The sequence below is a fragment of the Gadus morhua genome, chromosome 7 (assembly GCF_902167405.1).
Source record: "Gadus morhua chromosome 7, gadMor3.0, whole genome shotgun sequence".
Lineage (NCBI taxonomy): Eukaryota > Metazoa > Chordata > Actinopteri > Gadiformes > Gadidae > Gadus > Gadus morhua.
Window position 1 is genome coordinate 2,149,557 of NC_044054.1, and position 72,089 is coordinate 2,221,645.

At 45.2% G+C, this 72,089-nt stretch overlaps 3 protein-coding genes and 1 long non-coding RNA gene across 4 annotated transcripts in view; 3 read left to right on the forward strand and 1 right to left on the reverse strand.

Moving 5' to 3' along the window:
* Window positions 1-5,642, forward strand: part of cars2 (cysteinyl-tRNA synthetase 2, mitochondrial) — a 13,511-nt gene extending 7,869 nt beyond the window's left edge. Inside the window, exons 12-15 of the mRNA XM_030360843.1 lie at window positions 964-1,087; window positions 1,438-1,536; window positions 4,746-4,976; window positions 5,467-5,642. Of these exons, the coding sequence (XP_030216703.1) occupies window positions 964-1,087; window positions 1,438-1,536; window positions 4,746-4,976; window positions 5,467-5,538 (526 nt within the window). The 3' untranslated portion in view covers window positions 5,539-5,642. The remainder of the gene's footprint in view (window positions 1-963; window positions 1,088-1,437; window positions 1,537-4,745; window positions 4,977-5,466) is intronic.
* A 351-nt stretch (window positions 5,643-5,993) lies between these two features.
* On the reverse strand, window positions 5,994-7,827 carry LOC115546969 (DDRGK domain-containing protein 1-like). Its single transcript, XM_030360844.1, has 2 exons — window positions 7,624-7,827; window positions 5,994-6,879 (listed from the first exon to the last, which is right to left on the reverse strand). Exons 1-2 carry the CDS (start codon window positions 7,721-7,723, stop codon window positions 6,719-6,721), a joined length of 261 nt encoding a protein of 86 aa, XP_030216704.1. The 5' UTR covers window positions 7,724-7,827; the 3' UTR covers window positions 5,994-6,718.
* A 3,850-nt stretch (window positions 7,828-11,677) lies between these two features.
* LOC115546649 (uncharacterized) lies at window positions 11,678-16,297 on the forward strand. The gene is made up of 4 exons (XM_030360284.1): window positions 11,678-11,771; window positions 11,964-12,155; window positions 12,405-12,745; window positions 16,247-16,297. Exons 1-4 carry the CDS (start codon window positions 11,678-11,680, stop codon window positions 16,295-16,297), a joined length of 678 nt encoding a protein of 225 aa, XP_030216144.1.
* A 14,341-nt stretch (window positions 16,298-30,638) lies between these two features.
* Window positions 30,639-48,746, forward strand: LOC115546970 (uncharacterized). Its single transcript, XR_003977313.1, has 2 exons — window positions 30,639-30,793; window positions 48,395-48,746. It is a non-coding gene; the product is annotated as an uncharacterized LOC115546970 (long non-coding RNA).
* The last annotated feature ends 23,343 nt before the right edge of the window (window positions 48,747-72,089 follow it).

The following is a 72,089-nucleotide window of genomic DNA, read 5'->3' on the forward strand; positions in this document are numbered from 1 at the left end:
ATGCTATCCCCCCCCGACCAGAGATAAACTGAGTCCTCTAACTACGCTGCTCTAACCTGAACTAACAACCTGAAAACATCCATCGCCAACCACCAGCGCATAAATGATAGGAAAGCAAGAATGTTCCCACATGGGTAATTGGCGCTTAACAGCAACTTGCAGTAGATACATCAAACTCTACCTATATAACCAAAATAGTGATCTAAATAATGATTTGAGTCTCATTAACTTAAATGACTTAACTCTCATTGACTTAAACATTGACTTAAACATTGACTTCAGTATCATTGACTTAAAAATGGACTTAAGTCTCATTGACCTGATTGACCTTAAATGGACTTGCGTCTGATTGACCTTAAATGGACTTGCGTCTGATGGACCTTAAATGGACTTGCGTCTGATGGACCTTAAATGGGCTTGCGTCTGACGGACCTTAAATGGACTTGCGTCTGACGGACCTTAAATGGACTTGCGTCTGATTGACCTTAAATGGACTTGCGTCTGATTGACCTTAAATGAACTTACGTCTGATTGACCTTAAATGAACTTACGTCTGATTGACCTTAAATGGACTTGCGTCTGATTGACCTTAAATGGACTTGCGTCTGATTGACCTTAAATGGACTTGCGTCTGATTGACCTTAAATGGACTTGCGTCTGATTGACCTTTAAATGGACTTGCGTCTGATTGACCTTAAATGGACTTGCGTCTGATTGACCTTAAAATGGACTTGCGTCTGATTGACCTTAAATGGACTTGCGTCTGATTGACCTTAAATGGACTTAAGTCTGATTGACCTTAAATGGACTTGCGTCTGATTGACCTTAAATGGACTTGCGTCTGATTGACCTTAAATGGACTTAAGTCTGATTGACCTTAAATGGACTTGCGTCTGATTGACCTTAAATGGACTTGCGTCTGGTGGACTTGCGTCTAATTATCAAATCACTTTGTGCGCTCAGGCTGGCGGAGGTCAAAGGTCAGGTGCTGGACGCCCTGGCGGACGACTTCGACACGCCCCGAGCAGTGCACGCCGTCATGGACCTCGTTTCCCATGGCAACCGCCAGCTGCAGCCCGTCGCCGAGGTGGGTGGGGGGGGCTTTCCATTGGTGGAGGGGCCGCCTGGCTCGGCCAATCGGAGCAGGCCGCGAGCAATGATGAATCTAAAATAAGAAGTGATCTTAACAATCGTCACTGGGCTTCAAATACTCTTCATATATACGTATGTACACTCCTTTATTTAAAACAAATCTGTTCACCTAATGCAGCAGGATCCCTTTAGTTCAAATGTTTTTAAAGTATGAAAAGCTTTCCTCACGAGTTGGGTCAGGGTTAGGGTTAACCCTGGGTCAGAGTTAACCCTGGGTTAGGGTTAACTCTGACCCTGGGGTAGGGTTCCAGTCCCTAACACCCCGGTCCCGGTGTGGCCCCCCAGGCTGACGGTGCGGCCCGCAGCCCGGCGGTGGTGGGGGCGGTGCTGGCCTACGTCAGGGAGCTGTTCGGTCTGCTAGGCGTCGACCTGCTGGACAGACAGGTAACCACTCACCTGGAGAGACAGACTCACACCAGACTCTTGATTCCCGTCAGAAGTTTAGAGGTTAATTAATTAAGTTTAAAGTAGGGCTGCTCTATTATGGATAAAAATCATAACCACCATTGTTTTTGTCAATGTTGAAATCAGGATTAGTTTTGATTTTGAAAACATGACGTATTTATTCAGCGTGTCTCTCCCAACAAACTCTTTGTAACTGAGAACTTTGAAATGTGGCCTTAAAGGTCCCATGACATGCTATTTTATTTATTCTTTAATATAGGTATTAGTGGGCAACTAACACAGTATTCAAAGACGTTCCCGAAATTCAGCCGTGGTGCAGAGTTACAGCCACTCCAAGCCAGTCGCACATTGAGCTTCCCCCAAATGCTCTGTTTTGGTGTCTCTAGCTATAATGCAAATGAGGAGGAGCAAGGCGGGTCAAGGAGAAGGGTGGGGGTGTGGCCCTGAGCAGCTTGCATCCACGGTACCATGCGCTCTGTTTACAGTGGATGTATCGCAATGGCGAGGCGCACACAGCCTTTAGCCTTGTTCTGTAAATATTCTAGAACACACGGGAGTCCTGGAGCTCTATATCTAAATATTATCATATAGCCTACACAGATATCTATATCATATAATATATATTATCACGGCCAAAAGCTGTGTGAGCCAATATTATGAATCTCAAACGACCGCGTTGGGTTCTCCGACGTTCCTGGTTCTTCAACGTCCACATCAATGTGAAGTAGACACTGTAACGCAAGTGTTTCTTGTCGGTTCTTTGACGTGTCTTGTATTTCCACAACGATACTGTTGTGGGGGTTATCTGAGCCATGGTTGAGAAGGAATTGGGGGAAAGGAAATTTGGTTTGACTCGCTGAAGTACATGAACTTCGACATGCCGCCGGTTGCCGCGAGGCACCATCGCCCGGCAGCGGGCAGCCGGCAGCAGGCAGCCGGCAGCAGGCAGCGCGCGGTTCAGTCGACTTCAGGTTGATGTGAAAGTGGAAGAACCAGAGACGGCGCAGAACCCGACAAAGTCGTTTGTGATTCATAATATCGTCTGGAGGCGCACACAGCTTTTGGCCGTGATAATATGTATTATATGATATAGATATCTATGTATTATATGATATTATTTAGATAGGCCTATAGAGCTCCAGGACTGTAACGCAAGTGTTGTACACTTCCTTGTTATTTGGATAACCGTTCTGCTTTTGGTGTTATGGCACATAACACGTCGGACTCTCGTCTCTGGTATTTCTACAACGAGACTCGTATTGGGGGTTATCTCAGCCAAGGTTGAGAATGAATTGGGGGGAAGGAACTTTGGCTTTGACTCCCTCAAGAACATGAACCACGACATGGAGGAGAAAGGGATTGTTGGTGGCGAATGTCTCCCGCTTGAGCCCCGCTGAGGGACCACCGCCGGAGGCGGAGGTGCCTTAGATTAAATAATCCTGGATATAAATAACAATAATCGGGTTAAATAACTTCACATGGTGTGTCTGATGTGTTTCCAGCATTCGTAGTGTTGATCAGCAGATATATAGTCCGCCAAGACGTTGAGGTTGCTTAGCAACCAGAGACTCTGTCCATGCAAGTGAACGGAGCGTTCACTCTTCGTCATAACTATCAAACCAAACATCCTTCACATTCACCGAGCGAACATTATGAAAGTAAAATGCACATTTCTCGCTAAACATGTTTCCATGAACGCATTTAATGGCGTAACTATGTTACTATTTCCACACAGAATAAAGAAAGATGTCGGCTGTATGCTTCTGTCCAAGCTCACTACTCTCTGCCAGTGACGTCGGGTCAAGCTCAACGCTGATTGGGCAACGCGGCTAATCGTCATGCGTAGGAGCGTAAAAAGTTACATTTTTTGAACTCCGCGCGTAGGTGCGTTAGGTGCGTATATATACGCAGCTCATACGCGGCTAACGCGGCTAAAATGTTGCTTTAGCGCATGTAATGCATCTACGCAGCTCATACGCGCATAAACCAATGGTTCCCTAAGGAAAAAATGCTGATTTTATACACGTCGTATGCGGGTAACGCGGTTGGTGTGGCCGTACCTTTACAGTGTGTGTATTCACACACACACATGTGGCGCTCGCACGGTCGAGTCTCATTGGCGGGCCAACGTCTCTGGGCGGGCCAGGCAGAGTAAGGGGAGGAGCTGAGATTCTTGGTGACGTCATAAATACAGACATTCCAAATCAGCGCACTTGAGCCTCAGTTTTTTCAAAGGCGAGCAGAACAGCTAGTGCTCGTTTTACACCAAACGCAAGTTTTAGCCACTGAGGGACCATAGGCAGGCTAGAGGAACTCATATTTTTGTTAAAAAACCTCATAAAGTGAGATTTTCATGTCATGGGACCTTTAAAGAAAATACACAAAATGGGCACAAAGAAAATCTTTGGATCCAGCTGTTCTGCACTTTCTATTAATCGTAAAAAAAAAGAAAATCAAAATTAGATTAATCGCCCAGCCCTAGTTTATAACGGATCATTCTGTTGCTTCATTACCTGTTTAATTGATATAAATGAAGGCTTAGACTCCAATTAATGAAGCCTCACCTGTTAATTAAGCCTTTCATTTATTAAGCCTCATCTGTTTATTAAGCCTCACCTGTTAATTAAACCTCACCTGCTAATTAAACCTTTAGTTTATTAAGCCTCACCTGCTAATTAAGCCTTTAGTTTATTAAGCCTCACCTGTTAATTAAGCCTCACCTGCTAATTAAGCCTTTAGTTAATTAAGCCTCACCTGTTAATTAAGCCTTTAGTTTATTAAGCCTCATCTGTTAATTAAGCCTTTAGTTAATTAAGCCTCACCTGTTAATTAAGCCTTTAGTTTATTAAGCCTCATCTGTTAATTAAGCCTTTAGTTAATTAAGCCTCACCTGTTAATTAAACCTCACCTGCTAATTAAGCCTTTAGTTAATTAAGCCTCACCTGTTAATTAAGCCTTTAGTTTATTAAGCCTCATCTGTTAATCAAGCCTTTAGTTAATTAAGCCTCACCTGTTAATTAAACCTCACCTGCTAATTAAGCCTTTAGTTTATTAAGCCTCACCTGTTAATTAAGCCTCACCTGTTAATTAAGCCTTTAGTTAATTAAGCCTCACCTGTTAATTAAGCCTTTGGTTAATTAAGCCTCACCTGTTAATTAAGCCCGACCCATCTTGTCGTCGCCCATCAGGAGGAGGGGCTCTCCGGCTCCTCCCCCGTCGTTGTGGATACTGTGGTGGAGCAGCTGTGTCAGTTCCGGAGCCGCGTGCGGAGCTTCGCCCTGGCCCCGTGGGAGGCCCCGCCCCCCCAGGGCCCTGGCTCCGCCTCCGCTAGACCCCGGACCCGCCCGGACCGGCTCCCCCTCCTGGAGGCCTGCGACGCCCTCAGGAAGGACCTGGCGCCCGCGGGCGTGCTGATCAAGGTGAGGGGAGGAACCGGTTCTCTCATCTCTGAATGGACCGGTTCTACAAGGGAACCGGTTCTGTCCTCTCTGAATGAACCGGTTCCCTTGTGAACCGGTTCTCTCATCTCTGAATGAACCGGTTCACAAGGGAACCGGTTCTGTCAGCTCTGAATTAACCGGTTCACAAGGGAACCGGTTCTCTCATCTCCAAGTGAACCGGTTCTACAAATGAACTGGTGCGTCATACGTGTAGGAGGACACGCCCACTTGTGATGTCAGAAGAGGGAGATTTTCAAAACGGCGTGTAACGGCTAACCTCACTCGCGCCTGGTGGTGTAATATGTCACCTTTGAAAGCCCGGTTCCGGGTGGGACCTGGTCCTCAGCTGAACCTGGTTCTTGTTCCCTTTGCCTTGGCGCCCATCCCTCCTCTCTCTGTACCTCATCATGTAGATGATGAGACACAGATCTTCTGTTGTCGACCTCTGATGTTGATGTTCTCCTCTCAGGACCGAGGGGCGACCTCCACCTGGGAGCTGACCAGGAGGGCTGCCCCGGAGAAGGACCAGGACCAGGACTAGACCAGGACCAGGACTAGACCAGGACCAGGACTAGATCAGGACCAGGACCTAGACCAGGACCTAGACCAGGACCAGGACTAGAACCAGGACCAGGACTAGAACCAGGACCAGGACTAGACCAGGACTAGACCAGGACTAGACCAGGACCAGGACTAGACCAGGACCCGGACTAGACCAGGACTAGACCAGGACTAGGACTAGAACCAGGACCAGGACTAGACCAGGACCAGGACCTAGACCAGGACCAGGACTAGAACTAGAACCAGGACCAGGCCTAGACCAGGACTAGATCAGGACCAGGACTAGGACCAGGACTAGAACCAGGACCCCCCCCCCCCCAGCGTCTGTTTTATCGGGGTACGTTTGCTGACCATCGATTGGACGAGGTTCATTGAAGTCAAAGTCTTATAAACTCGTTAATATCTGACAGACATTTCTGCTCTTGAGTCGACTTGAGGCACTTTAAAATGTGGAAGGATCGATGAAAATGATCAAAAGAATTGATTAGAGGGGACTGAAAGCAACGTAACTCAGGAGTTTTTTAGGTAAAATGGTAAAATGTTAGGGTCAAATCCATGTTGGGGTCTTCATGGAAGTCAGACCACTGTATCTGTTGATTGTCAGTCACTAAACTTCCAACCCTGCTGAGAAATGAAACCTTGTTACACAGAACTCTTTATTTAATGTGCAATCGTGTTTATTGATTTCATCATCTTCACACATCGGACGCCGTTTCATTTGTTACCTCAATCATTTGTTTTAAAATGACAAATCCAATTAACGGCAGAACTCCAGTTGGCAATCTGAAAATGTTGTCAACAAATCAAATAAAACGTACAAACAGCTTGGCAGGTCCGGTGGTCTGATGATTGACAGCTGGGATATGGGATGAGTTCCAACAGTGACCGGCGGCCCTCGGCCTAGCTATCGCTTGGGGCGGAGGCCACCGCGGCCATTTTGTGAGGAAGCTAGGAGGTGGCCATTTTGTGAGGAGACGGCCATCTTGTCAGCGAGCGATGCGGCGGCCATACAAGATGGCCACTTCCTCAAAAAAATGGCCGCTATCTCCTAGCCCTTAATCACAAGAGTGACGAAGCAGTCGTCTCCATTAGCAACCCACATATTGGCGACCCACGGCGGCAGCCGTATTGTGACCACGGCGGCCATCTTGTGGCGGCGGTCAGGCCTGGTTGCGGAGCACGGGCGTGAGGTTGATGAGGGAGTTGCTGGCCTGGGCGGGCTCGGCGATGGAGACGCGCCCCCTCTGCTGGATGAAGCGCGCCACTGCACTCAGCTCCTCCGGGCTGATGGAGATGAACTTCCCCTGGTCGTCAATCACACCTGGGGGGTGGGGACATTTAAAAACATGGTATGGGTCCCTGATAGGACCTCCAGGTGAGTCTAAGGGCCCTGATTGGACCACCAGGTGAGTCTAATGGCCCTGATTGGACCACCAGGTGAGTTTAAAGTGTAATTCCGGCAAGAAAATAAAAGTACTTCGTTTTATGTGCAGGGACCCTAGTCATGCTACTGCAGAGGTTTGGTGCTATTTTTAGCAATATCAGCGGTTCAAAAAAGCAGATTTGGAAGAGAAACTCACTGCCCCAAGCCAACAACATGGACGCCAAACATTGCGCCGGGCAAACTCTAATACTAGATTTTCAATGAAAAAGGTATTTGGAGGGCTTATTTGATGGGTTTCCATGCCAAAACAAGGCCCTGGGTTGAATATTTGCTGGAATTAAACTTTAAGTTGAGTGTGATTAGCCGTTGCAAGCCATGTCCACCTAGATGTAAGCTGGATAAATCAGTCGACCCAGTTTACTGTAGCAAACGTTGCTAATCCATCCAGCGTACTTCTAGTTTGGCACACCCACTTGTGATGTCATTAAAACACAGGAAGAGGCGGAGCTTCAAATAAGTGATCTGAGTTTAAGGGCCCCGATTCTACCAGAGTTCAGGCAGAGGTTCACTCACTCACCTGGTGCCACGACATCAGCCCTTTAAATAAATTAAAATCAAAAGAGACAGACAGACACTTGTGATGTCACTAAAACACAGGAAGTAGGCAGAGCTTTAACACACCTGTGAGGGAGCCTTCAGCGAGGAGGTCTTGCAGTCTGGCAATGGCGTCCTGGGTTCGCATCCCGAAGAGTGACGCCAGGTCTTCAAGGAGAACCACCATGGAGTCCTGCCGGGAAAAAAGCGAGCTGAGGCCAAACCACGTTCGACCAAACCACGTTCAGTGGTTAGAAACTAAATCCAAAAAACGGTTTCTAAATCATCTCAAACGGAGCGATGTCATCCCCACAGAAGTGTTATCGTAGGGAAAAAAGGTTAAAACATGTCAAGAGTTTGACCATTTATGGTGCAATCGTTCAGTTAAAGGCTGTAGAGAAAACACAATGAGAAAGACTATATCTCGTATGTGACGTCACACTCCCTGCGACTGGCGTGGACAAGACCGACAATCTCCCCATCGGCATAACTGGAACCCTCCACGTGCCCCGACTTATAATGGTTTCACCTCTTTAGATGCTGTTATCCTCCCCTTGGGAAAGAGCGGTGAAGTGGAGCAGAGCGATCGCCATGTCTGTACCAGCGTGGTGGTGACGTATGCAGGGGTGGTTCTTGGGGGGGGGGGAGGCGGGGCCAGTGCCCCCGTAAAACTGAACTCGTACCCCCCAGTGGCCCCTCCTTCAAACGTTTCTTTTTTTATTTTTACCTCCGTCCGGCCGGGGGGTCGATTGCTTGCGATGGTGTGGCACTGACGCACAAGGTGGAACCTGAGATTTATAATATATCATACTGACTTTATTGCTGTTGGTGATGTATGATACTGAGTGGCAGGGACGTGCACAGGAATTTTGAGGGGCAGTTGCTCTGACCTGAAAAAAGGGCAACCCCCCCCCCCAAAAAAATAAAAAACAACTCACAGGCTATATGAAGGACTGAGAATAACAAATAACAGGGTCTTTATAATATATTAATACAAATAAGTAAAACACTGAAATAACTACTACTAACGATAATGCAGAAAAACATGACTTGAAGAAGAAGAACATAACATGAACACAAACATAATTAAACAACATCCTATCAAGTCACTGATAAGTTTCTCCAAATTGACATTTTAAAAATGCAAAGCTTCAAAAGAGAAGCCTTCAGAACCTCTTCTTTGTCGATTGGTATGTCCTTCTCTATGGACAGCAGGAGGAGGTCAGACAGCCGCTCTTGACCACACTGATTTCGGAGCACATCACTACCCTGTAGTGATGTGCTCCTCTTTGCTGCCTCCTTTAGTTGTCTCTCTCTCTCCTGAATCCTCCTCTTTTCCCTGGGCATTTCGGCTTCACTTAACAATAACAAACAATACCCAAAATAGTGATAAGATTTAGGCATGAACCATTTTGAATGAAAGAATTCATGTGATACATTGCTAACCCTATCATTTATTCTTCTTGTTAAAACAAAATGTTAGAAACTAACTATCAGCAGACATGTAGCTTAGTTTGCCTACCAAAAAATGTGTAGACTATGTGATAACGGGCTGCTTGTCTGCAAGCTAGCTAGCTGTCTGATTATTTAGGCTAAACGTTACGTGGCAAACTGAGCCTGGATTTATGAAGATTGTAATTCATTTCGTAAAACGTGATGATTATTTGTTTGTTATACATCTCAAATTCACCTTTGCCGAGAACATTAAGGCAGTCGTCTCACAGGTGCCGGTTTTCCGGTCGCGTGCAGCGCTGCAGCTACGTAAAGCATTTCAGCTTTCACACGCCGCGCGGCAACTCGCCACCTCCATTCATTTCAATGGGGGAAGGGCGGCAGAGGGGAGGCGGCAAAAGCCCCCTACTGACTTTCACTCTCAGTGCCCGAACGGAATTGAATGAGGCTACGCTTACTTTATGAAATGTTTCGAGTGGCGATTTTTATTATCTAGGCCTACATGAAATTCTGCATCCATTAAATGATTAAAAAATAAATAAATATATATATTAATTTTTTTCCTCGGAAGGGCAACCTGAGTCGAGGAGGGCATATGGGCAGTTGCCCAAGCAACCTGAGCAACCCCCCTGTGCACGTCCCTGCTGAGTGGTTTGATGTCTGTGAAGGAAACCCAAAAGGTTGTAATATTGACGATTGCTTTAACCAATGAAACATTTCAAATGTATAATATTGACAATTTGCTGTAACTGAAGGAAACATTTAATACTACGCTACTGAAATAAATGCTGTGACGGGACAAAGCCAATTATTGTATATTGTGTTTTTGAATGCCGTTACAGTATTAAACTAAATATTTTGCGTCCCGGGTTCAATTTGACCCTCCAACAAAACAACTGGCCCGGGTCTTGAACCGCCCTGCGGTTCAAGACCAATTTTCATGGGGGGAGGAAATTCATGAAAATGCATCATTCGCGTCGAGAGCAGCGAAGAGCTGTAATTCCCAAAGAGGCCTCACACAAAACCTAACAGTATCAAACCGCCTTCAAATAAAATGTAGTTTTCTTTGCATGAAAAATTATAATTTTAATGCACATAAAACATGTGTAATCCAAGGCATTTAATGACTGGGATCAGAAAATAATTCCGTTCTCTCCATTGCCTCCCATTCAAATTTTCCAAGCCGGAAGGGGCGCACTTACTGGTCCGAATGCCATTTTTCAGGCTTCGAATACTCGTTGGTTTTTCCGAGCGAATATTCAAATACTCGTTCCAGAAAAAAACACCATCAAAAACCATTAATAATCTCTATATATTCCCTGGAACCAATTTTGACAGTATCTGCATATTTTGTTGAAGATTTAATAGCTTTTGAACGTTAATTAGTAGGCCTAAGTAGGTTGAAGTTCCTTAGTTTTTCCCCGTGAAAGCGAACAGCTGTTGTTCTGTTCCAAATCAGCTGTCCTCTGCCATCTCAGCCCTTAGGGGAGCTTTTCAATTCATCCTGGAACGTGCATCTTTTCAGGGAATTTGTACAATAAATCCATAACAAATACCGAATATTGATTGTCTTATGTGTCCATATTATATCCATTATATTGACCAGGTATTCCCAAGACGCTCACGCTCTGCAGCAAGCCAGTCACAGTTGATTGGCGCGGCGCTGTACAGCGAACGTAAACAAACAACTAAGCTAAGGTTAGCATTTCGCTCAGCATTACTTTTCCTCCCGAGATCCCGCTAATGTTGTGTTATAAAGTAAAGGGAAACAAGATATCTATTCTTCCTCCACCTCTCTCGCTTCTCTGCTTGGTGTCGCTGACGCTTATAGTTTGCCCCCTCGCTCTGGTAACGTCACGTACGTGAAAAAAAAAAACAAAGCTCCGAATACTGATTTAAGCTTCGAATACTAATTTTCTGAACGAGTATTCGAATATTTGAATTATTCGGGCCAGCCCTAACGACCTCTGTTGAATAGTTTCCTGTGGAGAAATGTGTTTGAAGGGAAGTCAATTTTTGTGGGTGTGTGATGGCTTATTTAAGTAAGGGATAATGTGGGCGAACAGGACGCCGACGCCAAGTGGAGGGCCTTGCTTCGCCATGAAGGGGCTTAATGCTACGGCCACACCAAACGCGTCACTCACGTTTGGGGCGTCGAATATCGGCATTTTTGCATAGGGAACCATTGGTATAGGCGCGTAGACGCGTTACACGCGTTGAAGCGTCGCGTTAGGGGAGTTAGGGCCCTTACATAGTCGACGCGAGCAAGGCGCGTAAAAGACGCGAGTCACGCGAGCGACGCGCTTCCTTTCATAGTCTACACACAGCATACGCGAACGACGCGGACAAAGCATTACATGCAATACACCACTCACGCCACGGGCGGCAGCAGAATCACCGGTGTTTTCGCGGCTTATATTGCGGGTGACATTCCGAGTGCCATTCCGATCAAAATGTCTACGGAAGAAGAGTGCATTTTATTGCTCCTTTTACACCGGCAACGACAACGCAGGAAGCGCAGAGATAGGTGGTGGTATGTGCGCCCTTTGAATACCACACGAGATCGGGATGGGGAATTTGTTTCTCTGGTGCTTCCAATGCGAAGCCTGGACGAGGAGAGGCATTTCCAATATTTTCGAGGTACCTGACAACCGGCATCGGCCTGCAAGCTCTTTCGGCCAGCTACAAGATGGGCACCAGCACTGTGTCGGGCATCGTGGAGGAGATGTGTTCTGCCATCTGGGACGCCCTTCAGGGGGAGTTCATGGCCTTTCCTTCCCGCGGTCAGTGGCAGGACATAGCGGAGGAATTTTGGAGGCAGTGGCAGTTTCCCCTGTGTGTCGGGGCGATTGACGGGAAGCATGTCAGACTCAGAGCTCCAGCACGATCGGGAAGTGACTTCGATAATTACAAAGGTTTTTTTTCAATAGCCCTTATGGCTGCTGCTGATGCCAACTATAGATTTATTTATGTAGATGTTGGCGCATACGGGCGTGAGAGCAATGGAGGTGTCTTGGGTCGCAGTGCCTTCGGATCCAGACTGGCAGAGGGCAACCTCAATCTACACGCCCCTGCTGTCCTACCAGGCACCACAACGCCCAGTCCTTATTTTTTTCTGGGGGATGAGGCCTTTCCCCTACAGGTGAACCTGATGCGTCCCTATCCAGGTGAGAATAAAAATATTGAATAGCTATTTATTGTTTTAATTACATTAATTAATTATACATGATTTAATTAATTATACATGAATTAGTCTAACGAAAAAAAAGGCATAGCCTACCCAGGCAGGCACACTGTGCGCAATGGCACACTTGACCATTACTATTCAAAAGCCGTGTAAAGTTGGAGTCAGCCAAGTCATCTGTTCTGTCATCTGTTCTGTGTTCCTGCATGACACTTATTTGTCTTCTCATTAGGTACTAACCTGCAGGATAGGAAGCGCATCTTCAACTACCGACAGGCCAGGGCGAGACGCGTAGTGGAGAATGCCTTTGGCATATTGGCTGCGCGCTTCCGAATCTTTGGCCGTCCAATTGACTGCCAACCTGAAAAGGCGGTGATGATTGTGAAGGCGTGCGAGGCTCTCCACAACTTCCTGGCATCCATCGAACGAGCCAGATACATGCCCGCCTCCTTTGTGGATACGACCGCTGACACCGGAGACGTCCAGCCTGGAGAGTGGAGGCAGCATGTTGAGGGGGTCGACGGACCACGGTGTTCGGTCGGCAGAGCCAGACCATCTCAGAGAGCGGCCCTTGTCAGGGAGCAGCTGGCAGATTATTTTCTGTCAGATGCTGGCGTGTTTCCCCACCAGTACAATGTGCTACGATTGGGTATGCGCACTGACCAATAAACGTATTGTTCACTTGGAAGCATGACTTTTAATTTATTAGTTATCACATTACACAAGTTAACTAATTTGGTTTACGTCAAACTCATTAATTCATATCCATATAAAATGTTTACACAACGAGCTACTGCCTTGACAGATGAATGAATTATTTAAGTGTATTTAAGTGTACGCCTATAGCCAAAGCTATAGCGCATAATGTCCACAGAAATGATATGGTAGGAAACATTATTAGAGAAAAGGGGTTTATTTATCAAATACAGAAAATTGACCCACCATGCATGCACACATTTTTCATTCACTCACGCTTTCAAATTTCATTCACTCAAAGAGGCTATATACTGAACTTATGTTTCAAACAGAACATGAACACACAGAACATGAACACACAGAACGTGAACACAAAACATTACGTAATTAATTAAAATAGGCTAAAACAAATAAGGCCAGTAATAGAAAGAACATCGGGTGACAAGAAAATCATTAAATTGGCTCATAATCCCGCATCAGCTGTTTGATGTCGCGCATCAACAAAGCACTTTGCCCCTGTGGAAGGGTTCGCAAGAATTGGCACAGGTAATTGGTAAAGGAGAAGTGAATGTCATTCATATCTCGTTCCCTCATCCTCTCTCTCTCCCTCATTCTCTCTCTCTCCCTCATTCTCTCTCTCCCTCTCTTCCACCCTTTCTCTCTCCCTTTCTCTCGCCTTCTCCATCTCCTTCTCTCTATCCTGCCGAATTTCCTGCAACCTATCGAGGAGGGCAGTCTCGCATGGATCTGCATTCGGCCTGACGCTTTTCCTCTTTCTTTTACCCCCACGGGAGGCTGATGATGTCGGGGTATGAGATGATGGGGTAACTGACTGAGGAACGGTCGAAGCCACTGCAGTCAGGGTGGTGGGAGGGTGGGGTGGAAGAAGAAAAGAGGTAGAGGCAGAAGTCATCTGAGTGGTGGTAGGGTAAGATAGTGAGGAAGAGGTAGCAGAAGCCACTCGTGTCGCGGTGGGAGGGTGGGGTGGAAGGAGGGAAGAGGTAGAGGTAGAAGCCATCAGAGTGGTGGGAGGGTGAGATGTGGAAGAGGTAGTGGTTAGAGGGTCAGATAGAAGTGGAAATTGGGATAGGGATGAGGCGGGGTTGGGGGTTGATGGAGGTGCCTGATCTGCCTGCAAATTCGGCCTTTCCTCCTCCTCCTCATCGTCTTCCTCACCTGCCTACAGAAAGACACCTGTTTTCAAACATCCTGACCAAGTAAATAGCCTACCATTACAAAATACATTGAAAACAGTCTCTCTCTACACACACACGCAAACACACACACACACACACACACACACACACACACACACACACACACACACACACACACACACACACACACACACACACACACACACACACACACACACACACGTTGATTATGCCTACATACCAGAAAATTTTATTCGGTGGACCTGTGCCTGATGAACTCGCTCAACCAGCTAAGTTGGGTCAGGATTTTAGGATAGCCGAAAGTTATTTGGCCAGCAGCACTTCTGCACGCGATCTTCCACTTTTTATGCGCTCTGGCGTATTTGTCCCGGACAGCTTTCCAGTCTGTTTTAACTTTTGCAACCGATTTTTCCATTGCACTTGCAACCTCCCTCCACGCATTCTCCAAAGCATTCTTGTCGGAATGTAACACGGATGAAGTGTCATATAAATGCTCACATAATCTTATTTGCTCGCACAATTTTTCCTCCTCACCCGCCATTTCATTCGAATTTTCTTCCGTTAATATAACCTATAGTTGAAATTAACGTACAATATTTGCAGTATCGCCCCCACCGACAACGCATGGTATTGCATGGATCGGCGCGTCGCGTATCAAAAATTTGGAGGACGCGTTTTGCTACGCGTCGACGCATAATGGCGGCCGAAGAGTCGCGTCGCGTAGCCTTTTGGACGCGTATGCGTCGACTATGTAAGGGCCCTAAAGGCCGATCCATACCTGCGGATCCGGACGAAATTCGTCAGTCGCCCCAAACGTTGCCCCCGGATCTACCCTTCATACCTCCGTCTGGTTTCAGCGTTGTTATGGATGTTACGCAATAAATCCTCCAGAGGGCAGTGACTGTCGTTTCACAAATTAACGGCATCGACAATCGCAAACATGACATCTGTAAATCGGCAAAAGAAAGTGCAAAAAGGGTGCGGTGGCATGTGACACCCCTCACCAACCAGCAGATTATCTCCTCAAAATGTTGTTAAATGACCAGTTACAACTCATTGCCAAAGCAGGGGAAAAATTAAATAAAAAGGTCAGGTTTATAGTATAATCTATGTATAAAACGTTAAATACAATATATATACATATCAGATATTATACTACTCTATCTGTTTTCGCGAATGGTCTGACTTCTGACTCTATACTGCCGCCTCGATTTCCGGTGGTATTGCTCCGGTTCTCCCGGAGCACTCCGGATTCGTAAGCTCAGAGGCGACGGACCCATTGACGGACGAAACACCTCCGGGACCAGACGAAACGGTCCGTATCTGTATTTACCGTAGGGTGTGAATGGGCCTTTAGATGCGGCAGACGCACGTAATTACGCACTTAAACGCAGTAACGCGCCCAACGCAGTACGGACCAACGCCCGGAGTTCAAAAAATGTAACTTTCAACGCTCCAACGCGTGGTGCTTAGCCGCGATAGCCAATCAGCGTGGAGCTTGACCTGACGTCACTGGCAGAGAGTAGTGACGCTTGCACAGTAGCATATGGCGGACATCTTTCTTTATTCTGGGTGGAAATAGTAACATAGTTACGCCATTAAATGCGTTTATGTAAACATTTTTAGCGAGAAATGTGCATTTTACTTTCATAATGTTCGCTCTGTGAATGTGAAGGATGTTTGGTTTGATAGTTATGACTAGAGGGAATGCTCCATTCACTTGCACGAACAGCGTCTCTGGTTGCTAAGCAACCTCAACGTCTTGGCGGACTGGACTATATCTCTGCTGATCGGGGCCTGCCTGTAATTCCGACAACACATTGATCCGACGTCTCAATGCTCTGAAATATTTCCCATTAGATCGACATTTTTTATCTTTCTTTATTTTTTTATCTTTTATCTTTTATCTTTTTCTATGATATGCTGGTATGGAAATCTGAATGTAAAGGATAAAGCCTCACTTGCCAAAGTAGTGAAGGCCGGTGGGATAAATCATAGGTGCAGAGCAAAGCAGTCTAGCAGACCTCTACAATAGATTTGTCCACAAAAAGGCAGAATCAATTTTATCAGCAAATGGTCATCCTCTTCATCCTGAGTTTCAGTTGTTACCTTCTAAGTCACGTTTCAGATTCCCTGCAGTTAAAATCCAATAGATATAGACTCTCATTTGTTTCCAGTGCCATTTCTCTACTGAACTCAGATTTCGGAGCTCTGGGCCGACATGGTGTTTTTGGTGCAGTGTGAGGTATGATTACCTGCTGTATGAAAGGTACTCCATGGAGAGCAGAAAGTGTTTCCTATTTTTCATTTTTTATTTTATTTGACACATAGTAGTTATTATTATTATTATTATTATTCTGATTTACATGGGTATGTCATGCAGGGATGCTTATCAGCATGCCTGTATAATAATAATAATAATATCTTCATTTTATAATGCGCTTTTCAGGTACCCAAAGTCGCAGATTACAAAGTCATAGAGGGGGGGGGGGGGGGGGGGTATTACAGACAGGGGGACAGTACAAGCAGGACACATGTACATATACAGGCAAAGAAGTGGGGGGGGGGTATTACAGACAAGGGGGACAACGCAAGCATACACAGCACAGGCAGAGAAAGAAAAACAAAACAAAAAAAAAAAAAAAAAAAAAAAAAAAAAAGCTACTAAAGATAGAAATTGTATTTGTTTTTCACTCACCGTTTGACTTCTTTAAGGGAAAAGTATTAGTCCTTGTATAACGTGCGCTTCATAAATTCACCTCTTGTGACCGTTCAAGCCCACAGCAACAGTCTGGCTTGGTGAAGTGCACTGCTGGAACATCGTCTTTTATTTTTGGTTTCATAATCACACATGTTGAATTGCCTCCTTTTGAAAAGTCGGACCAACGGCCCTTCGGACCAATGGGTTCCGTTTTCGGAACATTGAACCGTCGGCATATAGCGGCATGTCGATCTAATGGGAAATATTCCGGACCATTGAGACGTCGGAATTACGGCATGGCACCTGCTGATCAACACTACGAATGCTGGAAACACACCAGACACACCATGTGAAGTTATTTAACCCGATTATTGTTATTTATATCCGAGATTATTTAATCTAACCCGATCTAAACTCTATCATGCACCCAAACACGGCGGCATTTGGGTTTCCTACCTCGGACTCCTAAATCCAGCGCAGGCGCGTTGGCGCGTTGAACCATTTTTGTGACACACAATGATCAAGCTTCAAGTTAAGCACGTTACACGCGTTTGGTGTGGCCGTAGCCCGTGTCCACCAAAAGCGTCTTTTTATGCGGTTTCACCCAAAAAATCGGCTTCGTGTGGACGGGGCCAAGAAGGCGAACACACGTCACCAAGACGGGGAGACAGCGCCAGGCGACTTACGCCACTATCTGCCAATGGATCGTGGATGCCTGGGCTGATATAACAGTCTCAACTGTGGTCTAAGCTTTCACGAAGGCAGGAATAATCACTGAACTGCCAGGCAACAGCAGCGACACTGACTCGGATAATGACGAGAGGGATCCGGGCATGTTGGATGCCGTACTCGCCCAACTGTTCAATTCGGACACACAAGAATTCGAGGGATTCGTAGACGGGGAATGAACTGAAAAAGTGAGCTTATTGTTAAGAGATATTGATATTGATGAGATATTGTTAATATGCACATTAACGTTTGAACATCGTTACCATGGGAGTGACCGGAGTTGTCAGAACGCTTAATAAAGTTTTACTTTATCTGACTGTTTTGTTGACATTCCCTTTAGCACAGCTCGGTCTGGTCGATGCATAACGCAACCCCAGTCAAACGTTTGACTGCAGTATCTTCTATTCTATGCGCCTTATAATCCGGTGCGCCCTATACATGAAAACAGTTCTAAAATAGGCCATTCATTGAAGGTGCGCTTGATAATCCGGTGTGCCGTATAGTGCGGAAAATACGGCAGCCCTCGTCTATTTCTTTCGAAATGGTGAACTTTTGCATGGAGCCATCTTCTATGTCAGATCGAGTACCCTCCGCCAATGTAGGCCTACTTCAGTTTTATCAACAGCCTCTGTTATCTTAGCTTCAGACGCTGTGGATGTTAGTTTCTGCTGGTGAAGTCCCACCCACTGGCACTGCTCTAATAGGTCTGTAGCGTCAGTGGGTCCCACCCCCTAGAGGGGGGTGGGACTAGTGGTTGTAGTCGTACGAGAATCATCCCCTCTTACACTTCCTATTTTCTTGTACGCAAAAATCGTCATATTGCGTCATAAAAAACAGGAAGTGTTGGAGATCGATACGGATCTCTCCAGTCTCTCCAGAAAATAAGGAAATGATGCTAGACCATTCAAAAATATGCGGGGGGTTCTAAAAATACAAAGCTTATGTGAAATGGGTGAAGTTGCCCTTTAAGGCAGACTTTCCAGTTGGCTCAGTGATCCTAGTGTGTGTGTGTGTGTGTGTGTGTGTGTGTGTGTGTGTGTGTGTGTGTGTGTGTGTGTGTGTGTGTGTGTGTGTGTGTGTTGCGATATCTTCGTTTACCCCTAAAACACGTGACACGCGCTGAGAGGGGCGGCTCCTGGAACTTCCCCCTCTGAAGGGTCGGTCGCATCGAGCAGCCCTTCTTCCTCCACTTTAAAACCTTTCCCCTGATTTACTCGTTTTATAAACACTTTAACCTTAGTTTCTTCTTGTATTTATACTTTTACAACTTTTTTTATCGTATGGACGCATTTTAATCCTGGAGTAGATAAGGTAAGAAAAGGTAAGAGACAGCTTACTACCGTTTATATTGTTTTTAGGTAACTGGTATATAATAATGATCAACCAGTTTACTACCGTTTATATCTGTTTTATAGAGAATACATCTTAATGTTTGTTGCAACTTATAATGTAATAAAGACTCATAATGTAATAACGGCTCATAACGGCTCATAATGTAATCATTTCAATGTATTAAAAGTTCATAATGTTATAATCGGCTCATAATGTAATAAAATCACGGACGCATAACGTAATAAGGGCTTTGCGCATAATGTAATACTGTAATAACTTATTACATTGAGAACCTTATTGATACCGCTCATAATGTCATAACAGTTCATAATGTAATAATTAAGCAATAGATCACGCCAGGCTGTGGTATGTGCTCATTATACCACCGTTAGGGGCGTTGTCCGGCCCTGACGCGCAGCGGAGGGCCGGCGACCCCCTTCACAGTGGTATAATGAGCACACGCCACTGACTGAAGTGATCTATTGCTTTTATACAACGGTTACTATTAGGGCGAAACGAAAGTCATAGACACACTACGTTTAAAAAGAAACCAAGAAAGTCAAAATAGTCGTTTAATTAAAGAATACAAAAAAGTAGTCCCTCCTGGCTGCCGCTATGCATCGACGGTCGCTATGCAACACACTTTAGCGTCCCTCCGAGAGAAGGCTCCGATAGAGCGGTTCGCCGGCAATTTATCCTATGGAGCAGTTCGCTCGCCGTGTGCCTAAGCTTTCGTTAGTCTCTCTATCGCTTTGCTCACTCCCGGAGTAACAACATTTACACGCTCTCCATCATCCAACATATGTTTTACTTTGTAACTGTTTCTACTTCCAGGCGCAGAGTGATATGCAAACTTTCACAAAATGATCGGGCGTCATAGCAGTTATGTATACGCTCATTATACGACAGTTGGGAACCAATCAGATCGCTGGATTTAGGTCCCCCGTTGTATAATAGTACATATAGTGAGAAAAGTGTTGCATTATCATAATGCTTACTTCTGCCATCCCTGCAGGAGTGGAAGGAAATGCTTAAACCTGTGTCTGTCTCTCAGCAAGATCACACATTTCTGCAAACATGCTGGAGCATTAGCCAACTTAGATGCCATATACTGAACCTCGCTCCCAATAAGTGGCAGGCCTCATAAAAAGGAAGAGAAGCCTTATTCTTTAACGCATCATCCTCCATAGGTAAAATCCATGGTATAAAGGCAACAACTGTAAACACTGACCACTAATGCACTTTTGGGCAGGGGTTTGTTATTGAGTTTGACTATGATTTGTGCATATGTTGCGCTACAGTAACCAACTCAAAAGCTGTCAGGAGAAGAGGTTGGATTAGGGAAGAAGGAGGGGGACTGTAGTTCATGTATTTTAATGTTCTTTGCTACAATAACTTATAACTACTGCAATGAAAACACATTTAAAATTTTACTTTTCAAAAAAGTAAGTGAACACTCTTTCCTTCCATACAACCTTACGAAGACCTTCCAATAAAAACTTAGCAGGTTTTTTTTGATGGTCTTTAATGCCAATTTAATAAAGGCTTTTAAACATTATTTTCCTACTACTTGAAATACATGATACAAGCTGCATAACATGTTAATTCAAACTTATTTTATTTTGGAACTTTTGAACAATAACAAAAAAGTCATCAAAAACGTTGGAGATCTGAACATCAAATTAGTCTCATAATATATACCAGCTATATATAGTATGTGAGTCTAGAACAGACATAGGGATGTCATAGAAAACATGAAACAGATCAAAGGCTCTTTAAATGTAAACACAGCCTGTCAGAACACAAAAGTAAAAATATAAGTCCAAATAAATGTAACTAAACAATATGCCTATAAACATGATCATAAATTATAGTAAATTATAGTCATAAAATAAAGTCAAGGGGGCTCCATTTGTCACTGGTCAGTGACTGTGGCAGTGATCACTCAAATCACTTTATTTCTTCCAATGAATGTCTTTAATTTGGAACCATCCAAAGGATATATGTCGAATCACGATCCATGCTGTAATCCACCTGGCATTTTGGCTGAAGAGCTGCCTGATGTTGGATGCAAGGCCACTATTACGTCCAGCTGCTTTATATAACCTACAAATACTAATGCTGCAGTCTTCATCCGTCACAATATTTAAACATTCCACCAAAGAATCACGTATAATTGTTTTTGGTAGGAATGGCAGGGTTAGCTCTCTGAACAAGTTGGAAACTCTGTTGAAGGTGCCCAGCATTGTCATATCCATCAACAGGCAACACTGGATAATGGTTGACAGTACAATCAAAGGCAAATTAGGGCTAGCAATGAAGTCAGGGTCAGCATGGAAGATATGTTTTGGCACTGTAGGACATGCAGAAGGAACAGTATCAGGGTCAGTGTAACGGACAGTGTGGAGGTCACCATGTAGGACATCATTGGGATCACCATAAGGAACATCACATGAGTCACCATGTAGGACATCATTGGGATCACCATAAGGATCATCACATGAGTCACCATGTAGGACATCACTGGGATCACCATAAGGATCATCACATGAGTCACCATGTAGGACATCATTGGGATCACCATAAGGAACATCACATGAGTCACCATGTAGTACATCATTGGAATTTCCAGGAGGGTAATTGTTGGGGTCAGAGTGATGGTCAGAGTCAGGGTTTGAATGGTGGTCAGTGTCAGGGACAGCATCAGAGCCAGTATTATAAAGAAGCCCCCTCTGCTTCTCTGCTCTCTGAATTCTTTGAATGAATGGTCTTACTGGTCCATCAAGACTAACATAATGGTCCCCACAACCTTCAGCAAAATGGCCTAGAATCAGCAATGGCAGACTTTCATCGTAGTGACCATGTGGGGATAGTATTGCTGTTGCATCAACTCCAAGCGTTGACACAATCATAAGCTGTACATTGAATATGGTTGATGTTCTTTGTAGAGGCAAATGATCACCATATGTACCACTGTGCTGCATGCTTTGCACAGTCATGCCATTGCCCTTCCACGAAATTAGAAAGATGTATTCCATTCATGGCATGTGGGTGAAGCATTTGGTCTGACACAATTTCTTGCCTTAAAGATGTCGCAGACCGAAGAATTCCAAATGAGGCAAGTTGGTCAACCATGGCAGCAAACTGGCAGCTGCCATCGGAATTAGGGTCCCAACGAGTCCTGAAACCTAGTGATCCAAAGGATGCTAACCTCATTCCATGGGTGATGGGCTGTAACAACTGTCTGCGTTGACGTTTTCTGGCCTTGTGCTCAGAACGCTGCTTCCCCCGCTCCCTTGTGATACATCACATACTGCAAACCATTTGATATGTTGATGTCCTGGGTTGCCTAGCATTCGGAACTTGACTTTGTATTTTGACAGATCTGCATTTCTTTTGACAACTATACCTGGTATCATAGCGTATCGTTTTGAAAATCTGGGACCTGTGCTGACCCTCACCAACTCTTTGTCCTGTAAGTTGTAAACTGACGGTGGTGGATTTCCCCTTGATTTAGTCATACGTTTCATGCAACGCATGAAATATTCCTCCAGAGACGAACAAGGGCAGCGCGTTGGACCCTTGTCCTTTCTTTAACAGGAATTCAAAATTCTCCTCTCAGTGTTTTAACAATGACATCATATGTCTCATCATCCATTTCTCGACTTCCATGGCCCTGAATGTCAGTAACCAAAAGGGCCAGTGTGAATAGGACCAAGATTGTCATGCCCAGTTTCATTGTTCCTATTCTGTGAATAAAACAAAATTCACTGAATAAGTAGACATTGAGGTGGGGTATGCAGAAATTCTTTATATTCAGCATCACTAGATTAATGTACGTCGTCTCAACTGCCAGTCCACATCATACTTTTATGGTCCAAGTGGGACTTGAATCGGCGACCTTTAAGTCCCCTAGACAAGTCCCTACGGACTGAGCTTTGCCGCCCCAGCTATAATATACAACGCTATTCTAACAAACATCTTAAAACACAAGAAATAGCTGAGTGCTAGCTAAAACTCAAGAAATAGCTGCCAGCTAAAACACAAGAAATAGCTGCTTGCTGAAACTCAAAAAAATAGCTGCTAGCTTAAACATACACATTATCCTACAAACATCTTAATACACATCATTTAAACAGATAAGGTGTATGGCATGGTTTTTAAAAAAGATATTAATTGAACTTTAAAGGTCACGAATAGGGCTGCTTACCTCCAAAAGTCACAGTAGAAGTGAGCACGGTGTTCTCAGAATCCCAACTAGTGGCTCAACTGTTAGTTCACATCAATAAAATGTGAGAGTGCAATTACTATTAAATAATACTTGGTTTCACAAATTTAGTTTACTAATGCACTGAAGCACATGCCTTTTGCTTTTACTTGCAGCTTTGTTTGAGAGGTTAAATTATCATAATGCAACACCTTTCTCACTATATAATAATAATAATAATAATACATTTAATTTAGAGGCGCCTTTCAAGACACCCAAGGTCACCTTACAGAGCATATAGTCATCATACATTTTTTAAAAAGCAAGACATTGTGGAAAAAATAAATAAATAAATAAATAAATAAACATAAGCAATAAGAAATAAATAAAAAAAACAACAATCAAAACAGTGATCAGTTAGACGTTGTGTGCGAGTTTGAACAAGTGAGTTTTGAGTTGTGACTTGAAGGTTGAAATGGTGTCTGACTGTTTTATGTGTGGGGGAAGGGAGTTCCAGAGCCTGGGTGCTGAACAGCTGAATGACCGGGCACCCATTGAAGTGAGTCGTGATGTGGGGATACATAGTAGTCCAGCAGAGGTTGAGCGGAGGGAGCGGGAGGGAGTGTATTCTTGGAGGAGGTCGCAGAGATAACTGGGGGCTAGGTTGTGGAGAGCTTTGTAGGTGAGGAGTAGGGTTTTGTATTGGATGCGGTACTGTACTGGGAGCCAGTGAAGTTGAATGAGGACAGGGGTGATGTGGTCAGATGATTTGGTGCGGGTGATGATCCGGGCGGCTGAGTTCTGAATGATCTGCAGTCTGTTGATAAGTTTGGTGGGGAGTCCGGTGAGGAGGGCGTTGCAGTAGTCTATGCGTGATGTGACAAATGAGTGAACTAGGATTTCAGCGCTGGATTGGGTCAGTGATGGGCGGAGTCTGGCGATGTTGCGGAGGTGGAAGAATGCAGTCCGGGTGATGTTGTGAATATGGGGTGCGAATGAGAGGGTGTTGTCCAGGATGACGCCGAGGCTCTTGACTTTGGAGGAGAAGGGTACTGGGAATCCATCGATAATTATGAGTGGAGCTGGGGTGTGTTGTGATTTAGTGAGGGTGGATTTGGATCCGATGAGCAGGGCCTCGGTCTTGTTTCCATTGAGTTTCAGGAAGTTCCTGCTCAACCAGCTCCGGATCTCTTCCAGGCACGTGATGAGGGAGGTGGGGGGGATGGCAGCGGTGGGTTTGGTGGAGATGTAGACCTGTGTGTCGTCAGCGTAGCAATGAAAATGGACCCCATGGTGACGGAGGAGTGTGCCCAGCGGGAGGAGGTAAGTGGTGAAGAGGAGTGGATCCAAGACTGACCCCTGGGGGACACCCAGTGAGACACCTGAACACCCAGACTTGTGGTTGCTTAGTTTAACAAATTGTTGACGGCCGGTGAGGTAGGATGTAAACCAGGAGAGTGCAGCACCAGTGATCCCAATACCAGCTAGGCGGTCCAGGAGCAGAGGGTGGGAGATGGTCGAATGCTGCGCTGAGATCGAGGAGGATGTGAATGGTGAGTAATACTGAGTCGGCTGCAAGGAGGAGGTCGTTGGAGATTTTGACTAGGGCTGTTTCAGTGCTGTGTTTTGGACGGAAGCCAGATTGGAACGGTTCGTGGAGATTGTTAGTGTCGAGGTGGGACTGTAGTTGTGCGGCAACCACCCTTTCAAGTGTTTTGGAGATGAAAGGGAGATTGGAGATGGGCCGGTAATGGTTAAGGTCAGTTGGGTCAGCACCAGGTTTTTTTAGGATGGGAGTGATGGCAGCCAGCTTGAGAGTGGGGGGTACAGTACCAGTAGTGAGGGAGGAGTTAATTATGTTGGTGATCATGGGGGAGATGGACGGAAGACATGCTTTGACAAGGGAGGTGGGAAGAGGATCGAGCTGACAGGTGGTGGTTTTGGCTTTGCGGATGAGTTCTGAAACGGTCTGTTCTGTTACTAGGGTGAAGTCAGAGAGGGAGCTGATGAGAGGTTGGCCAGAGGTGATCATCCAGGGTGGGTCATCAGAGGGGGTGCGAGATGAGGCCAGTTGTTGGTGAATGGTGTTGATTTTAGAGCTGAAGAAGTCAAGAAACGCAGTGCATTGGGTGGTGGAAATGTCTGGAGGGAGAGATTTAGGAGGCTGAAGTAAGTGGCTGACTGTTGAGAAGAGGACTCTGCTGTTGCCTGTACCAGTGTTGATGAGGTTGGAGTAGTATGAGGTTTTGGCAGTGGTGAGGGCATTCTTGTAGTGATGGAGGTGGTCCGAATACATTTGGCGGTGTACAGTGAGTTGAGTCTTACTGTAGAGTCGCTCCAGTCGACGACCAGTGGCTTTGAGCTGGCGCAGATGAGGAGTGAACCAGGGAGCAGTGTGGGTGAATGAGACTGAGCGGGTTTTTAGGGGGGGCAGGGTGGTGAGGGAGGAGGAGAGGCAGTTATTGTAGTGAGTCACCAGGTCAGTCAGGGAGGAAGCTGGGGGAGGGTTGGGGTAGGAGCTGATCAGGGTGGAGAGGTCTGTGAGGTCTACATCCTTCCCATAGTATATGTGCTATTATTACATTATGAACTGTTATAATATTATGAGCGGTATCAATAAGGTTCTTAATGTAATAAGTTATTACAGTATTACATTATGTGCAAAGCCCTTATTACGTTATGCGTCCGTGATTTTATTACATTATGAGCCGATTATTACATTATGAACTTTTAATACATTGAAATTATTACATTATCAGCCGTTATGAGCCGTTATTACATTAAGAGTCCTTATTACATTATAAGTTGCAACAATGTTTAACTGCTTTACTGTCCTGTTCTAAATTGAACATTGAAGGCGATATTTTTGATATTTTTGACGGGTGGATGAATTTGCTTTGACGTAGCAGTCATTATACCTGACAGGTTAAAAACATACTTTGACGTGAAAAAAACGTTTATTGGGATAAAAAAACGTACTTGCAGCTTGACCACGTGCTCCCTCATCAAAGCCAGATATAAAGGATTGCTGCTTCCTGAATTGATGGTCCAACAAATGTGTACAGTGGTCTAAACACAGGGGGTGGGTCAACTTACCCACTGGTTCATCTTATCCCACTCTCCCCGAAATGGGCCTATATATATTATGTATACAGTATATATATATATATATTAGAGCTGTCAAGCGATTAAAATATTTAATTGTGATTAATCGCATTAATGTCATAGTTAACTCTAATTAATCGCGATTAATCGCAAATTGTTTTTCTATGCTAAATATCCCTTGATTTTTTTGTCCCATAATTCTTCTAATTTTAATTCTCTTATCAACATGGTGAAGTGCATCGGCTTGCCTTGTGCAAATGATTTTTTATTGATAACAACATTGGCATATACACTGATCAAAACAGGACGATACAAAAAAAGAGCCTATAGTGCAATTAAACGACTGCTTTGAACTAATGTCATTTGAACATAGCAGTCGGGCTACTGCTTCTTTGTTTTGAGCCAAATAAAAAAAAAAAAACTTTTTTTTTTTTTTTATAAAATAATTGCGTTAATCGCGCGATAAATTTTTTAACGCCGTTAAATTTGGTTTGCGTTAACGCCGTTAATAACGCGTTTAACTGACAGCTCTAATATATATATGTAGTGGTATGAGGCAACACGGCTGCTTAGACACAGGCTTCTGTTTCACCACGCCCTCTCCGGCCCGTTCGCCAATCATTGCTTGTCGAGGGGATAAAAGTAGGCCGTGCCCTTCCTCCTGAACTCTCGCTTCCTGCCTCTTCGGCCTGTCCACTTCCGGGTCGTTGCCCTCGCCGCTCACCTCAGAGCACAGGTAGGCTCACCTCCGCATGCTGTTGCGTACATTTGTCAGCGTTTTACTAAAACTTAAACCATTACTATAATAGATCTGCCGAGGTCCTCATCGCAATCGGGGCAATGTATTGGGGTCGTTTACCGCCGCTGACCAGAGCATAGGTGAGTTATGGTGAGCTTTTGGTTGTTAATTGCCTGTTAGTCTGTTGCTAAGCTCACCTTGCGCTCCTCTCCCTTTAACAGTCTGCTTGTCGCATGGTGCGTGGTGGCTGTCTCCCCCGCTACGCCGATACTCTTCACCCCTCTCCCTCTTTAGAAGGGACGCAAGAGAACCGGGATTATGAACGCTTGACCGAGAGCTGAGCCTTCCTTGTTATCTATTAAATCATTGCTGTATTGTCATTGCTGCTGCTTCGCTGCCACTTCCGCCGACTTGGTTCGGGGCTCTGTCTGCTATCCCTGGTCGGCTTGCCTCCAGCTGTTAGCCCTGTGTCCCGCTGCTGCTGTGTGTGGTGCGGTGTGTGCGTGTGTGGCTGCCGCTCGGGTGTGCCGCTGCGAGCTCCGCCTGGACTCACCCCTGGTGTGGACTGTGTGTGTGTGTGCGTTTTGAGTTAATCTCATAACTTTCGTGTCGTTGTTCATTTAATTTTCATTTGGAAGGGGAACTTCTCAATCTGAGCCCTTGTTTATTTTTGTTTAAAACATATGTTATGATTATTTGTTGAGTTGATATCTCTGGTCAGAGACTCTTTAATTTTCTTGTTTACTTTCATTTTGAGTGATTTTTGGTTATTGCAAATTAATACTCTTTAGTTTATTGATTTGTTACGTGATATTGTCTGCCAGTTGTGAGCCCTCCTAACTGTACCCCTTTCTTGTAGAGCTGAAGGCCGACGGTGGTGGCGGTGGTCCTCCTGGGTGGTGGTGGTGATCCCTTGTGTGCGTGTGCTTTGTTTTAGATTTTATTAGTTTGGACTTCACGTTTTTGCTGTGTGTGTGCGGTGCCCTTGTTTCTTTTGTTGGATTTAATTTCCCCCTGACGACCACTCTCCCAGCCGGTAAGCCTCAGCTTGTACCCACTTCCTTCCCCAGTTGGGCTTACTTCTCTTTTTCCTCTTTTTGTGCCAAACTGTTCATAATAATAAAATGCTTTGTTATTTTTGAACTCTGTCTCCCGCCCTCCCTGATTGAACGAACCTGAGTGTCTTATCGTCAGAGGTGACAATCATAATCACAGTGTATAGGTCCTTTGGCCCTAACCCAAGGTGGCCTTGTCGGTAACATAGAGAAGATACTCTGACATAAAATAGTAAAGCCTCCTCGTGTCGCCACATATATATATATATGGCCTACTTTACAGTTGGCTCAGTTTGATCCTTGTCTGTTTGTGTGTGTGTGTGTGTGTGTGTGTGTGTGTGTGTGTGTGTGTGTGTGTGTGTGTGTGTTTGTGTGTGTGTGTGTGTGTGTGTGTGTGTGTGTGTTTGTGTGAGTGAGTCAAGTCGGTTCAGTTCTGTAACTTCCTCGTGTTAAAGTTGATTTCCTCATCTCAACGGCCTGTTGCAGCAAGCAGCCCTTCTTTCTGCTCCTTCAAAACCGTTCACCTTAACAACTTGTTTAACACTTTAACCTCCTTTTCTTCCCTTACATTTATACTTTCATAACTTTATAGCGTATGGGACGGAACGTATTTTCCCCAGTCTACTATGGATGAGGAGAGAGAGGAGGGGGTTCCTACCTCTAAGACCACTCTGTCTGGGGAACATGGCCGCCGGAGCAAAGCTAAGAGGTAAGAAGAGGATCTCTCTGTCTGTGACTGTTGTCCATCTCAGAGCTCAGCAGTGATGCATCATGACTCCATCATTAGTCTGAGTAACAGCTGTGTGTGTTGTGTTGAAGGCCAGAGCAGCAGGAGAGAGCAGAATCCCCTGGACCCAGCCGTGTCTCCATGAAGAGCATACGTAACCTGTTTAGAAAAAAGGAGCAAATTCATGAACAAGGGTAAGAATTTATCAGATATAATATAAATACAGTGTCTATCCTACATCCATAAACCCTTGTTTCTCTTGAAGAGTCCAGCGGGAGAGAGCAGACTCCCCTGGACCCAGCTGTGTCTCCATGAAGAGTGACCACTCTATGGAACAACCTGTTAACTTTAAAGAACGAAATCAGTCCATTGAGAAGAGGGGAGGATTCATCAGGGATTACAAAAATGACAGCATTTATCAAACGTCTATAAATCCTGGTTCTTGTTTTTCTAGAAGACTCCAGAAGCAGAGAGCAGACACCCCTGGACCCAGCTGTGTCTCCACGAAGAGTTACTGGTCTATGGAACAACGTCATAACTTTAAAGATGGAAATCACCAACCTACTAAGCAAAGGTGAGGATTCAACCACTACATCACGGCTGTTCAAATGGTGGCCCGCGGATCATCTTCATTCGGCCCCTGCACCATTAATCAGTGGGCCAACGTCTGCCTCTGCTGGCGCAAAGCGTTTCGACAGCTAAAAAGAGGTTGTTCACGTTGGGTAGGCGAAAGTTAGACATGAACCTCGACATTTAAACGAGGAGTGTGAAAGAAAAAATGGAGGAGTGTGAAAGTGATGAGTTCAGTAACGCAGGACCAAAGCCTGTGTGTTGATCTACAACATGGCTATGGTAGTAACAGAAGAACACACTCTGAAGGCCATTTTACACTGCCAAGGTGTTCCGGTCACGGCTTGGCACGCCAAGCAATTTCACAATCTTGCCTGTGTGAAACGGAGTCTTGGCCACTTTAGATTAATTTGGATACTCCCGAATGTTTCTATTTTTTTTTAATGAAGACACCTGCATACAAGAATGAGTTCACGTCTGAGTCAAGGCTACAAACGCGATTTACTGTTCACATGTGCAAAAAAACCAACATATTCTTTATTTTGTAGGGTCCGGTAGGTTAAATTGGGGTGCTAGCTCAAACAGGCATTTGACCTCGGGCAGTGTAAACATGCGGACCATGCCAGGAAAAAGGCATGCATAAGACGGGCATATTTGGCAGTGTAAAACCGTCTTGAGACGCACAACATCACGCATCGGCCCAGCTCGAGTGGAACACACCCATGTGTCAGACGCTCAGCAGCAAAAAGAAAAAGCGTGAAAATCAGTTTGGTTTTCAGTTCATTGCACCTGCCAAACAGATTACACTGAGTGGAGCGGTCGACCGCTCCAAGAAGGCGGCCCAAAGGCTTGGCAGCGCCAGTAGTAGCGGTCGATGAGGCGTCTATTCTTTGCTATGTCTATGGGTACCACAGCCTCCCTCCACGTCGCAAGGCCTCTTGGTCCCGATAAGAAACCCTTCAAAGAGCGCCTGCTGTAGAGAGCGATGATGAGCTGGAGGAGAACAGTCCGTCCTAACAGTACCAATGTCAAATCACGTGTGTGTGTGTGTGTGTGTGTGTGTGTGTGTGTGTGTGTGTGTGTGTGTGTGTGTTCTCTACAGACAACACCAGGAGTGGTTAATGGTTACCAGTAATCAGTCTGTACAGCAGCATCAAACAGAGCTGATCAAGGTGTGTAAATGTCAACCAAGACGTCTGACTTCAGCTCTCCATGAACATCAGAAAGCATCTCTTGTGGTGCTCATAGTCTCCAGGCTTCCCTCTTCAGACCAGCAGACGTGAATCCAGGACAGATGCTTCTGATGCCCTCAGTGAGTTCAGAGTAAAGTTCTCCTTGATGTTTGTTCTGTTCCAGAGGGCTGAGGAGAACGCACACGCTTTTCTGGACAAGGAGCTGAAGAAGCTCTGGAGGGATCTCTTCTCAGATTACCCACAATGCTCAGAGAGTCAGAGGGAGGGGGAGGAGGTGGATGGTGAGAAGGAGGAGCAGAGGAGGCGCGCCATAGAGGGAGTGGTGCACATCACAATACTCTGCCTGATGGAGATGAACAAGAAGGGACTGGCCGACAAACTGTTGAGCGGTAAGAAACTCTCATCTTGAAAATAGAGAAGTAATACACGTTTTGAATAGCAGTAGGAGATTATCATTTATTCTGTTCAAACTAAATTACAAAATGTGAGACTAGCACCGTGGGTGCTAGGGCTCTCGGCACCGTGGGTGCTAGGGCTCGTAGCACCGTGGGTGCTAGGGCTCGTAGCAGCGTGGGTGCTAGGGCTCGTAGCACCGTGGGTGCTAGTGCTCGTAGCACCGTGGGTGCTAGGGCTCTCCGCACCATGGGTGCTAGGGCTCTCGGCACCATGGGTGCTAGGGCTCTCGGCAAAGTGGGTGCTCTTTTTTCTTACCTCCTCCTACCTGGGTCTCCTCACTGTTCTTACCCCCTCCTACCTGGGTCTCCTCACTGTTCTTACCCCCTCCTACCTGGGTCTCCTTACTGTTCTTACCCCCTCCTACCTGGGTCTCCTCACTGTTCTTACCCCCTCCTACCTGGGTCTCCTCACTGTTCTTACCCCCTCCTACCTGGGTCTCCTCACTGTTCTTACCCCCTCCCACCTGGGTCTCCTCACTGTTCTTACCCCCTCCTACCTGGGTCCCCTCACTGTTCTTACCTCCTCCTACCTGGGTCTCCAACCTGATGTCTTGTTTTGATCATGCTTTTGGCGATGCAGCTATTGCTGTTTTTGACTCTAGATTGTTTTATGAAATATAAGGCGAATGTGGGTGTCATGAAAGGTGCCTTGAAATAAAATGTGTTGTTATTATTGTTATTATTATTATTATTATTATTAGAGCTGTCAAGCGATTAAAATATTTAATCTTGATTAATCGCATTAATGTCATAGTTAACTCTAATTAATCGCGATTAATCGCAAATTATTTTTCTATGCTAAATATCCCTTAATTTTTTGTCCCATAATTCTTCTCATTTTAATTCTCTTATCAACATGGTGAAGTGCATCGGCTTGCCTTGTGCAAATGATTTTTTATTGATAACAACATTGGCATATACACTGATCAAAACAGGACGATACAAAAAAAGAGCCTATAGTGCAATTAAACGACTGCTTTGAACAAATGTCATTTGAACATAGCAGTCAGGCTACTGCTTCTTTGTTTTGAGCCAAAGGAAATTTTTTTTTTTTTTTTTTTTTTTTTTTATAAAATAATTGCGTTAATCGCGCGATAAAAAATTTAACGCCGTTAAATTTGGTTTGCGTTAACGTCGTTAATAACGCGTTTAACTGACAGCTCTAATTATTATTAATAATATTAAACAAACTGCAGATCAACAGGAGAATAGCTTAGTGGATGAGATGCAGCACTATCTTGTTATTTCAGCATGTCACTTTAAACTGATTCACTATCATTATTACTATCATTAGCCCAATCATATAGCCAGTGTTGGGGTAGTTACTCAAAAAAAAGTAATTTGTTACTTATGACTGAGGGGAAAAACGGTCTGTCTAGTAACTGGACCAGATAAAATGAGACGGAGAGGTAATAAAGTCTGTCGGCACGAGGACCTTGGATTTATTAAGTAAAGTGGCAACGGTTATACAGAGTCATAAAGCGTGAGAAATCGAATATTTCTAAGTCCCTAATCAGCGCTGATGGTTCGTCCAGAGCTTCGCCTCCGTGGAAGGTCTGCTTCAGAAGAAGATGAAGAGTCTCTGTGTGATACAGTCTTATGCTGTATCCTCCTCTTGATGAGGTGTGTGTTTTTGAGATGTGTGTGGTTCTGTGTGTTTTTGCTTGACCTTGGCTCCCAGGCCCTAGTATATGCATCTGTATCTTCTTGTGTTCTTCCTAACGGGGGAGAGCTTCAAAGTGTCTCCTGTGTGATAAATTAATGTGGCTCTCCCGTTCTTGAGGATGACTGGTGCATTGTCTGAGTGTCTACCATTTGCCTGCTTGGGAAATGGGGCCTTGGCTCTGGCCTTGACCTGACTATATTATCATGTTTGTGTTATGTGTTAAAAGTTGACTATATTGTAATGTGACTGCCATGTGATGTGCTCATCAGGCTAGGGTAGGAGTTAGCTATATTTGTAATGTACATGTGATGTACTCAGCAGGTTATTTTTCCCAACATATCCCCCTCAAGTCGTCGCAAGACGACTTTTACTCATTAGGGGTACGAGGGATAGGACTCCAGCGCGGGACTACCATTAGAAATAACAGAAGGAAGGCAAAATGATCATAAAAACAAACAACCATGAGCATGGGACTAAAACAACTCGCTGGACCGGGTGTATGGGGAACCACGTGGGAGAAACGCCACCCATGCTTCAGACATGGGTATGCCATACACACCCCACCTAGGGGGTGTCATCCACCCCGGCCTTACATCGCGAGCAGACAATACCAACAATACTGGCAGCAGATGATACACAACAAAACCAACACCAAACCATAACAACAACAACAAAATGCAACAACAAAACTAACAGTAAACAATAACGATATAAACAAAATGCAACAATCACACAAACACTACACAATAACAATCACAGGAAAGAAATGTAACCATGAAACGCGTCCCTAAATAATAATAATAATATCAGAAAGATATGAGGTACACAACGAATGGCAATCCCCCTCAACCCATCCCTAGATGACCACACACTAAGGATGTGAGGAGGAGTTAACTGGTCGTGTAACAATAAGCAATCACACGCATGGGGTATCCAGGGTAGGCCCGGGGCACGGGAACAACTGAAACCACGGAATAGTCCTGAGCGTCATCACGGGCAGGTGGTCGCAAGGCGCCACCTGAGCATTAGACCCTTTTATTCATCTGCGCTCAGGACCTCATCTGATAAACGGGCAATCAAGGCCCCTGGAATCTCGCCCGTGTGTATCCCCGAGCTCCATCTAGTGGGACAGCGATATAAACAACAACATTTACGTTCCCGGCGTCGGTTGCGTAGACGCGGGCATAGATATGGGAGCGGCTAAAAACAGTGAAGCGTACAGAAGCGAATACAGCCAGGGGCGTCCTCAAGCCTTAAGGGAACGGGCCGCAGCCCCTGGTATCGGAACGCAGATCCCTGGTCCGGGCGACGTGGGTGCATCAGGTGGGAGGGGGGTGGTGCCGTTGGCGGGGACGGGAATGGGGCAGCCCACCTGGAGAGGTTACTAGCACGTCACAGGCGGGGGGGGGGGGGGGGGGGGGGGGGGTGTGTGTGGTGGTGGGGTTTCAGCATACGGTGGTGGGGCCCGCTTGCAGTGGCTGGGATGGGGAAAGGGGGGGGGGGGGGGGTCACGGGATCTTCATGTATTGGTGCGCTGCATTGCGTGGGGGCTCTTGGACAATGGTGCAGGGGGTCTATTCTATGTTCTCCAGCCAGATCAGGTCGGGCCCCTCTGGTGGTCCCTCGTCCAAACTCTCGATCCCCAGGTAAGCTTGGATGGCACCTGCTGCACCTGTAGCGCCCATCGCTCATTGGGCTCTCCATCCATCCTGTGAAGCGGTCATTAATGCCGGAGCTCTCTGCCAAATCTAATCTGAGGGACTGTAACCCTGCCAGCACCCTGGCCACCGACCCATCCGGTGCTGTGTTATTGGGGATAAAAGTACAACATGTCGCCTTTATCATCCCACACACCCCTCCTTGCTCTGCCAATAGCATATCTATATCTATATAGTCCCTTGACCTTATCCGTGGAAAAATTGACAAAACGTTGCTGATTATAGTATATATTATTTATCCAATCAACATTTTTGTTAATAGTGGACCACCAAACCAGGACTGATTCAAACCCTGCCGAAATCTGATTGCATCATCCTTGGGTAGTTGGTCGGCTCCGGGCGTGTCTGCATCTGGCTCCTCCTCTGGCCCTGGAACTCTGTGTTTCTCTTGCTGGAATTACAAACTTATGTACAACAGTTAGATGTTCAAACATATTTTCCTTAATTCTATTTCTAATTACTCTAATGGAAGTCCCTTTTGGCACCCTCGAATGTTAAGTGAAGGCATGGGTCGACCCTTAAGCATTTCATGCGGGGTTAGATGTGTCGTTCTGTTAGTTTTCGTGCGATAACTCATTAGTGCCAGTGGTAGTGCATCAATTCAATTTAGTGCTTGCACAAATGTTGTAAATTTTTAGTCTTGAGCGTCCCATTCACTCTTTCCACCTTACCTTGTGGTTGAGGATTGGGGCGTAATCTAGTCTTTATTTGACATGCAAATGTTGAATCACTTGTTTGAGTGTTCTCTGAACAAACGTTTTGTCTGAGCTTATTTCTTAACCTTGTCTTGACTTCTCCAGTCAGAAACTTGATTACTGTAGTCGCACTTTGGTCTTTTGATGGGACTGCTTCTACCCATCTGTTGAACACTGTATTTCACACTCATTTAGCTGGATGTCAATCATTGTTTGCAATTATGGTGAAGAAAAACCTTGTTTTCTAATTATTATTATTATTATTTTTTTTTTTAATTCTCCACAATACCTCACCCCTTGCGCAAGGGCCAAAACCATGCGCATTAAATGATAAGCAAATCTAAGAACGCCATTGGTGCAACCAACGTCGAAACGTCTAACCTTAACCATCAGCAAATTAAAGCCAATCTTTTGGGAAGGGAAATCGAACCAGTGTGTCCAAAACCAAAGCCCAATATGGGTGGGTTTACCATCAGCCGCCTGAAACCACGCTGTTCCAAAGTCATGCACTAAACCGAAAAAACGTACAGGCGTTAGTGGCCTGCCCTGGCGTAGTTACTGCAAAGTGCAGTAACTACGCCAACATTGAAACTGAGAAAAATGCTTTCAAAGTATTCATACTGGCCGGCCAAACCTGTTTCAGGTACAATAGTGGTGATACTCTCAATTAATACCTTTATAGGAAGAAAAATAGTTTTTGTCTCAAGACAAAGAAGGTGTTATAAAACCCATTTTCAGTCTGAACTCAATTTTGGCAAAATACGTAGTTACTGCACTTTGCCTTTGTAGGGCAATACCACAAAGGTAAAAAAAAAAAAAATTAAATAAAATGCGACATGCCCTGTTCCAAGACCACCTCTGCTGCCAGAGCTGACATATCTGACGCCTGTTCCTCCTCCACCTTACATCCCACCCGGCACTTCCTATGATTGTTGCAGCTCGTGACTTCATGATCAAGTAAGCCAGTGCCCACAGCGACTCTGCCAAGTAATCGTGACTGTGCCTGCCTTAGGTCGTCCCGGGTGTCAAGGTGGGATCTTACCCGTCGTTGGCTAACCAGCCTTCCATACTGGCTCGCTGCAGGATGCCATGCCTGGGATACAATCAATCCCCACCTATATGGTGGTATAGATCGCAAAGTGGAGGGATGGAGACAGAGTCTTCAGCCCCATCTGCCCTATGCAGCCAAGCGTGTGCGTATTGGATACACCTCAGGGAAACTATAAAACAAAAGGTAATTTATCAGAGTTAAAATTATCAAAGTGTTGCAGCAGCAGTAGTGGCATTTGAAAGGTAAACCCACTACTTCCGAATCCAAATTGACAACATAGCATGTAGGATCCCTTCCCAGCAGATGTAGCGCTAATCCCCGTCATCCTTGACCAAAGAGATTTACCCTATATTTTAATTGGTGTAGTCCTATTGTACAGTTTATCAAGATTACGTTTTTACTTTATGTATATTTTTTTTAATTATTATCCTCATCTTTATCATATCCATATTTATCCAATCATTCATTCCTGTGTGAAAATAATAATAATCACTTAGTTAATAGTAACACCTTCTTCAGTCCAATTGCATTAGATTATCATTACTGTTGTCCTAGGAAGACAAAAAAATAAATAAAATAAAAAAAATAAAAACTAAACTTAAAGAAAAACTAATTAGCCATAATGTGAATATCCGCTGCGTGTCTCCCTTTGACTCTCTCCCTCCTCAGTACGGGGTGCTGTTTGGTGCAAGACAACAGATAAGGGTGGAATGTAGCTTCTCTCTCTCTCTGCGTGTCTCCCTCCCACGTTGGGTGCGGCCATAACGCCTTGAAAGCGAGCGTGCTCTGGGGGCTGGGTGTGAGAGAAACCATGGGTAGTTCCTTTTCTCGGCCAGCAGAGGGGTTGTTCAGGTGAAACCTATGGACAGAGACTACAAAGAACTTCAAACATGGCAGACAGGGAACTACAAATTTATCAAAGCCTAAAAACTCAACAGAGCTCTACCTGCATTCTTTGGATATGTGGTATTTTATGGCGTATGGCCACCACACGCTTTCAGTTGAACACACTCTCTATTTCCTTTCTCTGTACTGTGTGTTAGTGTGTCTCTCTGTACTGCCTGAATGGTGTAGGACGACAAATGGGGGGGAAATGTGTTCTCTCTCTCTCACCCTTCCTCACTCCCCTTGGGGTCAAGCAGCACCTAGGACTGTTAAAAGATAAGCCTGGAATGCAACATCCTGAACTCCCCATCATCGAACAAGGCCTAATAACTATCTCTCACACACAAAAAGATCCTTCTGTCCCTTCATTCACAAATAACTTTTCACTTTATTATAAATAACTTAATACTGCTCCCCCTTTCCAAATTTCTATATACACAAAACTACGAAGCTGACCACCGAAATTGGTACAGGCCTCGTCAGGCCGAACCAAAACACCCTCACAGGTTCTAACTTCCATACAATTCTAGGGAGGGGAACTACAACATGAGGTGGAGTAGAGGACTTCAAATATGGTGGACGGGGACCTCAAATGGGAGGACTACACATATGGGAAAGGGGATTACACTCTGGGCCTGAAAACTATACAGAGTCCCTTCTCGTGGTCCTGAAACAACCGTTCATTGTTAGAAAAACACGCACTCTATCGCTACCTCCAACTGACTAGAGGGAAAATGGTCCCTCTCGATCGTCCTCCGACTTTAGCTCTCCTTGCTATCTCTCCTTGCTATCTCTCTCGCTCCCTCTCACACAAACGCACACACCCAAACGCACGTTGACGCGTACTCGCTGACACGCACGTACACACTGACGTACACACACAGAATCGCTCACAGCCTTTCTCTCTCTCTTTCTGACACACATGCACAGGGAGTCTGGACAGAGATATATGCCCAGCCGCTCACACCTTACTAGTGAGGGGCAACAGGTGTCTACTATTCCCGTCCGCTGTGGTCAATGCAATTATCCGTCTGCTACCGCACTCACAATCATCAGACACGGCAAAATAGCGCTGAGCATAACAAAGCAAGCAAGCGTTGCACACATAGCCGGGTTATCATTGATTGATTTATTTCTATATTTAGCCGCTCACAAATACGCTCGCTCTCTTTCTTTCTCTCTCTCTGGGCCTCTTACACACACACACTGATTCACTCACACTGTCTCTCTGGTCGTGAAGGTGGGGGTGAGAGGTCTCTGCTATCCCTAGTCTGCGTCAGTTCAGGTGTCTGTCCGTCAGTCCCCGCATATGCAATGAATATATAGCCAAGAAATCGTTGTGCTTCTTCGGGCACCTCAGATTCACTTATCAAGGGCGGCGAGCCTTAGGCCTCGAGGTGGTTCTTTCACCACGCAACGAGCCTAGTTTATCTTATTCTCTCTGTGTGTCACTCATGCCCCAGGCATACCGTTTCCTCTGCAAAGGGACTCTAACCCTGATAAAGGACTCTAACCTTCTTACCACATAGAATTATTTAATACACAAACGCCGGTGGGGATACTAAACCCTCTTTAACACGCCGGTGGGGATACTAAACCCTCTTCAAAACGCCGGTGGGGATACTAAACCCTCTTTAACACGCCGGTGGGGATACTAAACCCTCTTCAAAACGTCGGTGGGGATACTAAACCCTCTTTAACACGCCGGTGGGGATCACAACTCTCTTAAAACGCCGGTGGGGATACTAAACCCTCTTTAACACGCCGGTGGGGATACTAAACCCTCTTCAAAACGCCGGTGGGGATACTAAACCCTCTTTAACACGCCGGTGGGGATCACAACTCTCTTAAAACGCCGGTGGGGATACTAAACCCTCTTTAACACGCCGGTGGGGATACTAAACCCTCTTCAAAACGCCGGTGGGGATACTAAACCCTCTTTAACACGCCGGTGGGGATCACAACTCTCTTAAAACGCCGGTGGGGATACTAAACCCTCTTTAACACGCCGGTGGGGATACTAAACCCTCTTCAAAACACCGGTGGGGATACTAAACCCTCTTTAACACGCCGGTGGGGATCACAACTCTCTTAAAACGCCGGTGGGGATACTAAACCCTCTTTAACACGCCGGTGGGGATACTAAACCCTCTTTAACACGCTGGTGGGGATTACAACTCTCTTAAAACGCCGGTGGGGATACTAAACCCTCTTTAACACGCCGGTGGGAATACTAAACCCTCTTCAAAACGCCGGTGGGGATACTAAACCCTCTTTAACACGCCGGTGGGGATCACAACTCTCTTAAAACGCAGGTGTATTTATTACACATCCATTACTTGGCCATCGGTAGTCTTGTATCACTATGCCCGATTCTTATAGGCCCTATGGTCTCGTGGGTATTCCTTCACCATGCAACGAGCCGATATTCGATGTGTCACGCGTTCAGGGTAAATCGGGTTTATGGGGAAATGCTGGGATGCAGTCCTATTCGTCCCCACGAGATATCCCGTAGCGAACCGCTCTCACAGTCTCACCTCCTAATGTGGTTCCTATATAACTATGCAGAGTTTGGATTTTATCAACAGGTTCTGCCTACCTTTTGTTAGGCGATCGCGAGGTGAGACTGCAGGAATCGGTCCGGTGCTCTGGGGTCCCGAGGTCGTGCCGCTCTCCGTCTCTCGTTTCCCAGTTGCGGTTCAATTCAGAAAAAATCACGTCGGGGTCACCAAATTGAGGGGAAAAACGGTCTGTCTCGTTACTGGACCAGATCAAATGAGACGGAGAGGTAATAAAGTCTGTCGGCACGAGGACCTTGGATTTATTAAGTAAAGTGGCAACGGTTATACAGAGTCATAAAGCGTGAGAAATCGAATATGTCTAAGTCCCTAATCAGCGCTGATGGTTCGTCCAGAGCTTCGCCTCCGTGGAAGGTCTGCTTCAGAAGAAGATGAAGAGTCTCTGTGTGATACAGTCTTATGCTGTATCCTCCTCTTGATGAGGTGTGTGCGTTTGAGATGTGTGTGGTTCTGTGTGTTTTTGCTTGACCTTGGCTCCCAGGCCCTAGTATATGCATGTGTATCTTCTTGTGTTCTTCCTAACGGGGGAGAGCTTCAAAGTGTCTCCTGTGTGATAAATTAATGTGGCTCTCCCGTTCTTGAGGATGACTGGTGCATTGTCTGAGTGTCTACCATTTGCCTGCTTGGGAAATGGGGCCTTGGCTCTGGCCTTGACCTGACTATATTATCATGTTTGCGTTATGTGTTAAAAGTTGACTATATTGTAATGTGACTGCCATGTGATGTGCTCATCAGGCTAGGGTAGGAGTTAGCTATATTTGTAATGTACATGTGATGTACTCAGGTTATTTTTCCCAACATGACTAGTTACTTCTGTAAATTGTAATGAGATTACTTTACTAGTTACTGCATTTGAAAAGTAACTTCACTACTTATTACTTTACTTTCCCGTTACTTAATTGACTGTAGATACATGGACAAACATCATAGCCCTATCATCACTTAGGGCCCTATCTTGCATCCGGCGCAAGTGACTTAGTCACTGGCGCATGTGTCGTTGCTAGTTTACAACTGGCGCAGAGCGTTCTTTTCCCACCAGCGCCACTCGCCGGTAAATAAGGGATTGATCATGCGCCCCAAGGGGCGGTTCGGCGGAAGGAGGAGGCGTGTTCTGGCGCAAACTGTATTTTGCTGTTTCTGAATACCATTGCGCTACTGACCAGGAAATACCTGGTTTAAAGTCAGTGGCGCGTTGTTCAGATGCTATTTTAAGGGTGCATGCATACATGCGCATGCGATGCATACGGATTGCTTGTGCACCTCGCGCATACACTTTGCTTCTCTCATCTACACGGACAGCAGTTCCCATTTTTGCAAACCATACATAATTACAAGGAAAATAAAATATTACCACACAAGGAAAATCATTGTGGTGTCCATAAATATAAAATAAATAGGCATAAATCTAGCGTACACATTTACCCAAATTATTCACGCGAATTGTATCAGGCGTAATGACGGATCAAATTAACCTGGTTGACCAATAGTGGCAAGGGACACATGTATATAAGGACACCTGTCAAAGTGGGTTGTCCGTCAAGAATCAGGAACCACAATTCTGAAGACTGCAAAATCACCTTCTGTAAGTCCATTTGAAACCTTACTCTGCAACTTACCAGTTAAGTTGAGGTTGCTCGTAATTTTTATTATCTCTCCCTGAGTGAGGTGGAATGCAGGCGTAAGCTACGCCTGACCCGTCAGGCTGTCACAGATATCTGCCATCTCCTGGCAGATGAGCTGAGGACTGATGCACGCTGTCCCTATGCCCTCCCCGTTGAAGTGAAAGTTACAGTGGCACTGCATTTCTATGCATCTGGGTCGTTCCAGCATCCCCTTAGTTCTATTGGGCGCATTTCACAATCGGCAATAAGTTCGGCTATACATGCAGTTACGTCAGGTCGAGTCCGACATGCTGGGGAATACATCAAATTCCCTGTTACACCTGACATCCAGGAAAGAACAAAGCAGGAGTTTTGGACCAAGTATGGGTTCCCTGGCGTCCTTGGTGCTATAGACTGCACCCATGTGCAGGTACGTGCCCCATCAGTAAACGCACTCGTATACATAAACCGGAACGGAACTCATTCGATTAATATCCAAGTCATTTCTGATTTTCAATCACCGGCCTCGATTAAAGCCTACAATTTACAAAACTGATGATGGCCAAGTAATTGTGGAGGATGAATTCTTAAACTTCCTAGCGGTTAAAATTAAAACGATGACCCAGGATGATCTAGTTCTTGTTGCCTCAAACACATTTCACTCAGAATGGATCGAGACTTCCAAAAAGGCGTTGTTTGAACTCTGTCCGGAGACAAAGCAAAGGTGTGTGGCATTCAAAGGCAACCAGAAGGACGCAAACAACATTAAAAGTTGCTTAAAAGTGCTGAATGAGTGCGGAGAAGACATCCCCCGGTTTGTCTCTCACTACCTGGACGAGCTGCCACCTGTGACGTTTAGCAACCTGGATGTGTCTAACCTGCTGAGCAGAATGGAGCGTCTGCACAGCGAGGTTTGCGCACTAAGACACACAGTAGAAGTTCAGGCAGAAATCAGCGAGGACCTGCGTACTATGGCTGCAACAATGGACAACCGAGTTGCTGCCGTGGAGGGCCGATTGAAGCCGGGTGATGGTGGAGGACTGGCTGTATCGGATGGCCCTGCAATCGGCGGTGGAAGTGGTCCGCATGATGGCCCTGTGAATGGCGCAGCGCATGTTGCGAGCGCACCCGGCACCTCCGTTGCAGGTGAACCCGCCTGTGTTGAACCTGTTGCTGCAGCAATAATCGTGACTACCTGTATGAGTCCTGGAAAGACAGCACCGAACTCGCCAAGATGGAGTCAAGTCGTGAAACAGGGCCGAGGTCGGAGCAATAATCCCGAGGGCCAGTCGGTCTTATTAAAACAGCGTGCTGGAAAACCTGAACGGAGGATGCCCAAGCCTATTGTTGGCACTGCTGCGCAAAAGGATATAAAAGTGGTGCGTACGAAATTGGTAAGTGTTTTCGCCACCAAATTCTCCCCAGACCTAGATGCTGAGACACTGAGTATATATCTTACTGAACAACTTGGCCGCTACGTTAATTGTCAGCGTATTGTCACTGCAGGCAATAGATATAGCTCGTTTAAAGTGTGTGCCGAGTGCGATGAAGTTGCGGAGATGTACAACCCAGAACTCTGGCCTGAAGGCTCGCTTGTGAGGAGATATTATGAACCTCGTAAAGTGGGAGTGATAGGTGCTGGCGCAGCTAGGTCGGTTTCTAATGCAATTGTACCGAATGGGTCTACGGATGCAATGCTCAGCTAAACTGTAGGCAAACTTCATGCAAGTTGGATCATATAACTGTCGCGGGCTGCGCCTGGGTAACAGCGAAGGTGATAGGAGCCGACGTATAGTAGTGGACAATTTGCTGCAACATTGTGACATTTTATGTTTGCAAGAAACTTTTCTACCAAAGCAGGATTTGGGAAAGTTGAACTGTTTTAATGACAATTTCCACGGGGCTGGCGAGTCCACAACGGACCTATCCTTGGGAATAGTGAGAGGGAGGATAGCAGGGGGCGTGGCTATCCTCTGGCACAAAAAGCTGGACTCTGTCATTAATGTCATCAGGCTTGAAGTTGACTGGTGTATTGCAGTGCGCATACAAATAAATAACAAGGAGTTCAGTATTCTAAATGTATACACACCATATGAGTCGCAACAAAATGAAGATGAATATCTGAATAGGCTTGCTTTTATAAATTCTTTTATTTCTGATAATCATTCCACAAGCGTCCTTGTAGTGGGTGATATGAATGCTGACCTTACAGACAAACGTTCCTTGTTTGCTAAGCATATGCTACAGTTCTGTGACGATAACAATTTAATTGTGTCCAGCCAAATATTTTTACCTGCTGATAGCTATTCTTATATAAGCGAGGCTTGGCACACAACATCATGGCTTGACCATTGCATTAGCACTGCTGATGCCCATGAAATTATAAGATCTATTAACATTGTGTATGAGGCGTCCATGTCTGATCATATTCCTTTTGTTGTGTCACTAGATTGTGAGAGTCTCCCTGAGATGTCTCAGGAGGGTAAACATGCCTGTAAGGCCAAACTGGATTGGGCCAAGCTCACAAATGAGGATATTTTAACATACTATGGGAAAACTGATATCCTTCTTAGTGCTGTATATTTACCGAGAGATGCAATTATGTGTTCTGACGTAAACTGTAATGTAATTTCTCACCGTAAAGATCTCTGTGCCATGTACAATGATATTGTTGGAGCTGTGTATGAGGCCAGCAGGTCATATCATAAGTATTCTAAAAGGGGAAAGTCTGACACCAAGCCAGGTTGGAAAAAGCATGTTGCTGCTCATCATGCAGAAGCTAAAGAGGCATATAAAGCTTGGGTTCAGGAAGGCCGACCTAGACAGGGGCCTGTCCTGGATTATAAAAAGTTAACTCTTTCAAAATTTAAATATGCAGTTCGATATATATCCAAAAATGAACAAGTTATGAGAGCAGACTCTATGGCTGAAAAGCTTCTAAGTAAGAATGTTGTTGAATTTTGGAAGGAAGTGAGAACTCATAACAGGAGCAATACATTGTTGCCTAGCACAGTAGAGGGAGTCTCTGGAGCTGATAAAATCGCTGATTTGTGGAAGCAGAATTACTCAGCTTTATTTAATTGTGTAAAAAGTGACCCTTATACAGTTGGCAATATTTCCAATAGGGATGCAGTAGGAATCACAACACATGAGGTTTTTGAAGCTATCACAAAATTATCTGTGAATAAAGCAAGTGGCTCAGATCAGATCACTGCAGAGCACCTCGGGTTTGCTAGCCCGAAAGTGGCCGCTCTACTTGCCATATGTTTCACTGGCTTTATGACGCATGGGCTGTTGCCCGACTCTATGTTGGCCGTAACTCTTGTGCCTGTCATTAAGAACAAAGCAGGCAAGATTGGAAGCATGGACAATTATAGGCCAATCGCACTGGCAAGTGTGATTTCCAAAGTTCTGGAGAGTATTCTTTTAGATCGATTGGGTAAGTATATTAATACCAGAGACAATCAGTTTGGTTTTAAACCAAAGCATGGCACTGAGTTGTGTATTTATAGTTTGAAAGAAATAGTAGAAATGTATAGAGGGCAACATTCCTCTGTTTTAATTGGAGTTATTGATGCCTCTAAGGCCTTTGATAGAGTCAATCACCAGAAGCTGTTCACAAAATTAAATCAAAGGGGTGTACCTGCTAGCATTATAAGAATACTTGCATACTGGTATGCTAACCAGAGTATGCAAGTCAGATGGGGTAGCAGTGTCTCTGGTCCTTTCAGTGTTGCTAATGGAGTTCGACAAGGGGGGCTACTGTCACCAGCCCTCTTCAATCTGTACATGAACGATTTATCTGACCAACTGAATGATTGTAGAACGGGCTGTATGATTGGTAACACGGTGATTAACCATTTAATGTATGCGGATGATTTGGCCATTCTCTCTCCCAGTAGTGCTGGGTTTCAGCAGTTGTTAAATGTGTGTACAGAATATGGTGTCAAACATGATGTGCAATACAATTCAAATAAGAGCAGTGTGATAATATGTAGGGCGAAGGGAGATAAGGACCTCCACTTTCCACAATTTTATCTTTCTGGGGAAAAGCTTTGCGTTTGTTATAAAGTTAAGTACCTCGGGCACTTTATAACAGATCAAATGTCTGACGATGACGACATTTTAAGACAGTGTCGTACATTATATGCCCAAGCCAATATGTTGGCAAGAAAATTTCATATGTGTTCTGATCATGTTAAAATATGTCTCTTTAGAGCATATTGCACTCCCCTGTATACTGCCCCCTTATGGGGTAAGTTCAAAAAATCAAGTATGCACAGACTACAAGTTGCTTACAACGATTGTTTTAGGATTTTACTTAAAAAACCTAGGTGGAGTAGTGCAAGTGAGCTATTTGTGAATGCAGGAGTTAACACCTTACAAGCTTTATTGAGGAACCTTATGTACAGATTTATCTGTCGCCTGAATAACTCAAAGAATGAAGTCATAATGCTGCTGTCGAACCCAAGTTATAGCGCAGTACGCTACCAGTCATACCTTTGGAGGCATTGGTATAAGTGCCTTTTATAATTGGTCGTTATGTTTTTATTCTTATTTATGTGTGTGTTGTCCATTTCTTGTATTGTATGTTTTTAAATGGACCTTGAGTCTAATAATAAAAGGTTGATGATGATGATGATGATGCTAATTGTAGAATAAATCATGTCTTTGCTAATCACCCTGGCTCAAGCCATGACTCTTTCATATTGGCAAACTCGACCATTCAGCCATATTCGAGGGGAATCCTCCCTTGGATGGGTGGCTGTTAGGGGACAACGGCTATCCGTTGAAGTCATGGCTCATGACCCCATTTATTATGCCAGCAACAGTGCGCAAAATTGTATTCAACAGGAAACACACACAAGCACGCAGTGTAATTGAACGTACATTCGGAATACTGAAAATGCGCTTCAGGTGTTTGGATAGGTCAGGTGGTACTTTACAGTATGGTCCTCAAAAAGTCGCTGCATTCTTTGCGGCATGTTGTGTTTTACACAACTTTGCCATGAATCATGAATGTCTCGATGACATTAATGAGGATAGATTAGAGGACTTAAGGAGACGTGATGCTGAACTGCATGTGCCGATGCCATTACGTCCAAATGCCGCAGCAGCACGGGAGAGGAGAGCTCATCTGTCAGAGGAGCTGCATCGTATATTTAAGCAATAGATCTATTGCTTAAATATATATGATCTATTGCTTTTATACAACGGTTACTGTTATGGCGAAACGAAAGTCATAGACACACTACATTTAAAAAGAAACCAAGAAAGTCAAAGTAGCCGTTTTCTTAAAGAATACAAAAAAGTAGTCCCTCCTGGCTGCCGCTATGCATCGACGGTCGCTATGCAACACACTTTAGCGTCCCTCCGAGAGAAGGCTCCGATAGAGCGGTTCGCAGGCAATTTATCCTATGGAGCAGTTCACTCGCCGTGTGCCTAAGCTTTCGTTAGTCTCTCCATCGCCTTGCTCACTCCCGGAGTAACAACATTTACACCCACTCCATCATCCAACATATGTTTTACTTTGTAACTGTTTCTACTTCCAGGCGTGGAGTGGTATGCAAACTTTCACAAAATGATCGGGCGTCATAGCAGTTATGTATACGCTCATTATACAACAGTTGGGAACCAATCAGATCCCTGGATTTAGGTCCCCCATTGTATAAAGTGAGGTATAAGCAAACTAATGACGTCTCCGCTCTATTGTTTAGCTACATTGTACAATTATTACCATGCATTCATAACCTTGTGATTCAGAGAAAGTGAGCCCAAAACATCGGAAAGTATAGTATGTCCTTGAGAATTTTTTTATTCGACTTGTCCAAATAGGCATAAATGAAGAAAAATAATACAAAACGAAAAATGAAAAGTTGCAAAGATTTGCAGGAGATTTAGCCGAAAAATTAATCATTGTAAAAAAGCGATAGCGCCGTAGAACCGCCCACAAAGCTACTTGCGCTTTGCGCTTCCCACTTGCGTTTCAGACCGTTAAAATAGGGCCCTTAGTGTTTATTGTATAAATCTATAAAAAATGGCATATGAAACCATATGAAAGGCAAGGCAAGGCAACTTTATTTATATAGCACTTTTCATACACAAGGCAGACTCAAAGTGCTTCACATATAAACATTGTCAAACAATAAAATTAATTAAAAATTGATTAATAGTAAAAGATGAAAGAACGATATCCCTGTCTGCACAAAGAAATGCCTCACTGTAAAATCCACAAACAACAGGATAAAGTAGGCTATGGTGAGGTCAATAAGTAGCAACACACAAGTTTCAAAACACAGGCTTTGGGAAACATGAGAACAAAAATTAAGTGGTCAATGAAAAATATAAAAAGGTCAATTTATCCGATACAATTAAAACAGAAATGCAGTTAAGCGGCGCTGACACATGCTGTTACTGTATGTGGTCCAAAGGCTGAATGAACCAGATCTATTTTGCAAGCTATGACATCGTAAGTGTGTCTTCTTCTCACCCTCTTGCAGGCAAGAGCAGCCTTCTCAAGTTTTAATAATGCTGTCTATCCAGTGCACCGTCATTCCTAAGTAGCCTAACTTTTGTTGTTGGCGGACCAAATGTCTGCGGTGGTGGACACATGATCCAGGGAGGACTCGAAAATTATTTTGAGCTTCGATTCCATGTCGGTATAACACTTATTCAGGTAATGGGAAAATGTTTTCCTGTCGGATGTTGGCTTGCGAGTCCGGGTACTTATCTAGTATTTTTCTAATTCTGGGCGATTCAATTGTCGACAGTGGAAGCATGTCTTCTACAATGAACCCTGCAACCAGCCGGTCTTTCTGTGTCACCTGCTTCTGCGCTCCAACACATGAACACTCCTTCGAACAAGCAGCTACGTCACTCAAACCGATCGCTATGGCAACGTGCCGAGGCAAGCAGGCGCTGCAGACACAGAGGCAGCACGCATGCACGCACCACAACAGATCAGAACTTTACATTCAGGCAAATACGGCTTGGGTAGCGCAGGAAAGCGTGTTACTATAGTCTAGTAAAGTTGTGTAGTTACCGATATATTTTATGTAATGCGTTACTTTACTTCGTTACCCAAAACAGTGATATCGTTACTGTAACACGTTACTTTGTAAAGTGTTACCCCCAACACTGCATATAGCTGTGGAAAAACGTTATAGTCCTGAACATTTTTAAACTGTAACATGCAGTCTTTGTCGTGGCCAGCTTCTCGGACCACAAGTTATGAAGACACTAAATATCATCAAATTGATAATTAAACAGGAAACATTGACCTGGTTCCACTGATGTCATCATCCACTAAATAAAGTATTCTTATTTTTTTTATCATTTAGGATATGCTGCTGTCGAGTGCCAACATAAAATCAAGTCTCGTTTGAGGAAGAAGTTCTGGTGTGTGTTTGAGGGAATCGCTAAAGCAGGACATTCAACACCTCTGAATGAGTTTTACACAGAGATCTTCATCACAAAGAGAGGCAGTGGAGAGGTCAACCAGGAACATGAGGTCAGGCTGATTGAAGCAGCTTCCAGGAAACCAGCCGAGGAGGAAACACCAATCAGATGTGAGGACATCTTTAAACCATTACCTGGAGAAGATAAACCAATCAGGACAATAATGACAACGGGAGTAGCCGGCATTGGTAAAACCATCTTAACAAAAAAGTTCACTCTGGACTGGGCTGAAGGCAAAACCAACCACGACATAAACTTCACATTTCTCCTCACTTTCAGAGAGCTGAATTTACTGAAAGGGAAAGAGTTTAGCTTGGTGGAACTTCTTAATCACTTCTTTATTGAGACCAAAGAAGCAGGAATTTGCAGATACGAAAGGTTCCAAATAGTCTTAATTTTGGATGGTCTGGATGAGTGTCGACTTCCTCTGGACTTCCAGAACAACCCGATCTGTAATGATGTCACAAAGTCCACCTCGGTGGACGTGCTGCTGACAAACCTCATCAGGGGCGACCTGCTACCCTCTTCTACCATCTGGATAACCACACGCCCTGCGGCAGCCAATCAGATCCCTGCTGAGTGTATTGACATGTTGACAGAGGTGAGAGGGTTCACCGACCCACAGAAGGAGGACTACTTCAGGAAGAGATTCAAAGACGAGACGCTGGCCAGCACAATCATCTCCCACGTCAAGAAATCACGAAGCCTCCACATCATGTGTCACATCCCAGTCTTCTGTTGGATCACTGCTAGAGTTCTGGAGGACTACTTCAAAACATCCCAGATAGAAGAAGAGACGCCCAAGACCGTGACTCAGATGTACAGCCACTTCCTGAGGGTTCTGTCCATAGAGGGGGACAGGAAGTATCGTTCGATAGCTGAAACAGATTCACAATGGAGTTCACAGAGCAGGCACATCATTGATTCTCTGGGAAAACTGGCTTTTAACCAGCTGGAGAGTGGCAACCTGATCTTCTACGAGGACGACCTGGCAGACTGTAAATATTATTTCAACGAAGCCTCAGTGTACTCAGGAGTGTTCACCGAGATCTTTAAAGAGGAGTGTGGGCTGTACTCAGGTGAGAAGTTGTTCTGCTTTGTCCATTTGAGCATCCAGGAGTTTCTGGCTGCCCTTTATGTATTTCGGTCCTTCGTCCACAAGGGTGTCAATCTGCTCTCAGAAAAACAACCAACCTTGGGTGAAGATAAACTCCTCCTCTTCTACCAGAGTGCTGTGGACCAGGCCTTGCAGAGTGAGAACGGACACCTAGACTTGTTCCTCCGCTTCCTCCTGGGCCTCTCTCTGGAGGCCAATCAGAATGTCCTACGAGGTCTGCTGGGACAGACAGGGAGTAGAAAAACGTTCACTCAGTTTAAACAAGGTATGCTGAGACAGAAAAGAAGTAGCTCACAGACCAACAAGGATACCGTGTCTTACATCAAGAAGAAGATAGATGGTGAAGATCTCTCTCCAGAGAGAAGCATCAATCTGTTCCACTGTCTGAATGAGCTGAACGACCGTTCTCTAGTGGAGGAGATCCAGCAGTTCCTGACATCCGGAAGTCTCTCCAGAAAATCTCTATCTCCTGCTCAGTGGTCAGCTCTGGTCTTCATCTTACTGTCATCAGAAGAGGAGCTGGACGTGTTTGACCTGAAGAAATACTCTGCTTCAGAGGAGGGTCTTCTGAGGCTGCTGCCAGTGGTCAAAGCCTCCAAAACATCTCTAAGTTAAGTAAAAACATATATCACATTACAAGCAACACAATAAACAATATATATAGAGTATATATATATATATATATATATATATATATATATATATATATATATATATATATATATATATATATATATATATAATATACAATAGTAGAATGTAAAAGTTATGATAACATAGTTAACTTATAACATGTATCTCAATATACAAAATGTTATATTGTGTAACCAGGTTAAAAAGTCAAACTCAAAAACTAAAAATAAGGAAAGCCAAGAATGAATAATAACTGCTTATTAATAATTAAATATAACTGCATTTGAATATGTTGCTATAAGTATAAATAAGTAATTAATTATAGATAAGGTTAAAAGCATAAATATACGTTCATTATTAATAAAAGGTAACCCACTATTTTAAAACGTTATAACCTTGTTCAGTAGTCGGTTATATGGACGCTTTGGGTTTAACCAATAGGATGGGTTGATACAGAGACTTCAGGGTCATGTGGGCGAGGGGTGAGAGGTCACGGGTCAGCGGGAAAAAGGAGAGAGAGGGAAGAGACAAAGAAGGAGAGTACTTTATTCTCTGTAGAGATCGCCCAGCTAAATGATGATATTTCAACATTTACTTATTAAGTGGAACCAGTAGCGGTGCCAAAGAATTATGATTGCGGGAGCTACGGGGGGCTAGATGGTTTATAGCAGGGCCTGATACATTTTGACTCAAAAAATAATACTACACACTACAATATGATACGAATCAACCAATCAAATCACAAAACAAGCAGCAACGGTCATCATCACTTATGCAAATGAAAAATAGGAACTCATAGTTCAGTTTTGTTACTTATAAGTCAGTCCGATCACTTTATATCAGAGCTGTCAAGCAATGAAATATTTAATCGTGATTAATCGCATTGATGTCATAGTTAACTCACGATTAATCGCAAATTCTTTTTCTATGCTAAATATCCCTTGATTTTTTTGTCCCATAATTCTTCTCATTTTAATTCTCTTATGAACATGGTGAAGTGCATCGGCTTGCCTTGTGCAAATGATTTTTTATTGATAACAACATTGGCATATACTTATCAAAACAGGACGATACAAAAAAAGAGCCTATAGTGCAATTAAACGACTGCTTTGAACAAATGTCATTTGAACATAGCAGTCAGGCTACTGCTTCTTTGTTTTGAGCCAAAAAAAAAAAAAAAAAAAAAAAAAAAAATATTTTTAAATAAAATAATTGCGTTAATCGCGCGATAACATTTTTAACGCCGTTAAATTTGGTTTGCGTTAACGCCGTTAATAACGCGTTTAACTGACAGCTCTACTTTATATATATATATATTGTAGCGGGCCTGGGGGTGTGGGGTTTCCACGCCACCAAGTTGAACAGATAGAACGACCCAACACACAGAGAGCAGTTCAAAGGGATGAGGCGATCACACAGATCCTGCCTGCTCGCTAGCGCTAGCCCTAACTCTGGCTTGTGGTAGCCTGCTCCTCTTTTTAACAGCAAGCACTCTAGCTTAATGGCCTTCAGGCCGGCCTCGTTATCTGGAGGAATTGTTATATGGCCTGGGGGTGGAGCCAGCTGGTTGCCAGGCCTACCACTCCCCTCACTCCTCCCTGGCGTCTGCCACAATATATATATATTCTTATAACTTGGGCTCCCATCTGGTCGTTCCCGCGCTGCTCGCCACATCATTATAACTGGGGGTTTTGGGAGGGGGGGCTTGGAGGGGGCTCAGCCTTTTTAAGGGGGAGCTTTAGCCCCCGCTTGCCCCCCACCCCTTGTGCCGCCGCTGGTTGTTACCCTAATATACAAAACATCTCTGTAGATGTACTATAACAGTAAAATTAATATACAAAACGAGAGTAAAACACTACAAAATTCCTATGTTAAATATTATACATTTTACAGCCAATATTGAATAAACACATAAGGATCTAATATATTCACTAGTATCTCTGATTAAAGATTTCAACATAAGTCCTGCATTATGTTAAAAGATCTACGTTACTTTAATCACAGTTTTTAACGTGTTCTGTTTATTCTGTATGCAGGCTGAATAGCTGTGGTCTGTCAGAGAGATGCTGTGAAGCTCTGGCCTCAGTTCTCAGCTCCGACTCCTCTAGTCTGAGAGAGCTGGACCTGAGTACCAATGATCTGCAGGATTCAGGAGTGAAGCTGCTCTCTGCTGGACTGGGGAGTCCACACTGTACACTGGAAACACTCAGGTGAGTTTTACTCAATGTTCAAACACAAGTTTCATATCAGAGGACATTGAAAAGAAAGTTAAGAGGTCTAAATACATGCGTAAATGATGTAGTCTCTCCCCTCTCCCCTCTCCCCCCCCTCTGTCCCTCTCCCCCCTCTGTCCCTCTCCTCTCTCCCCCCCTCTGTCCCTCTCCCCCCTCTGTCCCTCTCCCCTCTCCACCCCCTCTGTCCCTCTCCCCTCTCTGTCCCTCTCCCCCCCCTCTGTCCCTCTCCCCCCTCTGTCCCTCTCCTCTCTCCCCCCCCTCTGTCCCTCTCCCCCCTCTGTCCCTCTCCCCTTTCCCCCCTCTCTGTCCCTCTCCCCCCTCTCCCCCCTCTGTCTTACCCTGAACATTCATTTAAAATGAAAATGCAAACACAAGATTCTTGTGGAACTTCAATGGGGAATAAAGACTCACTAGACAGATAACAACTTTGAACACTACACAAAGAGTTACTGATATTTTTAATTTAGGCGATTCATTTTTCAGAGGGAGGGAGGGGGGAGAGGGACAGAAGGGGGAGAGGGACAGATGGGGGAGAGGGACAGAAGGGGGAGAGGGACAGAAGGGGGAGAGGGACAGATGGGGGAGAGGGACAGAAGGGGGAGAGGGGCGGAGGGAGGGAGAGGGACGGAGGGAGTACACACAAAGAAAATATACATCATAGTAGAATATAAAAGTCATGATAACATAGGAAACATCTTTCAAGGTAGCCGTATAACATGTATCTCAATATACACAACGTTATATTGTGTAAACAAGATGAAAAGTCAAACTCAAATGCTCCATTTATTATGAAATAATAAATAAATGAAGCCAAGAATGAATAATAATTGCTTATCAATAATTAAATACAGCTATTTTTTAATATGTTGTTATAAGTTACGGTTAAGGTTACATGCATAAATATACGTTCACTATTAATAAAAGGTAACCCACTTTTTTAAAACCATTGCACCTTCGTTCAGTACGTTTGGTAATATGGTCGCTGTTTGGGTTCAACCAATAGGATGGGTTGATGCAGAGACTTCAGGGTCAGCTGGCGGATGGGTGAGAGGTCACGAGTGAGCGGGAAAAAGGAGAGAGGGGGAAGAGACAAAGAAGGAGAGTACTTTATTCTCTCTAGAGATCGCCCAGCTAAATGACATTTAAACATTTACTTATTAGTTGGAACGAGTAGCGTCGCCAAAGAATTATGATTGCGGGAGCTACGGGGGGCTACATTGTCGATAGCAGGGGCTTATATGTTATGATGCAACAAATAATACTACACACTACAATGTGATACGAATCAACCAATCAAATCACACAACAAGCAGCGACGTTCATCATCACTTACGCAAATTAAAAATATGATTTTATAGTTTAGTTTTGTAACATATATGTCAGTTCGATGGGTCTTGCAGTGTTTGGGCCACGAGAGTTGCAAACTCTCTCAACTCGGGCTCCCGTCTGGTCGTCCCGTGCTGCTTGCCACCTTATTGTGATTTAAAAATAAATTGGTTTAAGGGAGGGGGGGCATGGAGGGGGCCTTTTTCAGGGGGAGCTTAAGCCCCCACTAGCCCCCCCCCCACCCCCCCTTTTGCCGCTGCTGGTTGTAGCCCTAATATACAGACAATTTCTGTAGATGTACTATAACATGTATTACAATACCATGCATAATACTACAATCCAAAGTAAAATTAATACACCAAACAGTCTAAAACACTATAAAATTCTTACGCATAAAATGTTATACATTTTACAGCCAATATTGAATAAACATAAGGATCTAATGTATTGATTAGTATGCATTAATGAAATATTTCTGATTAAAGATTTCAACATAAGTCCTGCATTATGTTAAAAGTAAAAGATCTACGTTACTTTAATCAGAGTTCTTAACGTGTTGTGTTAATTGTATGCAGGCTGAATGGCTGTCATCTGTCAGAGAGAAGCTGTGAAGCTCTGGCCTCAGTTCTCAGCTACAACTCCTCTAGTCTGAGAGAGCTGGACCTGAGTAACAATGATCTGCAGGATTCAGGAGTGAAGCTGCTCTCTGCTGGACTGGGGAGTCCACACTGTACACTGGAAACGCTCAGGTCAGTTTTACTCAATGGTCAAACAGTTACACCCAAGTCCTACATCAGAGGACATTGAACAGATTTACCTCCAGAAAGTTAACAGGTCTCAATAAATAAGTAGAATATGTCCTCTCAGGGCTCAAGACACGTTTTCTACTGGTGCCAATTACTTTTTAATTTGGTGACAGCCTAACAAATGTGGTCGCAGTCCTTTATCAGACGTCATAATGTCCTTGTACCATCCATCTGTGTCAATTCATGTGAACAGATTCACTCACTCTAAATAAGTTGTTAATATTGTGATTGCATAAGGGGGCTTTTTCTGTTTTTACCGCCAGTGCCTCGACATCTTTCCTCACAAACCAACTCTTCATCCTCCTCCTCCTCCTCCTCCTCCTCCTCCTCAATCAAATACACTGGAAAAAGTCTTTCATTGAACCAATTAAAAAAATGTAGGGCAATGGTTCACATCTATATTACATAACTTGAGCCAATGACAAATATATAGCTTGCCTCAAACAATATTTCCTATGTTCATAAAAACAAAATAATACAACTTGGCACCAAGTATAATTCTATTCTTTGAATGAAGTTAATACATTTAAATCGTATGTTAAATCCTAAACAAAAAAATATTGCTTCACTCCAACAATTGTTTCTCATTTAAGAAATATCTATCAGAAATAATTTGTTTTATCCAATCAAAACGATTAAAATTTAATCAAACAATTGTTTCTCATTTAAACATGAACATTTTTAAACATAACATATTTTTGTATACAATATATATTAACAATCTAAATGGCAGAGTTAGGCCTACTCCAGACCTCCCTCCAGACACAGACAGGCTGTCCTAGCTCACAGAACCAGTGAGTCATCGTCACTCTGGTCAAGGCTCTCTACTGCAGGTTCAGCTGTAGGTGCTACCTTGAATGAATAAGCAGCTGATGTTCCAAAAATCTTCAAAACATGATCAGGCAGCTGGTGCTCAAAGAAAGCATCACCTGACAGCTTTAATCCATATCGGATGTATAGGATGGAGTTTAAGGTCTGCAAGGACATCCGGTTCCTGAGTTTGCTTTTTGCCGCGAGGACTGAGCTGCCTGTAAGTGCGTTGAGACGGGGGAGGGGCCGCCCAGGCACCCGGTGCTCGTTGTGAAGAGGTAATAGCGATGGTGCTTTCACCTCAAAAAGTCGCCAAAAGTCACCAATAGCAGCTGAAAAATAAGCTAGATTTGTCGCTTGTCGCTGTTTTGAAAAAAAGTCGCCAAAGGGGTCTGAAAAGTAGCTAAATATAGCGACAAAATCGCTAAGTTGGCAACACTGCGGTTTGGTCCAGTAGTCGTAAGCGTCTTTGTATTTAATGCGCATGCGCAGGCTTGTACGTAACCTTGAAATTGTACATTTGTCTGAACAAATATTTCTAAATTGAGCTCCTAATCAAATATAACAGTGTTTTAGGAAGAAAACAAACAATGTTTATTTGGATTGAATGACAAAATGATTAATCAGTTGAATACACAACCTTAAAATTTTACATTTGTCAAAATGGATATTTCTTAATTGAGCTCCTAATTAAAAATATCTATATTTCACAGTATTTTGAAATAAAAAAAAGTTATTTTAAAAATAAAACAAAAAATGTTTATTTGAATTGAATTACAAAATAATAATCAGATGAAGTACGGCTTAAAAACCTTTTTCCAGTGTACCTACTAATAATAACCAGCTGCTGATTGGATAATATACTCCAATAAGGATTTATCTTCTTCTCTGGGTCATCCTGAATAGTGAATTTCTTCACATGCTCTTGAATAGAGCTAGTGCTGCTGTGACATTACAATGAAACTTTGCTCAAAGTACAAATCAGTGTTTTAGTTTTCTGATCAAAGAAGAGTGTCTTCATGGGAACTTCGAAATACAGCCCAGCTTTAACTCAGCACTGAACTAAACCGTGGCAGTCTGCGTGCATCGCAGAGCCCTAGAGCTCGTAAGTCCGCCCCTTCCGCTAGACCCCCATGGGACCTCTGAGATCGTAAAATATGAATGGGTTTCAATGGAGAGAAACTAAATATTTTCTGGTCCCAGTCTTTATATGCCCTGGATTACACATATGTTGTGTGTGGATTTAAATGATAATTTTTTACGTCAAGAGTCTGACCGATTATTGTGCAGTTGTTCAGTTAAAGTGTCATGGTCTGTCGTGTTTCCCTGTGTTTCCCTCCAGTGTTGATTGCTGATCCCTCCCCTAATGTGTCTCAGCTGTTCCTCGTTGTGTTTGTTACTTAAGCCCTTGTCTTTCCTTTGTTCCTGGTGCTATCATTGTGGTTGTTAGTCCTGCGTGTTCCCTGTTCCCTGTTGTCTCCCGAGTTCCCTGTTGTCTCCCGAGTTCCCTGATTCCTGTGCCTTAGCCTTTAGGCGTGAATAAAGTGCCGTTTTCCTGAAACCGTCTGCGTCTGGGTCCTACCTGCCTGCCTGCACCCGCAACTCTTAACATAAAGGCTGTAGAGAAAACATAATGAGAAAGACTACACGTCTCGTATGTGACGTCACGCTCACTGCAACTGGCGTGGACAAGACAGACAACCTCCCCATCGACATAACTGAAAATCTACACATGCCCCGACTTATAATGGTTTTCACCTCTTTCGTTGCTGTTATCCTCCCCTTGGAAAAAAGCGGTGAAGGGGAGCAGAGAGATCGCCATGTCTGTACCAGAGTGGAGGTGATGTATATCATTCGCGCCGAGAGCAGCGAAGAGCTGTAGTTCACAAAGCTGCCTCACACAAAACCTAACTTTATCAAACTTCTTCGTGCATTTTTTTGTTTTCTTTGCATGAAATTATAATTAAAAATTATTTATAACTTGCAATATTCACACAAAACGTGTTCTAAAGCTTACTATATCTAGTACTCATTATCTACATTGCTAATTCTTTATTCACAAATATGAATTGGATTCAAAATAATATTGTTATATATATTTTCTTTAATGAGACAAACTCATTAAAGCTCTATTCATTATGAACTAATAAATAAGGAAAGCCAAGGATTAAGTCCAGCTGTATTTCAACAGCTGTAAGCAGTTGTGTAGTGGTTCTGGGAGAAGTGGGGATACTCTAAGGGCCCTATTTTAACGGTCTGAAACGGAAGTGGGAAAGCGCAAAACGCAAGTAGCTTTGTGGGCGATTCTACGGCGCTATCGCTATTTTACAGGCGGATAAATGACGCTTGCGCCACGGCGCAAGCGTCAAAAGGGTTGGTCTGAAGCAGCCTAATTACCCGTGGGTGTGGTTTGGGTGTAACGTGCAACAAACCAATGAGAGTGCCAGCTCCCATCCCCTTTAAGAGCCATGAGCGCATTTGAATCGGACGAGTTGATATTTTGACAGCGCGTCTGCAGTCTCCGATGAGACAGATGCACATGAATTTGCAAATGGCTTAGTTTATTGCCAAATAATGTGGCCTAATTCACACATGGAATAAGGGGTTTTCTTCCACAACTTCAGAAATACTGAGTCCTCAAATAAATTGCGGCAAAGAAAACGTATGATAGGCTATAACATATGATATGCGGTAACTGTGGTTCTATTTAATGATATACGCAATACATTATAAACATTGTTTCTTATCAGTATTGTACGCTATCCTAATATGCATGTGTCCCCGCGGTAATAGACATTGCCATTGATTGTATTATGCGTTACGTGTTTAGTTTGCCCAAGTGAAGGAGTTCAAGTACCTCGGGGTCTTGTTCGCGAGTGAGGGAACTATGGAGCGTGAGATTGGCCGGAGAATCGGAGCAGCGGGGGCGGTATTGCGTTCGCTTAACCGCACCGTTGTTACGAAAAGAGGGCTGAGCCGCAAGGCAAAGCTCTCGATCTACCGGTCTATCTTCGTTCCTATCCTCACCTATGGTCATGAGGGTTGGGTGATGACCGAAAGGACGAGATCGCGGGTACAAGCGGCCGAGATGAGTTTTCTCAGAAGGGTGGCTGGCGTCTCCCTTAGGGATAGGGTGAGAAGCTCAGCCATCCGTGAGGAACTCGGATTAGAGCCACTGCTCCTTTACTTAGAAAGGAGTCAGCTGAGGTGGTTCGGGCATCTGGTAACGATGCCCACTGGGCGCCTTCCTTGGGAGGTGTTTCAGGCACGTCCAGTGGGGAGGAGACCTCGGGGAAGACCCAGGACTAGGTGGAGAGATTATATCTCAACACTGGCTTGGGAACGCCTCGGGATCCCCCCGTCAGAGCTGGTCAATGTGGCCCGGGAAAGGGAAGTCTGGGGCCCCCTGCTTGAGCTGCTCCCCCCGCGACCCGACCCCCGATAAGCGGACGAAGATGAGATGATGATGAGAGTGTTTAGTTTGCGTGTGTTTAAACAGAGCACACACGCGCGCCCGCATTCATTCATTCTTTTTAACACTCACTCGCGGTAAAACAATGTTTTTCACGATCAAATAGGCCTACTCATCAATCCTAAAAGTTATGGGCATGTAGGCCTACACGATGTCTGTGTCAAGAAAATATGTGTTTGCTGTACGGTGTTTGCAGATGCATTGATTAAAAAGTAGCCTACAACTTATTACCGCTGCATCAGCTGTTCTTTCCCAAATAATTTACCAAGAATGTGCGGCTAGGTAGATGAGAGAAGCAAAGTGTATTCGCGAGGTGCACAAGCAATCCGTATGCATCGCATGCGCATGTATGCTTGCGCCCTTAAAATAGCATCTGAACAACGCGCCACTGACTTTAAACCAGGTATTTCCTGGTCAGTAGCGCAATGGTATTCAGAGACGGCAAAATACCGTTTGCGCCAGAACACGCCTCCTCCTTCCGCCGAACCGCCCCTTGGGGCGCAAGATCATTCCCTAATTTACCGGCGAGTGGCGCAGGTGGCAAAAGAGCGCTCTGCGCCAGTTGTAAACTAGCAACGACACATGCGCCAGTGACTAAGTCACTTGCGCCGGATGCAAGATAGGGCCCTAAGTGTCTTAAAGCGCCCTGTGTTATAAACAGTGACATTAAGAATACTATTGCATGTTTAGTCAACACATTCTCACTCCGAGCGCGTCGATTTCTGACGAACGGTCAGTGACTTTGGCTTCAGTTTCTGACGCAAAAGGGTACCCTTGTGCTTCTTTTTTCGACGCATGGGGTTTTCAACTCCTTACAATGAAACAACTTCACGGGGGAGCCGATGGCTGCACACAGAGACGCTATGAGCATTCATCCCATTGGCTAACGGAGGACCTTGCGCTTCTTTTTTCGACGCAGGGGGTTTTCCACTCATTACAATGTAATCCCTCCACGGCAATATATGAAGCTATGAGCATTCATCCCATTGGCTAAAGGAAGAGCCGATGGCTGCACATAGAGACGCTATGAGCATTCATCCCATTGGCTAACGCAGGACCATGTGCTTCTTTTTTCGACGCAGGGGGGTTTTCCACTCATTGCAATGTAATCCCTCCACGGCAATGTATGAAGCTATGAGCATTCATTCATCCCATTGGCTAACGGAAGACCCGATGTCTGCACATTAACGGCGATTTTACAGTGAAATCTGTGACATTCCTCAACACAACTACACCAACGTGTCCTTGTTAATTACAAAACATGTATGGGTTAAGTTTATGGGCATCAGTTGTCCTGTTTTGTGCTTTGATTGAGAGAAACAATCGCTTTTTTGATCAGTGCTGGGTAGCTGAGGTCGTTGCTATAGAGACCAAGACAGACAGAGCAACCCTTTCTCATCAAAATTATTTTCCAAGAGAACTATTCGGCATTCTCAATTAATTATTCTCAAGTTTGTCTAAAAAACGTATTTTGTCCGTGATTACGTTTTATTGAACATATTGTAGTGCCGGAGGAAAAGGAGGACGTAGGCAACTTAATTATAACCGTTTAATCCAATAAAACAGATCACAACAATCAGTTACAGTGCATTGTTAGATCTCGCGTGCAACCGCCTAACGCGTCCCCCTAGCCCCCGTGACTCCTGACCAGTTCCCTCCCACTCGATCAGTAAGAGGGGAACACAAACCCTTAATGTAGTCACTACAATATCGTAAATACGAATTCGTTCTCAGCCCATTTTTGCCATTTATTTACTGTGTTACTATAGCAGAATAAAGAATAAATTCATGCATTATCATCCAACTTGAACATGTGTTTTTACAGCATAGAGTGGTGGAGGGATGACGTGTGTTGGCCAACCCGGAAGTGAGCGTCGCCCTCGGTTCCGTTCCCTTGACAAAAAACCAAAGGGTTTTTCCATTGGATTTTGGATTATTGCAGAAAAATTTGCATCTTTGAAGCCGCTCCTCAAAAACTGAAAATAAATAAATTTCGTTTCGTTCTTGCTTCAAAGAACGAAATGTTAACTAATGCATTCTGAATGGGAGTGTTTCTCTGATTTTTCCATGCTACACAGAACGAAATGTAAACCCATGCAAATAAAGACTTCATGGTCCTAATAATTTAAACATCATTAATCTCCTGATTAATCTCCTGAGTGTGTAAGGTGGTATTCTATTTTTTTCAACGGGGCTGCATCCAGTCACTTGACCGTCATGGTTGCTATGGTGGTTGCTATCGACCGCCCCCTCTAATCCTTAAACCACGCAGCAAAGGAGCTTGAATTGTGTTGTTTTTGTCGTAAACTAGGGTCCGATGGTTAAAAAATAGACAGATATTCCTTAAAGGCAGCTTGGATGTTCTTATTTTCTGCAGTCTAGACTTCTTCTATAACCTATTTTTGAAAGCAAAACACCAAGAATTTGCAAAACACTCATTGATTTAACGAGGCAGTGTTATTTGAAACAATTTATTGAATAAATATTTGTGAGAGGTCATTCCTTCTCCTGAGTTTGCTTCCTATTTATGTCTAGTGTACACCCCTGGTGTCCACAAGCATTCCCCCCCCCCTCCCCATATGGATTTGGAGAATTGTTGCCACGTCCCAGTGGTGGAGGTATCATATATATGAAAGAGGGCATTAAATTATGCTACAATGATCAATTAGGAGGCCGAAGCCCTAAAGGAAGTGATGCAATAGGTGACTGAGTCGAGGAAATTTAAGTAAGCTGTACTTTGGGGTCTCTTATATATCAAAGGGGGTCTCAAAGGACGCATACGCTTCAACCTGTGGCTCCAGCACTACAGGAAATGACTCAGCAAGTGCTCCATCTCGTTGCACTTCACTCAGCGGCTTGCTTGCAAGATTTTGGCCTGAAGTTCTTCCCAGACCTACACCGTAGCCATCCAACATGCAAATCTGAGTATCAGGCCTCTGTTTAATAATGACAAAAAGTTACGAGAGAAATACACATTAACTTTTTGTTATCTCATAAGCGGCGTGGTGCCGGCTCCTTTTGACCTTGGACTAAAGAAATCGACGCGCTCGGAGTGAGAATGTGTTGGTTTAGTGCACCCATAAATGGGCCTAACCTGGCAAAAGCCAGATCTCATCTCAATCTACGTTGAGTAGAGGTCTGGGAACCAGACATTAATTTGCTCGTATTTGAGGCGTGGTTTACGATTGCCAAGAGCTGTTAATTGGGCGATACGAAGGTCTATCATATGAGTCTGTACGTAGCTCATAGCCAATCGTATCAATTATACCTGGTGACGTATGTAGAGCGACAGGAATTACATGAGGAAGAAGACGATGGGTGTGTCGCATAGACCTCGTCATCATCTTGCCGTCCCTTCCCATTCTGTGATTGGTTCCCTATCTCAGGCAAAAATCGGATCCATGGAATCCAGGCTGCCTAGCAGCGCGAAATGAAATTGCGTGCAAGGCAGCATGGGTATACCCAGGCTACAATGGGCCAGTAATGTTGGGACATTGTCACAACTTTTGCTGCTTGGCCAGGTTTGACTTTGCATCAGTCCTGGCCCACAGACTATAGGGTGAGACCACTACATTATTATGCATTCTGAGTGAACTATTCCTGATTCCTTAGTCCATCCACACATGGAAATAGGACAACTACTCTCACGTGTAAGTAGTCTATCGGCCAGTAAACTAAGTAAACTGTCTCTTGTACAAATGATGATGGCCAGAGTGCTACCATTAGAAAATTAATATTATTTTTCAAAGGGGGTTTGCAAATATTACTGCAAGGTATTGTATGTTACTTATCTTAAATGTATTTTAAGTTTCACATGAATACATTTTAAATTCTAATTGATTAAGTTGTTGTTGTGAGCACTGCTTCATACAGCAGGTCTGAACATCACTGACTGCTTTAATGAGTCACTTAAACCGTTAGAATGGAGCATGAATCACAGGAAGGCCTGGGCCCGTGCACTGATCTTTCATTTGTTTTCTGACATTAAAATGTCGTCACCTTTTTGGGCCATCACCAGTTTGCACCCCTGATAATGATACTTTTGATCATGTTAGTGGTTTCCCTGATGGATCTATAATCTAGATGGTAGTACAATCTAACCGAGTTCTAGGTAAAGGTGATACTTTAATCAAGTGAAATATAAAGAAGTCAAAGTGCTGTCGTTGAGTGGACCTCGCTCCACAGCGGAATAGAGACTAGGGCTTGGGGCGCTACAATACTGATGTATTATGTGGCCGTTGAATACCCGCTTGTTTCCGGGAAGGCCTTCTTCCACAGGTGGCTCTGTGGCAAATGGTCCCAATCCAAATGTGGTGTAAGATATTATGTGTGAGAAGCTTTCTCTTGGCCATCTTCATGCGGTGGCCAGAAGGAGCTCCACACATCCACACACACCTCGCCACTGGTGTCCCTTCACTGGACCAGGAAGTGCTTCATAAAAGGACCTTCTACGTCACCAAGGCAACGCCACTTGTGTTTGGAGTAGGACGTTCACAAACTGGTTGGCAGACTTGAAAAACACAGAATTTTACAGTGTGTGTGTGTGTGTGTGTGTTTGTGTGTGTGTAGCTTGTCTGGTTGCCTGGTCACACAGGAAGGCTGTGCTTCTCTGGCCTCAGCGCTGAGCTCCAACCCCTCCCATCTGAGAGAGCTGGACCTGAGCTACAATCACCTAGGAGACTCTGGAGCTACGCTGCTCTCTGCTAGACTGGAGGATCCACGCTGGAGACTGGACTCTCTCAGGTATGGAGAGGACAGCTCATCACTCAGGGACAAAGTCTCCTACAAGGATTCATGCCGCTGCTAGATGAAGTGGTTTGAAGAGGCAGCTGTAACTCAAGTAGTGTGGAACGTTATTAGATGGCTGATGATGAAGGTGAATGTTTCAACATGCTGCTCTCACTTTGTTTCCCCCCCAGTGTGGAGCACGGTGGAGTGTGGAGGCTGAAACCAGCTCTAAAGAAGTGTAAGTGTCTGTTTGATTCATCACATCACACACTCACTATTGAGATGGAAAGTCCATCCACACTGCAGGAAGTGAGATCAGATCCTACTGGGAATGAAGATGATGGCTGACATCATGTATCTTACGTATATTAATTCTGTCGACCGTCACATTAAACACTTAAATAAAACCCAGCAGGTATTACATTGATATATTATGTATTGGATAGTGAGTAGTGTTGTGATTATTATCAGACATAATAATGATTATCATCATGAAGCTAACATCTGGGGGAGGGGGAGGGGGGGAGGGGGCTGACTGAGGGGGGGGGGGGGGGGGGGGGTGGTAAGGGGGAGGGGGCTGAGGGGGGGGGGGGTGAGAGGAGGGACTGAGAGGGGGCTGAGGGGGGCTGTGGAGGAGGAGGGGGAGGGGGGGTGATGAGGGGGAGGGGGCTGAGGGTCCAGGGCCCGGGCGAGGGGGAGGGGGGGCGTTGAAGCAGTAGTGTAACTATAACATCACATGACCCCCCCCCTCACATTTCATGTTCAGGAGAACAGTACTAGTGATGATGATGATAAGGATGAAGAATGGTTCAGCAGCTCATCATGTCTGCTTCTCCCTCAGATGCCTGTGAACTCACACTGGACCCCAACACGGCCCACAGACACCTCTCTCTGTCTGAGGACAACAGGAAGGTGACGTGGGTTGGAGAGGACCAGTGGTATCCGGATCACCCAGAGAGATTTGACTCCCAGCCCCAGGTGTTGGGTATAGAGGCTCTGACTGCTCGCTGTTACTGGGAGGTAGAGTGGGAAGGATGGGTTTATATCGGAGTGACATACAGAGGAATCACAAGGAGAGGAGGGGGTGGTGACAGCTGGCTTGGAGGGAACAACAAGTCATGGAGGCTTGATTGTTATGATGGTCGTTACTCTGTCCGGTACAATGGTACAGAGACAGTCCTCCGTCTCCCCCCCGCTGGCTCCACCAGAGTAGGAGTGTATCTGGACCGGCCTGCTGGCTCTCTGTCCTTCTACAGAGTGTCCCCAGGTGGAGGAGGGTCCTCAGACACACTGACACACCTCCACACCTTCTGGTCCTCCTTCACCCAGGAGGACCTCCTCCCGGGGGTTAGGGTAGGGCGGGGGTCCTCAGTGACTCTGTGTCAGTTGTAGAAAAAAAAAACGTCCCCGGGGCTCAGTCAGTCAGTTGTCGAAAAATGGGGGGGGGGTCAGCGGAGTGCCTCAGACTCAGGGCCCTATTTTAACGGTCTGAAACGCAAGTGGGAAGCGCAAAGCGCAAGTAGCTTTGTGGGCGGTTCTACGGCGCTATCACTATTTTACAGGCGGATAAATGACGCTTGCGCCGCGGCGCAAGTGTCAAAAGGGTTGGTCTGAAGCAGCCTAATTACCCGTAGGTGTGGTTTGGGCGTAACGTGCAACAAACCAATGAGAGTGCCAGCTCCCATCCCCTTTAAGAGCCATGAGAGCATTTGAATCGGACGAGTTGATATTTTGACAGCGCGTCTGCAGTCTCAGATGAGACAGATGCACATGAATTTCAAACTGCAAATGGCTTAGTTTATTGCCAAATAATATGGCCTAATTCACACATGGAATAAGGGGTTTTCTTCCACAACTTCAGAAATACTGAGTCCTCAAATAAATTTCAGCAAAGAAAACGTATGATAGGCTATAACATATGATATGCGGTCACTGTGGTTCTATTTAATGATATAAGCAATACATTATAAACATTGTTTCTTAGTTTTGTATGCTATCCTAATATGCATGTGTCCCCGCGGTAATAGACATTGCCATTGATTGTATTATGCGTTACGTGTTTAGTTTGCCCAAGTGAAGGAGTTCAAGTAGGCTACCTCGGGGTCTTGTTCGCGAGTGAGGGAACTATGGAGCGTGAGATTGGCCGGAGAATCGGAGCAGCGGGGGCGGTATTGCGTTCGCTTTACCGCACCGTTGTTATGAAAAGAGAGCTGAGCCGCAAGGCAAAGCTCTCGATCTACCGGTCGATCTTCGTTCCTATCCTCACCTATGGTCATGAGGGTTGGGTGATGACCGAAAGGACGAGATCGCGGGTACAAGCGGCCGAGATGAGTTTTCTCAGAAGGGTGGCTGGCGTCTCCCTTAGGGATAGGGTGAGAAGCTCAGCCATCCGTGAGGAACTCGGATTAGAGCCGCTGCTCCTTTACTTAGAAAGGAGTCAGCTGAGGTGGTTCGGACATCTGGTAACGATGCCCACTGGGCGCCTTCCTTGGGAGGTGTTTCAGGCACGTCCAGTGGGGAGGAGACCTCGGGGAAGACCCAGGACTAGGTGGAGAGATTATATCTCAACACTGGCCTGGGAACGCCTCGGGATCCCCCCGTCAGAGCTGGTCAATGTGGCCCGGGAAAGGGAAGTCTGGGGCCCCCTGCTTGAGCTGCTCCCCCCGCGACCCGACCCCGGATAAGCGAACGAAGATGAGATGATGATGAGAGTGTTTAGTTTGCGTGTGTTTAAACAGAGCACACACGTGCGCCCGCATTCATTCATTCTTTTTAACACTCACTCGCGGTAAAACAATGTTTTTCACGATCAAATAGGCCTACTCATCAATCCTAAAAGTTATGGGCATGTAGGCCTACACGATGTCTGTGTCAAGAAAATATGTGTTTGCTGTACAGTGTTTGCAGATGCATTGATTTAAAAGTACAACTTATTACCGCTGCATCAGCTGTTCTTTCCAAAATAATTTACCAAGAATGTGCGGCTAGGTAGATGAGAGAAGCAAAGTGTATGCGCGAGGTGCACAAGCAATCCGTATGCATCGCATAAGCATGTATGCATGCGCCCTTAAAATAGCATCTGAACAACGCACCACTGACTTTAAACCAGGTATTTCCTGGTCAGTAGCGCAATGGTATTCAGAAACGGCAAAATACAGTTTGCGCCAGAACACGCCTCCTCCTTCCGCCGAACCGCCCCTTGGGGCGCATGATCAATCCCTAATTTACCGGCGAGTGGCGCTGGTGGGAAAAGAACGCTCTGCGCCAGTTGTAAACTAGCAACGACACATGCGCCAGTGACTAAGTCACTTGCGCCGGATGCAAGATAGGGCCCTCAGTGTAGTAAAAAAGAAAAGTGCAGCCCCCTCCGCCCCGGCAGAGGCACGCACGCACATACACACATACACGTTCACACACACATAAAAAAAACACATACGCGCACACACACATAGTCTCTCTCTCTCTTTCTCTCTCTCTCTCTCTCTCTCTCTCTCTCTCTCTCTCTCTCTCTCTCTCTCTCTCTCTCTCTCTCTCTCCCTCTCTCTTTCTCTCTTTCTCTCTTTCACTCTCTCTCTCTTTCTCTCTCTCTCTCTCTCTCTCTCTCTCTCTCTCTCTCTCTCTCTCTCTCTCTCTCTCTCTCTCTCTCTCTCTCTCTCTCTCTCTCTCTTCTTTGAAGTATAGCATGATAAACCATGCAAAGACTTTGAAGATCTCCCATAGTTAGTTAAGCACATGCACATTTAGTGAAGGGCGTCACCAGTTTTTGTCATCAGGACTCTATTATAATGGTTTTCACCTCTTTGGATGCTTTTATCCTCCCCTTGGAAAAAACATTATCAAACGTTTTCTTTGTATGAAAAATTCATATTCTTCGATCTCATAGGTCCCATGGGCTCTACCGGAAGGGGCGTGACTCCGCCACTCTGTAGGTCCATGACCAGCCCTAGGCTAACGTCTTGCCCAACACTTTACCCGGGATAACGTCAAACTGTTGCCGTGTTAACGGGACTAAACACCAACCGCCGCAGTGTGGGCAGCAGGGGCTGGGGGAGGGCTGCGGGGGGACGGGGCGCGCCACCCCTCCTCGTCCCAGCCGCCGGCGTGGCCGTCGACGGGCCAGACGTCGGAGGACGGGGTCCCGAACGGCGCTCCAACAGCCCCCTACGACGGATCCCGGTGGGGGCCCCGTAGGAAGTGGTCCCCGACCACACCCCCAGGGCTCCTGCTGACTCTGGGGTCAGGCAGACGAGGGCCTTCGCTGAGGATTCTGGGGGTTCTACTGTTCTAGGGGGTGGGACCATTTCGGGGCCCCCCTGGGTCATTAGTGGTTGGTAGGGATGGGCAAAATGATTCTTTTCCGGGAACTAGTTCTTTCAGTTCAGTTCACTATAATGATTCGTTTATTTGATTCGGTCCTTTTGATTCGTTCGTTACATCAGATTACATCTTACAAAAAAAAAAAAAAAAAAAAAAACTTTTTAATTGGTCATGGGTCCGGTTAGGATCGTCCAGACCGCAGTCCGCCGTTCGGAGATGCCTGCTATACAGTATGTTGCACGTCCCACCAAAAATTATACCACTTGCTTACTCTCTATATTTCATTCATGGTTTTACATTTATAATTTTATTTTACTTTACATTTGATTATTCATTGTTCAGGCATTACAGAACTTGCATGGTCATAAATAAAAAATACGAACTGCAGTTTAATTTCTTTGTTTGTTCTTAAATTGACGTAGAATGGAGCAAAGACTCCTGGGATTGGGAAATGTGTTTATCCAATAAACAGATGGAGGTCAAGTCTATTTTCGAAAAAATGTAGGGGGATATATGAGTGGCCCCACGTCGAATGGTATGACCCAAGATACGTCAGACAGAGAAAGCGCGCATATTCGACGGTACCGCCTTGTCATTGGTTTACCCAGGTGCCATTCCAACACCATTGCTACCTCTCATTGGCTGAATCTTTGAGAACGTTGTAGACTCAATCAATATAAGTCGCGGGGAGACGGAGCTCTATTCGTTCGTATATTTTATTTACGTGACCATATGTTTGGTTTATGTTAAAAAAAAAGAATCAAAGAACCAGTTCTTCTTGTTTTGGGGAACCAGTTCTTGTCATTCACGTTCGGGATTTGTTCGTTGTAACGAATCAGTTGCGACAAACACATCCCTAGTGGTTGGTAAACTAATCAGGGTTCATGGGTTGGGGTTTATCGATGTCGGGGTGTGTTGGTGACTCTTGTGTTCATGTTGTGTTCATTGCACCATTACTGAAAGTGTTAGTGTGGTTGAATGGTGGCGTGTGTTTTAGTGTGTACCGTGCTGGTGTTATTAAAGGCAGCTCCGTTGTCCAGCGGTGTATGGGGCGCGGAGCTGCGGCCGACTGCTAAACCTGGGCTCCCGTCTCGTCCTTCACCTGCTGCTCACCACAATATGATTGTTGAAGTTAAACAGATTGAATTATGGAACATGATTGTCTAGTGGGCTCATGTTTAAAAGGATTATGGTGGGATGTTATTATTTAAATGAGAAGTAAATATTATATATTTATAATTAGAACTAAGTTTAAGTAAAAAAAAACCTGAATAACATTAAGAATGATAAACAGTGGGAGAATTTATTTGACACTTTGATTAATTTAAAGGAAATAAGGCAATCATTTAAAAAAAAAGAAATCCACATCTCGAAGTCCGTGCCTTCCTGTGTTCAGCACTTGGGTCCCCACGTCCTGTTCCACAACAAAAACCTTCAATGGGCGCCTGTTCCTTCTCCCTCTAAACCCTTTATTTATTATATATATTTGTTTACCATGTGTGTGTGTGTGTGTGTGTGTGTGTGTGTGTGTGTGTGTGTGTGTGTGTGTGTGTGTGTGTGTGTGTGTGTGTGTGTGTGTATGTGTGAGACACACAACACATCCCTTTTATTTTATTTGTTTATTGATCGTGGTATCACTTGCATTGATTGATTGATTTATTCACTAGATGTGTAACTTGTATTGACCGGTCCGCTGTGGGGGGGCCCTCTAGGGCCCCGGCCCCTCTGGCCCCCACCGGCTCCGGCGCTGACCTGTTACCCTTGGCTCCTCCTGGGGGCGCTATAACAGAACTTAACCAACAACATCAATCTGAAACATGGACCCAGCTCTGCTCCCTCCTCAGACTCCGCCTGCTGCCTCCCATTGGTCCTCCTTTCCTCCCTCTTCCCTTTTTACCCTAAAGGGGAAAACAACACAAATAGAAAAACAACACAAAAAAAGTAACCATTATATCTGAACAACGTAAGAGATGTGAAATAAAAGGACAGCTGAACAATATGTTAAAAGGGTTATCTGGGTTATCAGGGAGACACGCCCCCTGAGGTCAGGGAGACACACCCCATGAGGTCAGGGAGCCACGCCCCCTGAGGTCAGGGAGACACACCCCCTGAGGTCAGGGAACCACGCCCCCTGAGGTCAGGGGTTGTCAATGACCGTCTGCAATGTCCACCGTATCTGTTAGAGCCAGAGAGAGAGAGAGAGAGAGACATTGAAAACTGACCCAATCACCGTCGTGAGCCACTACTCACTACCACAGCCCTACCAGAGGGCCGATGGCAGCGCATTGCAGCAGACCTCTGAACACTAGAAAAGCAGAATTACCTCGTGGTGACGGACTATTACTCAAGGGACCTCGAAATAGCTCACCTCACTTCACCGTCCAGCATACAAGTCATCAACAGGCTCAAAGCAGGCTCAATGTTCCTGAGATGGGGGATACCACTCCAACCGGTGAGTGACAACATTCACATCCGGTGAGGTCAAAGACTTCAGTGAGAAGTATGGTTCTGCCCATACTACAACTAGCCCTCACCGCCCCCAGGCGACCGGCGCAGCAGAACGGGCTGTTCAGACGGCCAAGCACATCCTGAAGCAGCCGGTCCACATCTGGCTCTGTTGTGTCCCAGAGCTACCCCTAGGGCAGCAGCCGGTGGGAGCCCAGCTCAGCTCCTGACCGGGAGACGCATCAGAAGTACACTTCCTGTGTTGGAAGAGAAGCCACAGCCTGCACCTGTTGACAGACGACGGGTTCAGGAAAGAGACGCACGGTAGATCCCGCCGGATCTACCACGGCCGCCGCCACTCTGCATGTCCGCTTCCACCCCTTCATCAGGGCCAGGACGTCAGGGTCCAGACTGGTGAGAGAAGGGCTGGAGGACCCCGGGTACAGAGGTCGTACCCGGTGGCCACGGACAGCGGCGCAGTGCCACACCGGAGACACCCGCAGGACTTACCTCAGTCTGCACATCGGTCTGACCGACAGGAGCCGCGGCCTGAGAGACCTACACCCCCGCCAAGTGGGCCTTCTCCCGCGGCCAGTCCTGCCCCTCAGCGACCGGCCACCAGGCCAGAGGGCCCCCGGCCGAGCCCTGGGGCCCGCACCCCCGCATCCACCGCCGCACGGCGGGGCACCGGGGACCTCCAGGGGCCCTGAGGTCAGACCTCCTTCCAGGTGTGGGGACACTTAGCTCTTAGGCCGGCTTTAATACACAAAGAATGAGGAAGGTGGGAAGTGAAGACATGGATGGTGTAGGTTATATGTTATCAGGTTGACAGTATGGACATTGTTATTGTTGAGATTCTGACTGTTTTCATACGGACATACAGCGGTTATAAGTACTGCACTTATTATGATGTGGGAAGATGGGAGTGGACTGTCCTGGTCCAGGTCCTGGTCCTGGTCCTGGTCCTGTTCCTGGTCCTGGTCCTGGTCCTTGTCCTGGTCCTGTTCCTGTTCCACCGGGTCCTGGTCTTGTTCCTGGTCGAACGGGTCCTGGTCCACCTGGTCCTGGTCCTGGTCCACCGTGTCCTGGTCCTGGTCTACCGGGTCCTGTTCCTGGTCCTGGTCCACCGGGTCCTGGTCCACTGGGTCCTGGTCCTTGTCCACTGGGTCTTGGTCCTGGTCCACCGGGTCCTGGTCCTGGTCCACCTGGTCCTGGACCTGGTCTATATATGTGTATCTGTGGTGTGTGCCTGCATATGGTGTGAATCTATATGGTGTATTGGTGTATGTCTGTATGTTGTGTGTGTGTCTGTGTGTGTTAACGTGTGTGGTGGTGGGCGATGACTCCAGCTAACCAGTGAATGAGTCTCTCTGGTCTCTTTGATGAAAGCTTCCTTCTCACTCCTCAAAGGGCCGTTCAGGATACTGTCAAGTTATGGTTGCTATGGAGACGGTATCTCGCAGAGCACACAGAGAGCAGATGTTCTTGTGTGGAAAAATCGCCCTCTGCTGTCCAAATCCGCTCACTACACACACATGGACGCAAGATCACACGTGACTTGCTTTTCACCAACTTGACATCAAACAGTTGTAACACACACACACACACACACACACACACACACACACACACACACACACACACACACACACACACACACACACACACACACACAAACCACACAGTAAG

What these genes read in the sequence shown, in the direction of transcription:
- LOC115546969 (XM_030360844.1), bottom strand. Translation starts at nt 7,723, where the DNA reads ATGGTGGTTCTCCTTGAAGACCTGGCGTCACTCTTCGGGATGCGAACC. An exon ending in CGCTGAAGGCTCCCTCACAG is followed by an intron (nt 6,880 to 7,623) that starts GTGTGTTAAAGC and finishes CCCACCCCCCAG; the next exon opens with GTGTGATTGACGACCAGGGG.
- LOC115546649 (XM_030360284.1), top strand. Translation starts at nt 11,678, where the DNA reads ATGGGCACCAGCACTGTGTCGGGCATCGTGGAGGAGATGTGTTCTGCC. An exon ending in CATGGCCTTTCCTTCCCGCG is followed by an intron (nt 11,772 to 11,963) that starts GTCAGTGGCAGG and finishes TTATTTATGTAG; the next exon opens with ATGTTGGCGCATACGGGCGT. An exon ending in CATCTCAGAGAGCGGCCCTT is followed by an intron (nt 12,746 to 16,246) that starts GTCAGGGAGCAG and finishes TACTGAACTCAG; the next exon opens with ATTTCGGAGCTCTGGGCCGA.